This window comes from Equus przewalskii, chromosome 10, assembly GCF_037783145.1.
Source record: "Equus przewalskii isolate Varuska chromosome 10, EquPr2, whole genome shotgun sequence".
Lineage (NCBI taxonomy): Eukaryota > Metazoa > Chordata > Mammalia > Perissodactyla > Equidae > Equus > Equus przewalskii.
The window spans coordinates 882,527-952,555 of record NC_091840.1 but is presented as its reverse complement, the minus strand read 5'-3'; the positions used below and the strand labels follow the sequence as shown (position 1 = coordinate 952,555).

General features: G+C 53.0%; 1 protein-coding gene and 1 pseudogene across 3 annotated transcripts; both read right to left on the bottom strand.

Annotated features, from left to right (window-relative positions):
- Positions 1–40,567: 40,567 nt before the first annotated feature.
- On the bottom strand, positions 40,568–43,439 carry LOC103551126 (cardiolipin synthase (CMP-forming)-like; annotated as a pseudogene).
- Positions 43,440–44,995: 1,556 nt separating this feature from the next.
- On the bottom strand, positions 44,996–63,423 carry LOC103551115 (T-cell antigen CD7). 3 transcript variants are annotated; one of them, XM_070559607.1, is made up of 8 exons: positions 63,304–63,423; positions 52,530–52,675; positions 52,021–52,335; positions 51,027–51,059; positions 50,659–50,810; positions 46,556–46,643; positions 46,180–46,313; positions 44,996–45,403 (listed from the first exon to the last, which is right to left on the bottom strand). In XM_070559607.1, exons 2-8 carry the CDS (start codon positions 52,615–52,617, stop codon positions 45,296–45,298), a joined length of 918 nt encoding a protein of 305 aa, XP_070415708.1. In that variant the 5' UTR covers positions 52,618–52,675; positions 63,304–63,423; the 3' UTR covers positions 44,996–45,295. The 3 variants fall into 3 exon arrangements, with proteins under 3 accessions (XP_070415708.1, XP_070415710.1, XP_008518663.2); XM_070559609.1 differs by lacking the exon at positions 51,027–51,059; XM_008520441.2 differs by lacking the exons at positions 50,659–50,810; positions 51,027–51,059; positions 52,021–52,335; positions 52,530–52,675; positions 63,304–63,423 and adding an exon at positions 47,876–48,176 and having other exon boundaries at positions 46,556–46,876.
- Between the last annotated feature and the right edge of the window lie 6,606 nt (positions 63,424–70,029).

The following is a 70,029-nucleotide window of genomic DNA, read 5'->3' as shown; positions in this document are numbered from 1 at the left end:
CAGACAGTAGGACCAAAGTCCTTGCTTGTGTTTCAGTCCACGGCTGTGACAGGGAGTGGTCAGAAAAGGCCTGGGCAGGGACAGAGCCACTGTCTTTGAGAGGCCTCACCAGGGGCCTGTGCCAGGGTTCCAGGCCCCCATATCCCAGCACTGTGCTGCAGGTGGTCTGCCCCTGCGACTACAGTGTCCCTGTGTGTGCCTCAGTTTCCCATGTGTGAAGTACCCTTGCAGGGCCAGGGCTTGCAGAGGCTGCGCTCGGACAGCTGCTTCCCCACTTCCAGCCTCCACACTCTTGGGGTCAGAATCCTCTCTGTGCTGACGGCAGCGGCCAGCCACTCTCTTATCCTGCTCTGCCATTCACTTTGTGACCATGAGAAGGGCCAGAATCACTGCCCAGAGCCTCCCTCAGAGTGTGGCCTGTGGACCAGGAGTAGCAAGGGAGAAAGCCTGCTGGTACAGGAGGCTCTCACACACGCCCGTGTTGTTATTGGGAATGGCCTTGGACGTAGCAGGCACTCAGTAAACTCTGGCTTCATGAATGACTCATGTAGATGAACTCCTAGCTCCTAGGCCAGGCCATCCCCAAACAGAACTGCAAGGCCCAGACCCTGCCTTCGCTGCTGGGGCCGCCTCCCTCGGCTGGGCCCCCAGCTGCGTTTCACTGCCCACTCCCAGCCTCATGCTGCTGGCAAGGGTGCTGGCCTGTGACATCTTGTCCCTCAAAATTTGTACAAGCCAGGACTCCCCAGGTGTTTTCCCGACTGGGCAGGTGTCCCTCTGCCCCTGCCTGGGCTCTTTTTATTTCAATCCAAAACTGCAGTAGGGGGAAAGTCTCACCCAAAAGGCTAGGGGGTTGGAGGCTGGAGGCCTTTCGGGCCCACCCTTCGCCCTGCCCCGGGACTCTTGGCACAGACCCATATGTGTCCCTGCTGCGCTTCTGCTAGGATCCCGCATGTCTGCAGACCATTCCCACTCCAGGCGGCACCTGGTGTTAATGCACTTCCAAATACTTTGTCCCCTTCATTGTGACCCAAACTCCCTGTGACCACCTGGACAGACGAAGAGGCATGTGAGGGGAGCAGACTCCCGGACTGTCCTCCGTCCTCCGTCCTCTGTAAAAGCAGAGCCGAGGGAAATGGGCTGAGAACGGCCTGTCCTGGGCATGCATGATTTCCCCGTGCTTGCCACCGTGTGTGTCTGTGCACATGTGTGGGCAGCTTCGTGGAGATATAGTTCACATACCACACAATTCACCCATTTAAACTGTACAACTCAATGGTTTTTAGTATATTCACGAAAGTGCACAATCATCGCCACAGTTTTACATTTTCATCACCCCCTCAAAAGAAGCCCCTGCCCTATAGCTATGTCCCCCACGCCCAGTGAATGAATGGAGGGCTATGCTCTCATTGCTCGTGTGCTGTGCCGCTCTCCGAGGTCTGGCCAGGGCTGGCCTCAGCTGCGGAGGTTTGTGTTTTCCTGCCCCCTGAGAGGCACATCTTCCTTCTCCCATCCTGGCCTCATGCCAAGGGTTCCCATCAGACCCCCTAGGGACGGGAGGCAGGTGCACACTCCAGTCTCCAGAAGCGAGAGGCGCATGCATATGTGTGTCCTTGGAAAGACGCCTGACCTGGGATTGGACACAGGACGGGAGACACTGTGGGGTCCTCGGTGCTGTCTCTCATGATGGCCCTGCACCTCCCGGCTGCTTGGCTCATCTGTCCTTCCTCCTCTGGCTGGCATGCTCTGGCTTCTAGTAGTTTCTGTCCCTTGAGCTCCCCACTGTCACTCCGTTCAGCTTTGTGAGAGAAGGTAACTGGCTGGTCCTGGTTGGACAGTTCTTTTCCACCCTAGGTCACAGGTCACTGGCAAGCCCAAGCACAGCACCATGGAGCCAATTAATAGGGGCGGGGGCCGGGGACAGGGTCATTTGCACAAATCATGATCACCTGTGGGTTCCCCTTGGCCAGAGCTGTGGGCAGCCCAGAGTCACTGAGGAGGAGCTTTGTGCCGCGGGCTCAGGCGTACCCTGGAGAGAAGGTCATCCCAGCTGCTGCCGTCCTCGCATCGCTCCCATGCAAACCCCCAGAGGTTGAAAGTCTCCTCATTTCCGCTCCTGCTGTTCACCAGACCATGGGGATGCTGACCCGGGTTGTTCCGTTAGAGATTAGCCTTGCAAGATGCAGAAACTGAGGCCCAGAGAGGCTGTCTTGTTAAAATTTCTAGATTTTGCAGGCAGCTGCAATTTGAAATAGTCCATATGATTTTTTTTTAAAGATTGGCACCTGAGCTAACATCTGTTGCCAATCTTTTTTTTCCTTCTTCTTCTCCCCAAAGCCTCCCAGTATATAGTTGTATATCCTCGTTGTAGGTCCTTCTGGTTCTGCCATTGGGGACACTGCCTCGGCACGGCTTGATGAGCAGTGCCATGTCCACGCCCAGGATCCAAACTGACGGAGCTCCGGGCCACCAAAGTGGAGCGCACAAACTTAACCACTCAGCCGTGGGGCCGGTCCCATTCCATTTTTTTTTTTTTTTTTAAAGATTTTATTTTTTCCTTTTTCTCCCCAAAGCCCCCCGGTACATAGTTGTGTATTCTTCGCTGTGGGTTCCTCTAGTTGTGGCATGTGGGACGCTGCCTCAGCGTGGTCTGACGAGCAGTGCCATGTCCGCGCCCAGGATTCGAACCGACGAAACACTGGGCCACCTGCAGCGGAGCGCGCGAACTTAACCACTCGGCCACGGGGCCAGCCCCCCATTCCATATGATTTTAACAAAAGCAGCAAAAAGAGAGGTTCAAGAGTAAATGGGATAGCCAGAAGTTGGAAACAACCCAAGTGTCCCTGGACAGATGAATGGATAAACAAAATGCAGTCCATACACATGATAAAATATTATTCAGTCTTAAAAAGGAAAGGAACATGCTGACACATTCTAAACATGGATGAACCTTGAAGACATTATGCTAAGTGAAAGAAGCCAGACACTAAAGGACAAATCCTGCATGATTCCACTTATGTGAGGCACCTAGAGGAGCTACATTCACAGAGACAGAAGGTCGAGTGGAAGTTACCAGGGGGAGGGAGGGGGAGATGGGGATTGTTTAACGGGGACAGAGTTTCAGTTTGGGAAGCTGAGAGAGTTCTAGAGATGGGTGGGGGGACGGCTGCACAACAAAGTGAATGTATCTAATGCCACTGAACTGTACAGTTAATGCTTAAAATGGTAAATTGTATGTTGTGTGTATTTTACCACAAATTTTTAAAAAACCTATGGGCCAAAATAAAAGAGAGGGGGAGAAGAAGGAGTGGCTAGGCTGGTATAGACAAATCTCTATCTTAAAAGGTTTGGCAGGAGGTGACTTGGGGTCCTTCCTCCTGGAAGGTTTCCCTCCCTCCCTGTCAGCACCTGCTCTCTCTTGCCCCTCCCCTCAGCAGTCCCTGTGACTCCGATGGCTCCAGTCTTTCTTGCTTTCTGCAGCCGGGGTGCAAGAGCTCCAGAGAGCTGCAACGGTACTGTGTGGTCTGCCTGGGTCTTGTGGCTTGTTTGTGTCTTGACTCTGTAACCTAGACATGTGGACAAGGCTGCATGTGGAGAAGGCAGGGGTCCTGGGAAGATGCTGGCTCTGGCAAGCCCAGCGCAGCCACCTGCCCAAAGTCAGGATGATGGCTTTGTTGTCATCCCCTGGGGGGCCGCAGATGCCTCCTCTACCACTGGACCAGGCACCAATAAACCCACAAAGGAAGCGGAGGACGGTTAGCCCAGGAGTCAGAGAGGAAGAGCTGCCGGAAGAGAGAGTGCGAACAACGTCCCCCACGGAGAAAGCCAGAGGAGACAGGGACACACAGCGCAGAGAGGACTCCCTGCAGCCGAGGTCCCTGGCATCTGAACTAGAAAAACGTCAGCCAGGGAACTGAAGGAGGGGGCGGTCATCAATGAGATCAGTGAGCAGCCTTCAAGTCCAGGCGGAAGGAACACCCTTACATCAGAGGAAAAGCAGGAGAAGATGCAGAACACAAGGAGAAAGACCAGAGGCTTAGACCTCCTCAGGAACAGGAGTCCAGGAGGGGCAAAGGGACAGGTGGGTGAGCGAGACTGGGGTCGTTGGACAGATCACTGGACAGCTCCCGGAGCTGAAGAAAGATCCAGGGCTGAGGCTGGCCTGGTGGCGCAGCACTAAGTTTGCAGGTTCTGCTTCAGTGGCCCAGGGTTTGCCGGTTCGGATCCCGGCTGAGGACCTACGCACTGCTTGTCAAGCCATGCTGTGGCAGGCATCCCACATATAAAATAGAGGAAGATGGGCACGCATGTTAGCTCAGGGCCAGTCTTCCTCAGCAAAAAGAGGAGGATTGGCAGCAGATGTTAGCTCAGGGCTAATCTTCCTCAAAAAGGCTGCAGGCATGAGAGGTCTGCGAGCTCCAGGCAAGAGGCAGAGAGCCCATGCTGGTAACCCTCCTAAACTCCACAGGTAGAGAAGAGGTGCTCACATCTTCACTCAAAAAGAAGTTGCTGACAAAAGAAAAAGAGTCAGACTGGCATTGGGCTCCCTGTGTGATCGGAAGCCTGCCGAAAGCATCCCTGGGCAGTCGGGGCAGCTCCCAGGACTCACGTGCCCAGCACGGACACCACCTGTCTGGAAGGGCAAAGAGAGGTCTCCGGGTGGACACCCTGAGCCCAGCCAGGAGGGGCCCAGAGAGGCCTCCTGGTAAACAAGAATGAGCAGAACCCAGATCTCAGGACAGGAGGGTGAAGGGACGAGGAGAGCAGTGGTGAGCGGTCCTTGCCACTCTCCCCCTATATCCATATGTACGCATGTGTGCACACCTGCATGTGTGCCCGTGTACATACATAAGTATGCATGCACATGTGTGCACGTGCACCACGTTGATATGAAGACACCACACACACACATGAGCATGTGCATGTACACATGTGTGCATACATATAGGGTGTGTGTACATATACTTGCATGTGTGCTGACGTGGTGAAAAACAGGTAATGATCATTTATCTGGAACTGGGGAAAGTAAGCGTTAAAGTAAAGCTTCTTGATGTAGAGAGGGTGGCTGCTAGGCACCCTACCAGGAGGCTAGCACTGAAAACTTCGGAAGCTGGGGGGCAGGAGTGGGGGGAGTAGAATCTTTCCAGAGGTCTCATTTTGGGGAGCGGGAGGGGAGAGGAGGGGCTAAATGTCTTCTACAGACCTCATCTCATTGAGGGTGGAAGGTGTGAGGAGTGAGTGCTTTGGTGGGGAAAATAGTTGGTTCTTGTTTTCAAGTAATAGGAGAGAACCCTCTGTGAGCATCAGGAAGTGAATGTAAAGTGCCTCGGGGCCTCTGAGGGAGGGACCAAGGTGGGGGAGAAGGAGCAGAGAGAAGCCTGGGCTGCTGGGCAGGAAGCAGCCTCCCCTGAGAAAACTGCCCTTCCAGGCACTGACAGGCTTCCCTCCTGGGCGGCTCCACGGCTTCTGGTCACTTCACTCACTAAGATCCAAGTACCAGTCCGCAACCACGGCCTGTTCCCTGGTCTTCTGGGTCCAGCCTCCCACCCGGCCCAGGTCAGCCTGAGGTTCAGGGTGCCTCCATCTCCCCAACTTGCCTTTTTACCCTAGTGGTCAGGGTCAGAGGAAGGATGGGGAAAGTGGGTGGGTGCCCCAGACAGTGGACACCAGAAACTCTCCCTCAGCATCTCTGTAGGGCTTTCCCATGGGACTCAGGTGTATCTGCCCCACCTGGGGACTGAGACTTATGCTCTCCAACTGTCTGAGCAGGGCACCTGAGAATCCCCAGCCCAGTGCCTTCCAGGCAGCCACCCTGAGCACTGGATACTTTGGGATCAGCTAGTTACAGGCTGTCCTGGCCAGGCCAGGCTGGGTGTGCTGCATAACAAACAGCCCCTTAGGGACTGAGAACAGTGGGAATTTATGTCTTGCTTAATTGGCTTATGCTCCGCACCCATCGTGGCTGGGCGGGGCTCTGCTTGTCCATTGCTCACCAGCCCGGAGAGACGAAACAGCCAGCATCTCAGATGCAGCCAGTCACCGAGTCTGAAGAAGAGAGAGGACCTTGGAGGGGCAGCCGGGGACGGGGACAAGGGGCACTTCTGCACACAATTCATAGTGGCCCCGCCCCACCTCAGGGGCCTGGAAGTGTAGACAGAGAGCTGGGGATGTGTGGTGACCAGCACTAGGACAGCAGGTCGGGGCCTCTGAGCAAGTGGAAGAACTGCCCAAGAGTGACTCTTCTCAGCCTTGCAAGTGGGGACAAGAGACTCCCCACTAGGGTCCCCTTGGGCTGGGGGCCCTGATGCATCCAGGGGCTCTACTGCCATCAGGACAATGCGTCCTTGGGGGCCGTGCAGGGAGGCTCCGGATGTGACATGCGGCCCTGAGAACTGGGTAGGGGTGCTCCTAGAGCCCCTAGCCCGGGCCTGGATGCCGCCACAGAGGGTGGGGGGTGGGGAGGAGGGAGGTCGAGTGCCCCATCCTCTCCGCCGGCCCTCACTTCCTTTCTCAAGGGCAAGGCTCTCATCCATTCCTACCAGGCGACTGCCAGGGGACGGAGGAAGGGGAGAGCAGCCCACCCAGACTTGGTCCCCCAGGAAGTGCTCCCCCCCCACCAATCTGCCCCTCCCTGAGCTTCCTCCAAATGCCCTTGGCTGATGGAAACCACCCTTGGCCTTGAAATGCCAGCCAGCAGGTCAAGTTGCCCCTTAAGGCCAGAGTCCAGCTCTGGGGTGGAGGGGTGGGCTTCTTCACCCCACTGCAGCAGAGCGGGGGCTGCCAGAGCCAGTGATTTGCACCACACATCGGCCCTCCTCTCCCTCTGCTCAAAAACCGCCTGGACTCCCACTAACCTGGGGCGAGGCCCAGAGCCCAACGGCACCACCACCCTGGGGTCAGGCCTGCAGCCTGCTCCCAGCCCCGCCCCTCTCCCCTCTATGCAGAGGCGGAGGGAACTCTCGGAGTTAGGGTCACAATTTGGCAGCAGGCCAGCACCAGGCCTGTGAGGACAGTGGGGCCCTGCCTCAGGGGACACAGACCAAGAGACCAGCCCCACTTGCTCTCAACAAAAGCAGAGTCACCTATTTCACAGATGTCCCAGGCCCCTTTGGGACACCGTGCGCTTGAGCCTGTCTCTTCTTGCTGTGTCCTTGGGACCCCACCATCCAGTGGCGGGCACGGGGCTGCACAGAGACCGGACTTGCCTGCACCTTCTCAGGCCCCCCAGGCTGTGCAGTGGGAGGCCCCAATTCTTACTCTCAGCACCGCCACAGCCGGGGGCTGGGCCTTTCTCAGAAGCTCCCAACTGCCAGGTCAGATGCACTCATTTACCACTTTCTCAGCCACATGTGATCTCTCCAGAACCTTCTGTGGCTCCCCATGGCCAGCAGCAAGAAGTTAAACCCCCTCTTCTGATTAGAGCTCGTCCTCAACAACTGGTCTCACTTCCTCCCAGCCTGGTGTCCACAGCATGGCCATAGAGATGGTTCCAGAGCTCAAATCCCGTGCACGCCCTGCCCTGCTGAATGTTGGCCCAGGGTGGGAGCCCTCGAGCGCTCCCGGTGGGAAGTAAAACAATGCAGCCACTCTGGAAAACAGTTAGGTGCTTCCTCAAAAAGGTGAAGGTAGAGTTACCTTATGACCCAGTAATTCCACTCCTAGGTGCCACCCGAGAGAACTGAAGACGTCTGACCACACAGAGACTGCACGCAAACGTTCATAGCAGCATTACATTATTATATTATACATAATTGTATTATTATTGCCAAAAGTAGAAACCACCCAAATGTCCATAACGGATGAATGGATAAACAAAATGGGGTCTGTCCATACAATGGGATATTTATTATTTAGCCGTAAAAAGGGAGGAAGTTCTGACACACACTACAATGTGGATGAAGCTTGAAAACATTGAGCTAAAGTGAAGTAAGCTGGACTCAAAGGGCCTCATACTGTATGATTCTATTTATGCGAAATGTCTAGACTAGGCAAATCCACAGGGACAGCGGATTAGGGGCTGGGGAGAAAGTGCTGATGGGCGAGGGGTTCCCTTCTCATCTGGGATGATGAAAACATTTCAGAACTAGGTAGAGGTGAGGATTAGACAATATCATAAATGTACAAAAAGCCACTGAGTTGTACACTTTAAAATGGTTAAAATGGTGAATTTTATGTTACGTGAATTTTACCTCAATTAAAAAAACACAGATCAGCCTGGGGACTAAACCCAGATTCCTTGCTGGGGTTTAAAGGGTCCTCACTGCCCCCACCAGAATGACCTGCAGTTCCCTGAGTGCATCAGCATCTCCTGCCCCTGGCTTTTGCACATGCTGCCCCTTCTACCTGAAATGTTTTTGTCTCACACCTTTGCTCAGCTAAGTGCCCTCTGTCTCCTCCCTCCCCAGTGAATGACACCAATCTCATGCCCATGGTTTGTACAAGTGACCAGCAGGACTGCACAGGAGTGGAGGAGCCACCACCTTTAAAGGCAGTGGCTGGGAGTCTGGTCTCAAGGGTTAAGTGCCCAAGTTTCAATTTCTGCTCTGCCACCAGCTATGCAACATTGGGCAGGTAATTCAACCTCTCTGTGCCTTTGCTTTCTCATCTTCGAAACAGGGATAATATTAATAGCACCGAAGCCCTAGGGTTGTGGAGAAAGTTAATAGGGTTACCACATGCACAGTTCAGAACAAGGCCTGGAACCAATCACTGTATAAATATTAGCTGTTTATACAATTACTGTTTACTCGGGAAACGAGTTGTCATGCAGGCAGCAGCTGTGGCGTTTGCCAACAGAGCAGTTGATGGTGCCCAGGCCAGACTGTCGCCTCCAGCTCTGATCCACCGGGCCACCCTGGCCCTTGGACCTGCGGCCCTGTGCCAAGGAGGCAGGGCCAGCACTAATTATTATCCCCATATTTAACAAAATTCACCAACTGAGTCCTTGTCTGGGAGAGTGAGGATGGACAAGCCAACTATCGTAAAGTGAGCAGCAATTACTCGGACAGGCCCAGACGGGCTCCAAGCAGACACCAGGTGGGCACAGGGCTGCGGTTTGCAGTTTCTGGAGGCTTCCATGGGGAGATGACCTTCCTCCAAGATCTGAAGAAGGAGAAGTGACCTTGGCCTGGGGGGAGGGGAGCCAGCAGAGAGGGTCTGTGGTGGGACCTGGCGGGGGGTCTCCCAGGGGTGAGAGCAGCATGCATGTGTACGTGTGTGCAAGGAGGTGTGTACGCATGTGAGTGTGTGCGCATGGTGTGTGTGTCCTGCCCAGTTAGCACCCAGCCGCTGGTGGAAGAGAACTCCAGGAATGCTGGGTCACCCAGGGTCCTGTCTGGACTGAGGCACCCGTGGGAGCTGGGAAGAGCAGACTTCCCTTTCCAGGTGCTCTGTGCCAACCCTATGACTAACAGAGCAGAGGCGGGCAGCCCCGACTCGTACCAGGAGGGAAATGGAAGGGAGTTTGTGCCCCCATTCAACCTCCCACAGGCTAGGCCGGGGTGGAGGCCAGGGCTGGGCTCTGATTCTAGCACCAACGGGCATTTGCTCTGGAGGCAGCCACTAGCGATACATGGCTATTTAAATTATTAAAATTAAATACAAGTGAAAATCCAGTTCCTCAGTCTCGCTGGCCAGGTTCCGAGGGCTCAGTGCTCAGAGAATGATCTGGTCTTGGGTGTCAAGGGGCCAAGGGGGAGACCCCGTGGCCCAGATTGAGCCCAGCCCCCGATTAGTGTCCCTGTCCTCCCCACGGAGGCCTCGGTGAGCCTGACTCCTGCACAGCTCATTTACCTGGGTCAGATGAGGGTGTGAGCCTGCAGGAGACCAGGTGGATGGAAGGGCTCCACTGTGCCAGCCCCAGGGGGGTCCTAAGGACATCCACAAGGGTGAGCATCACCTGTCCCTCTGCAAAGCAGGGGCCTCTCTCCCTGAACAGAGCTGGTTCAGATCTGACATTTGGAGTCCCGAGCCTCGGAGCTGCAGGAGTGAGGGCTGCTTGTCTCCCATAACTGGACGCTTGGACCTTCTCCCACCCACCGGAAGCCACGAGGGGACTGGCCGCCTGGGCTGGGAGTGGCTCCAGTCTTTGGCCTTTGTGTTACAAGGCCCAGCACTGCGTCACTCAGCCTAGGGGCACCCCTGTGCCCTACCCCCAGCCTCCCAGGAGGCAGAGGCTCTGCTTGCACAGCACATAGTAGGTCCTCAGCATTTACAGATTGAAGGGACAGAGGGGCCAGCAGGGGCCCACTGTGCCTCTAGCAGAGAGGGCTGGGCAGGACCCGCCATGAAAGCATGTCAGCTCTGACCTTTGAACCCAAGCTCCTTGCCCCCTCTTTGTGTCTCCCTACCTGTTCCCTGGCCTCAGGGAGTGGTTTCCAGCCTGAGTGGCTGGCTCAGGTGGGCCTGTGAATAGCAGGTGTTTTCTGGAGTTTGCCCCACTGTCATCCAGGGCATGTGGACTCGAGCAGGTTCAAAGTGGCCCCACTCCCTCTTCCTGGCCAGAAAGCAGTTCCCTGCAACTCTTCTGGAGTCTGGGGGCAGCGTCCCTTTGCCCCCAACCCTGCTTGGCCCACATGGAATGGTCTCTGGTGGTGATTCACCTGCTGGCAGCCTTTCTCCTGGCCACATCACCTCTCACCTCTGCCCTACAGCCTCTGGCCCAGGCCTAAGCCCCACCATCCTCTGTCCACCATCATCTCCTGCCAGGGGGGTGGCCCCTGTCCTCTAGTCAGGGTCTAGACCTGCTCCTGCCTCCCGGCCCATACCCCTCTCCAGAGAGCCCCTCTCAAAGCAATGGGGATGGGTAGGGCTGTAGATGCTATCCCAGGTGCCAGGGACAGCGGCCCCCGGGTAGGGTGATGCCCACACAACTGGAGCATCTGTGGTTTTGGCCTGGCCTGAAAGGAGTCGAGGTGACCCCCAGATGCCCCTCCCTGATGGGCTGTGCTGCTGGCCTGCCAAGGCAAGGCTGGGAGCATCATGCCTGTCCCTGGCCTCTGGTGGTCTCACCTCTCTCATGGCCCACACTGTGTGCCCCGTGGCCAGGCTGCCTGGGAGAGCCCAGTTCTGGCCCCCAGCCCTCATGTTCAGACCTCTGATCTCTGCATCTCCGGCTGTGCTTTGTGACTGGGCAGTGAGTCACTGGGCTGAGTTTCTGTTGGGGGCCACACCTGCCCAGGTGAACAGATCCTCTGCGATTGCCACCCAGTGAGCTGGCAGCCACGGGCACTTCCCCAGCACCCTTTCCCCAAGGCCTCAGAGCTCTGCTTGGGGCTCCTACCACACATCCCAAAGGGCCTGTAGAGCCATCCCTGGTGGGGTGAGGGACAGGGCCTCTGATGACAGAGGGACCCCCCCAGCAGCCTCCTCCAGCGTGGAGACCCCACCAACTCAGCTGGTAGAGGGTAGTCAGGTCAAGGGACCCAGCCCTGGCCAACCCTAAACGTGTTCTCTTGGGAGGCCTCCTGGTGGGGTGTCCTGTGTGCTGGAACAGGAGCTGAGGGTTCCGGGGTCAAATCAAGGCTAGACTTGGAATACTGTCAACTGGGGTTCACAACAGTGGTCTGGGAGCACAGGGCGGGTAGGGGTGGCGGCCAGGCAGGATCTAGCACTGTCTGCAGGCAGGATGCACGAGCATCCTGGGAAAGGTCAGCTGCTGGGATTGTTGGAAATAACCGTGGTGACATCGAAAAAGGGCTGAGGTGGTCAAGGCAGCTGACTCCAGAACAGCTGTGCTCCAACCAAACATAGATTCCAGAAATACAGATCAATTCAGAGCAAACCCAAAGGAATTGGAAGGAAAAAATTAAAATTAAAAGGGGCATAAATCAATGGAGGAGGGAGAGAGGGAGGGAAGAGCAAAAATGAACAAAACCAAAAACTGGTTCTTTGAAAAGAGGAATCACATGAACGAAGGCTGGCAGAAAGCAGAGAAAGCGAGAGGATGCAGACCCAATACTCAGGAGAGGAAATAACTGCAGACACAGTACAGATTCTAAGTAGGAGAATCAGGAACACATAAACTAATAAAAGTGAAAACCTGAACGAAGTAGATAAGTTCCTGGAAAAACATAAAACGAGAAAAAAAAAAGAAAAAGGTCAAAAAAGAAGCAAAGAACAGGAATAGATCAAGAAGTGGTTGTCAGGCCCTTCTCTCCCCAGCTTGGAGCCCAGGCTGCTCTTCAAGCGAGTCCCACCCAATTCCAGGCACCAGTTAATTCCTGTCTTGGACAAAATGTTCCAGAAAGTAGAAAAGAGTAGGATGTGTCCAGCTCACTGCATGAGGCGTGGGCAACTGCGGCTCCAAACCAGACAAAGACCAATCAAGAGAGCCTGAGAGGCCCGTCTCAGCCAGAAACGTCGGTGCAAAAATCGGAAATAAAATACTAGGTGACTGGACCCAATTGTAAGTGGGAAATTGACCTCCTGGTCTGGGTTTCTCCAGTTTAATATCAAACATATCAATGCCATTCATCCCATTAATAGAGGAAAAGAGAAAAATCCTGTGATTAATAATAGATACAAAAAAAAAAAAGCATTTGACACTTGTGTTGAATACAGTAGATTTCACCTATTTTGTTACTGATTAAAAAGCTCCTAGCCCAACAGAAATAGAAGAGCATTTCCTTCACGTGATGTAGGTTAGACACCCAAGCGTACAGCACCTGTGTGTGCAATGGAGAAACTGCGGTGGCCAAGACTGTGACCAGGTCAAGCTACCTAGTGACACTGATGTTTCACACAGTCCCAGAGGCTAATGATCCAGCAATCGTGCTCTGCTCTCTGCTGAATGTTGGTGTCCCCCCTAGATTCTTATGTTGAAACTCAACCCCCAGTGTGATGGTGTTAGGAGGCGGGACCTTTGGGAGGCATTAGGTCATGAAAGCAGAGCCCTGACACGGGATCAGAGCCCTTATAAGAAAAGGCCCGAGCGCCAGCTCTCACTCTCTGCTCTCCGCCGTGCGGGGACGCAGCGAGAAGATGCCTCTGCAAGTCGGGAGGCAGGCTCTCACCAGACACTGGATCTGATGGCACCTTGATCTTGGACCTCCAGCCTCAGAACTGTGAGAAATAGATGTTTGTTGTTCAGGCTGCCTGGTCTGTGGTGTTCCATCAGAGGAGCCCGAACTAAGATGTGCTCTTACTTTATCAACTATGAGTCAAAACGTAGGTCCCCGCAAAAACTTTCATGTGAATGTTTACAGCAGGTCCATTCATAATTGCCCCAAACTGGAAGGAAGCAAGACATCCTTCAGTAGATGAGTGGATACAGGCACTGGAACATCCATGCAACAGAATATTACTCAGCAATAAGGACTGAACTACCAGGCCACACAAAGGCATGAAGGAATCGTAAATGCATGTTGCTAAGTGAAAGAAGCCAGTTGAAAATGGCTCCATGCTGTATGATTTCCTTTATATGACATTCTGGAAAAGGCAAAACTATGGAGACAGTAAAAAGATCTGTGGTTGCCAGGGGTTGGGGGACAAAGGGCGGAATAGGTGGAGATAGAAGGATTTTTAGGTCAGTGAAACTATTCTTACGTTACTGTAATGCTGGATACATGAAATCACACGTCTGTTAAAACACATAGACTGTGCAGCAGAAAGAATGAGCCTTAATATATGCAAATTTAAAAGAATCATTTAGGAGATGGAAGGGTGGTTTCAGGATGGAATGACAAAAGAATTAGCTGCATCACAAATGTATGAAACTTTCTCACTGAGGGGCTGGGGAAGGTGCTGACCTCAGTCACCTGGAGATGAGTGGGGTCTGTGAGACTAAAGGTGCGGGGAGTGCACACAGACTGTGCTGTAGTTGGGAGAGTTGTTTCCCATGGGCTACTGGTCAATTCTGAAACCACCGTCCATGTGCACTGGAGCTGAGCCCTGAGTGCAGGGGTGGGGGATACTGGGAGCCAGGGTTCTCGCTGATGGAGTGAGTTTACAGATAAACAAGAGGGAAGGTGGATTGATCCAGAAGGTGATGAGTTAGAGTTGGAGACATCAATAGGAACTCATGCTTAATATGGACACTTATGGGAAACATAGACACATTTACCAACGTGTGTATATATGTGGATTAGCACACACACAGACTTCTCCTTGTTCTGTCAGCTGAGAAGTAATGACACCAAGTAGCAACAAGCATACTTAGTGCCCAGATCTTGGTCTCTAACACCATTCTCCAATAAAAGGAACCAGGGCTCCAGGGGAAATGACTGGTTTGAGGACTGGGACAGTGAATATACAAGATGATCCTGGAGCATCTTACAGTGCTGGTGCTATGGACTGAATTGAGTCCCCCCCACCAAAAAAATTCACAGGTGAAGCCTTGCGCCCAATGGGACTGTATTTGGAAATGGGGCCTTCAAGGAGGTAACTGAGGTTAAGTGAGGCCTCGGGGGGGCCCTGATCCAATAGGACCAGACTCCTTACGAGAAGAGGAAGGGACACCAGGAGTGAGCACACGGGGAAAGGCCACGTGAGGACACAGGGAGAAAGCAGCCGTCTACATGCCAAGCAGAGAGGCCTCCGGAGAAACCAACCTGCCTTGATCTTGGACTTCCAGCCTCCAGGACTGTGAGGAATAAATACCTGTTGTTTAAGCTCCCAGCCTGTGGCACTTTGTGACGGTATCCCCAGCTGACTAATGCAGCTGGAAAGTAAAGAAGTGCTAAAAACCAAACCAGGGCCAGCCCGGTGGCTTAGTGGTTAAGTTTGGCACACTGTGCTTCAGTGGCCCAGATTCGGTTCCCAGGTGCAGACCTACACCACTCGGCTATCAGTGGCCATGCTGTGGTGGCAGCTCACATACAAAAGGAGGAAGATTGGCAACAGTTGTTAGCTCAGGGTGAATCTTCCTCAGCAAAAAAAACCCAAAAAAACAAAATTAAACAACAACAACAACAACCACCTACAACCAGGGGTTATGTTAAAGAACACCAGCTGAAGGAACACCTGATGGCTAAAGCTGGGACAGTATTGGATTAAAAAACAAAGAAAAATAGATAACTATGAGTCCACACTGATATAAAAATGACTGAATAAATAAATGAACGGAGAGAAGAAACCAATCTGTGCAGAAGAATTCCAAATAACGTATGCAGACGCTCTGCCCCTAGGGAGGGGCATAACTCTCTACTCCGTGAGCATGGGCTGCACGGAGCGACGCCCTCCCAAACAGCACAGGACGGAAGGGGAGGGAAAGAACAACAAGGGGAGGCCTGGCAAACACACCTCAGCCAGCTCACCAAGGTCACGTCAGCAGAGACGAGTCCCGAGAGAGCACGGACCCCTGACGGGACGTGAGGAGGAGGCACTTGACCCTGTGCTCTTCCTCCCCCAAACCCGCAAGCCCGCGCTCCTCATGAGAAAGCATCAGACAGATCCCAGCAGAGGGACAGTCTGCAAAGTCCCTGAGCAGCGCCCCGCAAAGCTGTCGCAGTCATTGGGACCAGGAAAGTGTGAGACCATCCCAGCCAAGAGGAGCCTGAGGAGAGGGGACGACTGGATGTGAGGTGGGCTCCTGGATGGGGTCCTGGAGGAGTAAAGAGACACTAGGTAAAAACTAAGGGAATGGAACAAGGTGCGGACTTTAGTTCATAATAATGTATCAATATTGGTTCATTAATTCTAACAAATGCACCATACGCATGTAAGATGTTATTAACAGGGGAACCGGATGTGTGGTATGTGGGAACTTGTACTATCTTCACAACTTTTCTGTAAATCTCAATCTGCACTAAAAATAAAAGTGCCTTAGGCTCCTGATTATTTTCATAAGAAGTTAAAGAGCTTCTCCATTATTCCTAGCTTGCTAATGATTTTAATGACTGTGTATTTAAATCTGTCACCCCCCGAGATGAAAAGAAAACATACACACATCTAGGGTTGTGGTTGCCTATGGGGTCAGGGGAATGAGAGCAGAGAATGAATGAGTAAAATGTAAATAGATGAAAACAGAGAGGGCCTTGCACTGCTGAATCATGTTCATATTCCATGACCTGAGGTGTGCAAACTCCACCCTCAGAGAAACAAGGAAATTGGCTGTGACGTTGGAAGGCTGTGTGCAAGCTGCAGAGGCTCCCTTACTTTCTGGTGAGCTGGGTGGAGCCTCCGAGCCTCAGTTTACTCTTCTGTTGAAGGCAGGGTCAGAAAAGGGGAGGCGCCAGTCACAGTCCCCCCACCTCGGGAACTTCCAGGTCAGAGGAAGGAAGTGCTGAGCAAGGGAGGCCGAGCCACCCAGAAAGACCAGTGTAGCATTATTGAGAAACTGTGGGAAACGGTTAAAAACAACAAGAAAACCGAAATGTTGAGACTTAAGAAATACACAAATAGAAGTATTTCGAAATATACAGAGAGAACTAGAAAGTGAGGTGTTAGGGACAAGGGAGAATTCCCTCCACCCCTTTCCTCTGGTTCTTATAGCTGGCCAAATAACTAGAAAGGCAGGTTAGCAGGAGAAAATCAAAGTTTAAATAATATGTATACGCGAGAGAAATCCAGGAAAACTGAGCAACTCGCCACAATGGCCAAAGATGCCCCCTTATATGTCATCTCAACTAAAGACAAGAGAGGATGTTGGGGGTGGCGGTTTGGGACTCAAAGGGGAGGAAGGCAATTCATGTGAAGATGGAAAAGAAACGTTTGTTAGACAACTGTTTGCTGGGCCCCCTGTAGAGAATGTGGCCTGAGACACAGAATTTCAATAAGATGGTCTTGTTGGTGCCTTTCTTATCACACTTATTTTACATTATACCGTAGTTATCTCGTGGCATTAGCTCCTTCCTGGATCACGCCTCCTATCTTAAATCCTTTTGGGCAATTTGAGGGAAGGCCAAATGTTTTTCCTGAGTCTTCCGAGCCTTTCTTTCTTTCTTTTTTTTTAATAAAGATTTTATTTTTCCTTTTTCTCCCCAAAGTCCCCCAGTACATAGCTGTGCATTTTTAGTTGTGGGTCCTTCTAGTTGTGGCATGTGGGACACCGCCTCAGCATAGCTTGACAAGCAGTGCCATGTCCTCGCCCAGGATCCAAACCAGCGAAACCCCAGGCCGCTGAAGCGGAGCACGCGCACGTAACCACCCGGCCATGGGCCGGCCTCTTCTGAGCCTTTCTTTTCAGCTTGAAATAATCCCCATACCAGAGTGGCACATCTTGGGGCAGCCTGCTTTGAACCCCATCAAAGGAAAGAGGGAATGTGGAAAAGTTATACTCATGAAAGATCTTTGGGGCCTGATAGACCTAAAATCACCCTTGTTAACTGTCCCTCTCCTGGCATTGCAGCCTGAGCCCCTGTACCTTCCCTGGAGAGCTGCACCAGGGGCAGTCCTCGAGGAACCACGCCCGGCCAGGGATTGACTCTGATGTCTGCTTGCTTCTTTGGAGTTCCGTTTTCTTGAAAATCTGGAGGGGTGTGTGTGTGTCGGGGGTAAGTCCTATGGACAGATGATCCTGGGTTTGGGTCACTTCTGGGGTCTCCTCTCCAGGTGAGGGTGCTGGGATACTTCCTTAGGGGGGCCCAATTTAGCAAATAAAAATACATGCTACTCGGTTAAACTTGTACTTCAGATGAACAAGAAATATTTTTAGTATGCGCAATATAGGTAGACACATAGGGAGCAAAAATAGATTAGTGGTTGCCTAGGGCTGGGGAGAAAGGGAGGGAGAGTAACCGCTCATGGGTACAGGGTTTCTTAGATAGTGCGGATGACTGGACAACTCCAAACATACTGACAACCACTGAACTGCACACTTTCAATAAATGAATTTTATGGTAAATGCATTGTATCTCAATAATGATCCTGCCATCAATCTGGCAATCTCCCACGGTCCTTCCAGGGGCACGTCCTTGTCACCTCGTGGGGGCCTCGGGACTGCGTGTCGGGCTCTGCGGGGTTGGCCCTGGCGTGGTCCCCAGGCGCCCGCGCCGCCTGTCTCTGGGCCACCGGGTGGGTCCTAGGTCGCGGGTGCGGGGCCACATGACCAGGCTTTGCGTGACCAGAGCCCAGACTCACACGTAAACATGTCTCCTGGGCACGGGACGTCGGGCTGACCACCCCCAACAACCCTGATCCGGCATCGGATTCGGGATCCCCAGCCCCTCCGTCACACCGCCCCCGCGGCGCCACAGAAACCCAAAGCACCGAACCACAGACCTTCCAAACAGCACCAGCGGCTCCGCCTTAAATAGACATCCGTGGGCCTTGATTGGCCAGTTAAAGTCACGTGCCTAGCCCTGGTCCAATCGCCGAGGGCGCAGCTTATGGCACTGTGATTGGCCAGGCCTGGTCACGTGCTGGGTGGACGGTGTTGGGCCCGCGGCGAGGGGTCCCGGGTACGGCGGCCGGGAGGGCCAGGGACGGAGGGCGCGGTCGGCCAGCCGGGACCTTGTGTCGGTGTCCCTACAGCTTCCAGGGCCTTGCTCGTTCCGGCCCCGCTCAGGGCGCTGGAAGTTCAGGTCTGCGGATGTCCGCCCGGGACAAACCGGTCGTCCAATATGGACAACCAAGAGGAGTAACAATCTTGTCGTGGCCCCACCCCGACGTGCTCATCCGCCCTTCAGGGGTTTTGTTTAATGAAAAATTTCAAACCCAGCGACTCTAAAGTGATTTGACACCGAACACCGCACGGAGTCAGGCATTAACCTTTGCCTCCATTAGTCCATCTTATTGCTAGACATGTAAACGTGTTATAAACAGTTAAAACATAATCTAGGGGAAAAACCTTTAAAGCAAGAAAATGCTGAACATCTTGGGGATCGGGGGAGAGCAGCACCCGAATAGATGCGGGTGATTGGGAACGCTCTGGTTTGGGAGCTGGATGTAGGTTTGAAGGTGTGCATTGTGTTATACCATATGGTAGATCTATATATATATTTTTAAGTTATTTTATGAGGTCATATTGGCTTATAACATTGTATAAATTTCAGGTGTACATTATTACATTTCAGTTTCTGGGTGGACTGCATTGCTAATAGTCTAGTTGCCACCTGTCACCATGCATGTGTGCCCCTTTATCCCTTTCGCCCACCCCCTTCCCCTCTGATCATCAGTGGTGAGCACTGATCTGTTCTCCTTATCTATGTATTTGTTTATCTTCCACATATGAGTGAGAGCATACAATACTTACCTTTCTCTGTCTGGCTTATTTTTCTTAGCATAATACCCCAAGGTCCATCCATGTTGTAGCAAATGGGAAGATTTTTGTCTTTCTTGATGGCTGAGTAGTATTCCCTTGTACATATATATACGTATATATCACATCTTCTGTATCCATTCATCCATTGATGGGCACTTGGGTTACTTTCAAGTCTTGGCTATTGTGAATAATGCTGCAATGAATATATCATTTTTATATTATTAAATTGCAAATATCTCTACACTACGCCCAAAATACTTCACACATATCATTAGCTGGTAGTATTTGTTTATAGATTTTTATTGTTAAATTTACAATGACGTGAACAAATCTTAATCATGCATTTGCTGAGATTTAGAAAATACATACAACTGTGTAATCTAAGATGTTCTCTAGATGACTAGAACATGTTCATCACCTCAGAAAATTCCCTTATGCCCTTCCCATTCCATGTTGTGAAATTAATAAAAGAAACCCCTGCTAAGGGGCTGGCCTGGTGGTGTAGTGGTTGGGTTCATGTACTCCACTTCAGCAGCCCAGGGTTCATGGATTTAGATCCCAGGCATGGACCTAGCACTGCTCATCAAGCCACGCTGTGGTGGCATCCCACATAAAGTAGAGGAAGATTGGCACAGATGTTAGTTCAGTGACAATCTTCCTCAAGCAAAAAGAGGAAGATTGGCAACAGATGTTAGCTCAGGGCCAATCTTCCTTAACAACAAAAAAAGAGAGAGAAACAGAGAAACAGCTAAATTGGAGTTGGGTAGGCCTATAAGGATAGCTCTTATGCCCTATCATATGTCGTCAGTTACTCCAAACAGAAGGAGAAGTGCGCTTTGTTAATGCAAATAAGCCATAATCAATCTATAAGTCGAAATTGGGGCGAGTTTATTATGATCCAGGTTTGAGGACTATAGTTCAGGGCTTTTCTTTTCCAAGGAAGGAAGGGCACCAAAGAAGTCAGGTGTACAGAGTGGTTATATACTGTCTTGGAACAAAGAGCATACATCACATATGACAGGAATATTTCTTTTACTACTGTCACGAGATGCTTAGCTGACGCAGCAGGCCAGTGGTCAGCAGGTCAGGGGACACAAGGTGAGCACAGCAGGTTGGTAATTAATCCTTAGTTTCCATGAAGAGATGCTTATCCTTAAAGAACTGCTGATATGGGGGGAAGTTACCTCCCCATCTTTAAGAGCATCATTCTTGTCTTTGAGACATAGGAAATGTTTAAAGCAGATGTACAATGCATCCTCAAAAGGCCACATCAGACCCTTTTGGAAAAACAAGATCAGGACGAATTAGTTTTAAACCAAATGGCTTCCTCATATACTCCAATATATCCTATTGCTTTTCATTTATTTATCAGCTTGCATCTTCCCCAGAAAGTAAACTACTTTACTACTCAGGAGGAGAAAGGAAGATTTCTCCCCCAAACCGATAACAGCCCAGCCAATGAGAGACTGTTGCATCTCAGCCAATGAAAAGCCACAGCCACCCTTGAACTCTTACTTTCCTGCAATGAACTTTCATTTATTACAGCCCCTCCCTACTCCCCCTTTTTCTCTCTACAAGCGAGCTCCTCTCCTTCGTTTCTCTGGATTTGCCTGTGGTCTACCATAGCTGTATATACTAAATTGCAATTCTTTTGGTTATTGCTGAATAAACTCATTTTGCTGGTAAGATAACTGGCTATTTTATGTTAAAATTGACATCAAATGGTATCAGAAAGTGGGATCTGAAGGGGGAAACCCCAGAGAGATGACAACCCCTGGAATCCAGTGAGGTAGCCACACCAAGCCCCTTCTGCTCATTGCTTCAGAGTGTTGCCACCTATTTTCAGCTTGATAAGTCTCCTCTCGGATTCTGAGATCTGCTATCCTTGTGTTTTGAGCTCTCAGACTTTATTCAGGATTGTGAAAAGCTTTGTGCTTTCTGCCTTAAGGCTTCATCTTTGGTGGGTTCTCGGTTATTTTTATTTCAGAAGTGTGCTGAAGCTTTGGTAAGGTTATATTTGGAATTGAGCTAGCTGGAAGTTTTTCTTGTCCTTGGTAAAATGTGAGAAATGGGATCCCCGTCATCTAAATCCTCTAAGGACAGCCCTCCTTCTGGGACCCTGACTGGTTTTATGTTTAAGAACTATTGTCCCTCTTCATGCACATTTTTAACTAAATGGACTGATTTAACCAAAACTGCCTTAGAACACCAATGGCCATTATGGGGAATTTTGGATCTCCCCAAACTTGCTTTTCTCAGAACTGAATGAGAAGGCCTCGGCTCTAAAATTAAACAGACTGAGGGGCTGGCCCCGTGGCCGAGTGGTTGGGTTCGCGCGCTCCGCTGCAGGCGGCCCAGTGTTTCGTCAGTTCGGATCCTGGGCGCGGACATGGCACTGCTCATCAGACCACGCTGAGGCGGCGTCCCACATGCCACAACTAGAAGAACCCACAGCGAAGAATACACAACTATGTACCGGGGGGCTTTGGGGAGAAAAAGGAAAAAATAAAATCTTAAAAAAAAAAAAAAAAATTAAACAGACTGAATGGGATGCCTGTTTTAATTGCTACCTAGAGGCCTCCAAACATAGTCAGGACATTAAAATTGCCTCTCTGCAATTTAAAGATATGGCGCAAAACACCATATGTAAATTAACAGAGACAACCAAACAACTAAAGGAGAACAAAACGGGTTCTGAAGCTTCATGTTTCTTGAGTTCCCCTCCCCTGACACCTTTGTCTCAGGTGCCATCTTGTTTGTCCCCGCCAGCTCTTGTCTCAGGTTCCACTCTAGCACCCATCTGGTGATCAGGCCCCACTCCGATGTCACCTTCCCCGTTCCCTTCTGCACAGCACCCCACCTCCTCTATACCCTTTGCTTCCCATTCTAATCCTCTTGCCAAACTTCCTTTCTTCTCTGAAGCTATTGAACACCCCCCTTTAAAGTTAAACTCTCGGAGGGTCCGAATAAACCCCATATTTCTTATGTTCCCTGGACTAAAGCTGAAGTGTACACCATAGTTAAGCATTTCCCAAAAGCAACTGAAGACCCCCCATAGATTTGCTAAATTTAGTATAGTTGTTCAGACCAGTCAACTGGGGTTTTTGGATTTATCTCAAATAATCCACATGCTTATTGGTGAAGGTCAGGCCCAACATTGGATGAAGCTGGCCTGATAAGAACATCCTGAAAGGGACTTAGAAAAACAAACCTCTACCTTTTGGAAAGATGCTAGAACAGTCACTGGAAATCTCCAGCTACTCTGATCACAGTATCTTTTCCCAAGCCTGTCGATTGGAACTAAATTCAGGCTTGTGCACAAAAGCCTGATGAACCTGTTCATAACTATTACAGTGGGCTTCAGATCGCTTCCAAAGAAAATTCTGTCCTCCTCAGGGATGTTAAATCCACTCTAGTAGCTTTTAATTCTGTTTGTTAATGGGCGGAACGAGGACCTTTCCCTCGCAGTGAAAAAGACTCAGGTGGAATGGAAGACCACGTCCATTGTGGGTTTGGTCAGTCGAGCAAATTTGCTTACTCACACCCTAGAAGATTTGCAACAAAAAAAGAACCACAAAAATCCTTAGTTTTCAGCTTCAACCTCTGCAGGCCCCTGGACAGAACCAGAAACTTCCTGGTCTCTGTCATTACTGTAAAAAGCCAGGGCACTAGAAAAAGGGCTGCTGTAAACTAAAAGACTCCAGGAGTTTTCAGTCCCCTAACCAACCGCTCCAATACCTTCCTTTTTTTTCTTTTTTTTTTTTTTTTGAGGAAGACTAGCCCTGAGCTAACATCTGCCAAGCCTCCTCTTTTTGCTGAGGAGGACTGGCCCTGAGCTAACATCCGTGCCCATCTTCCTCTACTTTATATGTGGGACGCCTACCACAGCATGGCTTGCCAAGTGGCGCCATGTCCCCACCCGGGATCTGAAGTGGCGAACCTTGGGCAGCCGAAGCGGAACATGTGCACTTAACTGCTGAGCCACCGGGCCAGCCCCTCCAATGCCTTCCTAATCCCCAGTGATGGGACTCCGAGGAACCACAGGGGCTTTTCCCAATGCTTCTCCCTAATCAACTTGGGGAAACCACTCTCCAGATTGGGGGTGGCTCTTTCCCTGAACGTGCTGACACTGGAGCCATGCTCTCTGTGCTCAGCCCCAAAGTGTTACTAAACAGCCCCTGCCTCAGAGTACTGAGACCGCTCAGGTAGGGAGGGGGTCTCAGACGAGCCTCAACAGGCCCCGTCTCTAAACCAAACCCTTTTGTTTGGGCCTTCTGAGGGACACGCACTCTTTTCTCCTTAGTTCCTCCGCTCCTATTTGTCTGTTAGGCTGAGATTTCCTGGGGAAATACCATACTGGTGTCTCTCTCGCCCAAAAGGAGGAAATAATTCTAGAATTTGATAGCAGCAGTGACAGCAGCAACCAAAATAGCGAACTGGACAAATTCATTGACCCTACAACATCTTTTATGGGCTCTATCTCTGACGATGTTAAGACTAATGTTAAGGGCACTAGCCGTCTATCCCTATTAGATCAGTCATGACCCTCCTTACGGGCAAAGTCTGCAACTGACATCGACAGAATCCGCAGTGCACCTCCTATGAAAATTCAAATGGATCCTTCAAAGCCTCTCCCTAAAATCAATCAATACCCTATAAATAAAGAAGCCCTCCAGGGCATTGGGCCGGTAAGAGAAGATTGTAAGGCCCAGGGGATATGGGGAGGCCCCTGTATCCCCTGTACCAGTCCTTGTAACACTGCGATTTATCTGCGAGAAAATCCAGTGGCCAAGGATGGAGATTGTCCAGGACCTCCAAGCAATAAATAACATTGTCCTCCCTAGGCACCCAGTTGCTCCTGACCCTCATACGCTGCTGGCATCTATCCCACCCGAAAGCAAATTCTTTACCATGACCAACTTGTGCAGCATGTTCTTCATGTCCCAGGTGAGGAGGACAGCCAGTACCTGTTCACTTTCATCTGGGAAGGAAAACAATTCACCCGGACAATGATGCCTCAGGGCTTTACTGAAAGTCCTTCTGACTTTTCACAAGATCTGACTGTGGGTCTGGATGGTGTCCTTTCCTACAGGTTCTGCTTTGTTGCAGTGTGTAGACAATTGGCTTCTTTGTTCTCCCCCTCAGGCCTCCTCCTAGGAAGACAGCATCCGCTCACTAAAGCTTTTAGCCCTAAAGAGACACAAGGTCGCCAAGGAGAAACTGCAGTGTGCCCAAACCCAGATTTGGTACTTGGGCACCTGATTTTAGAACAAGGGCTATTCCTAGATCCAGACAGGCCTCATGGTTTCCTGAGCTTCCCCAAACCCCAAACTAAGCGTCAGCTCCAAGGTTTTCTCAGGCTGGCTGGCTACTGTCAAAACTGGATTCCAAATTTTTCTCTTACGGCCAAACCCTTGTACGTCTCACTAGAAAACAAGAACCACAACCTGAGATTGTGGGGAGAACAGGACGGCACAGCCTTTGAAGTCTTAAAGGAGAACTTCATAAACCCCCTGCCCTTGGGCACCCAAACTACCAGCTTCCCATAGATCAGAGTGTGTGTCAATGAACAAAAGAGCAGGAATCTCTCCTTGACACCAGAGGAGTTGGCTGACTCCACAGCCAAGGCAATTTCAGCTCAGCAACGGTCGCTTGACTCATGGGTCAAGGCAGTTTTGGATAATCATATAACCCCTGATTATCTACTTGGTGAGCAAGGAGGCATCTGTGCAGTGGCAAACACCTCCTGGTGCCCACAGACAAATGCCTCTGGGGAGACCCAGTTACATGAGATTAGACAGCAAGCACAGTGACCACAAGCAATTGCACCTGACAATCCACTGTCTTTTGATTGGTTCAGCTGCTTGCCTTCAGGTCTGGGCTCCTGGTTTAGAACCGTCCTGCAGACTGGCCTTGGAGTATTGGTCTTAGTCTTACTCTGTACACTTATTGTGAAGTTCTGTACCTATAAAATGAAACACCTACAACCTTGGAGAAACATAGACTTTAGATGGGAAATGCCTGAGAGTTCTCCTTCCTAACCTTCCTTTACTCAAATGTGGCCTAAATGGTTTCCAACTACTATGCACTTTCCCTCCAACATGGGACACGACAACCAGGAAAGGTCCTTCCTGGCACAGAGGGACAAGACCACTACGTGCAGTGAGCCCGACTGTTGATCAGCAATGCTTTCGGAGAAAGATCTTAATGAAAAGGAGAGAGTGTAGAAATTAATAAAAGAAACCTTAGCTAAACTGGAGTGGGGAAGGCCTGTAGAGGGAGCTCTCATGCCCCATCTCACATTGTCAACTACACCAAACAGGAAGAGACTTAGTCTTGCATCTCTGACAGGCAGTAGAACTACTTCCCTACTCAGCAGGAGGATGGAAGATTTCTCTCCCCACCTGGGAGCAGCCCAGCCAGTGAGAAACGCTTCGGCCCCACCAATGAGAAGCCCCTACACTTTGGACTCCCAGTTCCCCCCAGTGAGCTTGCACTTATTACACCCCCTCTCTACTCTCCCTTTTCCTTGTAAAACAGCTCCCCTCCTTTGTTCTCTGGATTTGCCTATGGTCTGCCATAGCATGCATGTCCCGAATTGCAATTCTTCTGATTATTCCGGAATAAATTCACTTTGGTAAAAGAACTGGTTGTTGTTTTTTTTTTTAAGTTGACACTGTCCACCCCTGTGGACCAGAGGTATCTACTGTTCTGGCTATTTCCACTATAGTTTTGTCTGTTCTAGGAGATCATCTAAATGAATCATACAGTACATACTCTGTGTAAGGCTTCTTCACTTAACATAATGGTTTTTGAGATTCATTCATGTTGTTTCACGAATCAGTAGTTTCCATTTGATTGTTGAGTAGTGCCCCATTTTAAACACATCACAGTGTGTCTGTCCACTCTATTGATGGATACTTGGGCTGTCTCCAGTTTTGGGCCGTCATGAATAAAGCTGCTACAAACATTCTTTTTGAAGTCTGTGTGTGGACATGTGTTTTTATTTCTCTAGGCAGTTACCTAGGACTGGGTCAAAGGATAGGAGTGTGTTTATTTTTACAAGAAGCTGACGGATCTTTTTTCTACCATGGCTGCTTCTATTTGCATGCCACTAGCAGTGTATGAACGTTGCAGTTTCTCCACATCCTCCTCAGCACTTGTTTTGTTTTCTTTTTTAATTGTAGCCATTCCCAGAAATGTGAAGTGGCATTTCATTGTGTTTTTAATTTGCATTCTCTTGATGACTAATGATACTAAGCACGTTTTTCTTCTTTAGAGAAGGACTAATCTTTGGCCACTTTTTTAAATTGGTTGACCTTTAAAAAATTTCCCCAACAGTGGCATTTTATTAGAAATATACTAGGGGCCGCCCGGTGGGGCGCAGTGGTTAAGTCCACACGTTCCGCTTTGGCAGCCCGGGGTTCGCCCGTTCGGATCCCGGGTGCGGATGTGGCACTGCTTGGCAAGCCATGCTGTGGCAGGTGTCCCACATATAAAGTGGAGGAAGATGGGCATAGATGTTAGCTCAGGGCCAGTCTTCCTCAGCAAAAAGAGGAGGGTTGGCAACAGATGTTAGCTCAGGACTAGTCTTTCTCAAAAAAAAAAAAAGAAATATACTATCACAGATAATTTCCAGGAGGGCATTTTAAATGTATTATACAGAAAAGGAATTTTCAAATACCCAGCTCTGTGCTTAAAACTCTTGGTTAAGATAGCAAAAGTGTGGTTGGTCTAATGGGACCACCTAAACTTCTGTGTTGCAAATAGTACTGCTACAGACAACTTCTAGGACTCTCATAATTCTGGGCTGCACCCCTCCCTCTGCTAGCTTTAGTCGTGTTGCAGGGAGGGTATTTGACAATAGCAATAAGTAATAAGGTTAATAAGTAATAGTAATAAGGTTAGCGTACATTTTACTTAATCTTCTATCATGTAGGCAATTAAAATGTTACATCTGAAAAAGCACACATTCCAATTTCTGCCTAGAGATGTAATACGTTAGCTTACATCTGGATGCCTTTGCTTCGTGTCCTTCAGTACATGACATCTCCCAGTTCACCCTCGTGGGCTGCTTGGCTCTCCTCCTAAAGGCCCAGAGATAATAAACTCCAAACCATGGACTTGATTCCATAAAAGACAGTTGGTATTCACTGAACAGAAAATAAAAGACACACCCTGCTGTGTCCATGCTTTGGCTAGCCCTTTTTCGAATGTAGTCAAAAAAGCAAAAGTGATGGGGTCAGCCTGGTGGCGCAGTGGCTAAGTGCACACGTTCCGCTTCGGCGGCCCAGGGTTCACCAGTTCGGATCCCGGGTGCGGACGTGGCACCGATTGGCAAGCCATGCTGTGGCAGGCGCACCACACATAAAGTAGAGGGAGATAGGCACAGATGTTAGCTCAGGGCCAGTCTTCCTCAGCAAAAAGAGGAGGGTTGGCAGCAGATATTAGCTAACGGCTAATCTTTCTAAAAAAAATAAAATAAAATAAAAAGCAAAAGTGAGTAGGGTGGATTTTTTCAAGGGGGTTGTTTGACTTTTTACTACAGAGCAGTGGGAGCTCCCTATATATTGTGGGTACCAGTCCTGGTCAGATATTAGCTTTGCAAATATTTGCTGCCATTCTGTGGCTGGCTGACTGATTTTCTTAACGGTGTCTTTTCAAAACAGACATTTTTAATTTCAATGAAGTCTAATTTATCTATCTATTCTTTTACTGTTATTGCTTCCTGTGACCTTCTAAAAAACCTTCACCTGTCCCTAAGTCAAGAAGATATTTTCCTTTTTCTCTAAAACTTTATGGTTTTAGCCTTTACATTTAAGTCTATGACTTGTCACAAATTAACTTTTGTACACGATGTGACAAATGGTTCATTTTCTACCATATGGATGTCCTGTTAGTCTAGCACTATTTGTTGAAAAGACTGTCCTTCTCTACTGGATTGCTTTGACACTTTTGTAAAAAGTCAAATGGCATGTAAACGTGCGGCTATTTCTGGAATTTGTGAGCTGCTTCATGACCCGTCACTCAGTCTTAGGCCAGTACCACACTGTCTTAATCACTGTGGCTTTATACCAGGTCTTGAAGACAGATGGTGTGAGACCTCCAACTTCAAGACTGTTTTGGATATTTTAGGTCCTTTGCATTTTCATATACATTTTACAATCAGGGTGTAAATTTCTACAAGAAATCTAGCTGAGAGTAAGATTGGGAATCTTGATCAGTCTGTGCAGAATGTGATCTGAACAACATTGAGTTTTCCAGTGCATAACTACCGTATATCTCTTCACACGTTTAGGTCGTCTGTAATGTCTCTCACAAGTGTTTGTAGAGGTCTTTCATCAAAAAAAAAAAAAAGTATTCCTAAGTATTTCATGTTTTTTAAAATCTATTTTTTAGATCCTAATGTTTTTATTTTACTTTCAATTGTTAGATCCTTGATAAAATGCTAAGTTAGTTCTACCAGTTTTCCTTTTTGTAGATTCCTTAGGATTTTCTACTTAATCTCACCATTAAAGATGAGAGTTTTATTTATTACTTCCCCATCTTTTTGCCTTTTCTTCCTTACCCTTGCTTTTTGCAATGGCTAGAACCTTGACTAAAATAGGGATTATAAGGGTGAGACTGGGCATCTTGCCTCATTCCTGATCTTTCTGGGAAAATGTAACGTTTCACAATTAAGTGACCTTTTCTTAGCTTGCTGTTGCACGGTTTCTTTGTCTATCCTTTCACTTCCCGGCACCTGAGTCCTCGTATTTAAAGTGCGCCTCTCGGAGAAAGCGCAGTTGGAGGAACCACCCCCACCGGGACCTCTCCTGGGCAGGGCTCAGCGTGTTTGGTTTAGCTTCCCTCGGCGGGGGGTACGTTTACCTCCACTTTCAGACGAGGGCACGGCCGGCCTGGGCCTGGGCCACCACCTGGTGGGCACACTACCCGCCTGGTCTTCCACCCGCGCCTGGAGTGGGGTCGGTTCTTCTGCCCCCACCCAATCTGGGACCCTGCGAAGTCCTCATGAGAAAGTTCCCACGGACTCTGTGCCCCTACGAACCCCGCCAGGGCAGCTCCCCCGCACCGGCCTCCCCGCACAGGGCACTGGGCACCCCAAGGGCGCCCCTGACTCCACCCCAAGGACTGGGTTCTGCTGGCTTTGAAGCGGCCGCACTCGCGGGTCGCGGTGGGGAGGGGACGGTGGGGGGGGGGGTGGCCAGACCCTTTCTCTGCCCCGGGCTGGGGAGCTGGCCTCCGAGGAACCCCGGCTGCGGGGGTGGGGGGTCCGCGGGCGCACAGCCGTCCGGGGGTGCAGGGCCGCCCCCCACTTCAAAGGCGCCCCCACAGCGGCCGGAGGGACCCGACCCCCGCTGCCTTCGCCCCTGCTCGAGACCAGGTCACTCTGGCCGCGACTTCCCGCTCTCACTTCCCACGGTCCCCTCTCCCGCCTCCCCCAAGCCTTCCCTGTCCCCTCCTTCCGCCTGCCCTCCTGGCGTCCCTCTCCGAGGACCACCCCCTGGCGGGCGCCGGGATCCGGATGTTCCCTGGTCGCCCCACCCCTGTCGCCCCTGCAGCCGGTGACTGAGACCATTGCGGGTGCCTGGAGCTGGGTGGAGCTGGACGAGGCCAGAGGCACTCTCCACCCCTGCTGTCCCCCGGCTCCCAGGCAGGAGAGAGGACTGGGGGAGCGGAGGGCGGGGCGGGCCTGGAGGGGAGCCTGCCCACCTCTCCGTCCTGTCCCCTGCCCCTCCTGCCCCCACTCTCTGTCCTGAGCACCCCCAGCATCCTGCGACCGCGCGCCCCGCCTGCACTCCTGTTTGGTTTCCCAGTTCCTTCCTGCGTGAACCCTTGTTTGCCATCGGGGGCTCTGAACCATGTTAGTTTTGGAATGCCTTTTTTAGCATTCCACATAGTAAGCATTTGTAACTCTTTAGGACTGGTATTTCATGACTAATTCTTAGAGGTCTTCCAAAATACAAAGAACACAAAGTTACTTTTGTTTTTTTTAAAGAGAATAAGGAGCATCCTATCTTGCAATTACCACGTGAGCCCACAGGCCCTGTCACATTTTTTCTATATTTTGAGACATTTTGCTCCTTCATCATTCCGGGAATCCTTTCGTCATTACCCAGCAACTGCTCCCCACTGTGACCACAATGACTACAATAGTAAGTAAACGGAAGGATGACGCCATCAGCGGAAGGAAACCCTCGCTGGTTCCTCAGTTTCCCACAGGGCTGCCCAAAGTACCACCCTGTTTCAAGACTGGAGTAAGAGGGGCCTGCAGACCCAGCTCTCCCGAGACCCAGGTGAGGGTTCAGAATCTTCCGTTTGTGCCCATCAAGGCACAGAGAAGGAACCTGACAGAGAGAGAGGAAGGAGGAGGGACAGGCAGCCGGCTCCAGTGATGGCGGGAGAGAGCCGATCTTCAGAGGACCAGGTCCCAAACAGCATCCTCACGCAAGGGTCAGTGAGGGAAGAGGACGTCTCTCACCCAGTCAGTCCTTCAGCAGGACAGACATGTTCACCACAGCTGGGACCAGCGCCTGGACCATCTCGTGTGACTAAAAGGACCCAGGACAGTATTCATCCATCTTTTATGATGTCTGTGCTTCAGAACGTCCTTGACACAAATACAGAGAGGGTTTCTATGTTTAAATTCTTATTAAAATTTCTAATAAAGATTTTTATCATCCTTTTACTTTTACCTTTGTACATTGTTTGTAATCTGGGGTGAGGACCGCCCTCAGCGCCCAGTGCTATGCTGGGCCAGAGATGCCTGACCCTCCAGGCCCCTCGCCTCTGACCCCCAGGGCAGGGGTGTAGGAGTGTGTGATAGGGAATGTGTGTGGAGGGAAATGGGGGGGGTGAGGGGTGTGGTGAGTGGGTGGCTGGGTGGCGAGAGTGGGGGCCAGGTGTTGGCCTGAAACAGCTGAGAGGGGTGAGGTTGGGGGGAGAGTCATATAGGGCTGGGGGGGCATTGTGAAAGGGGGAGCAGGTACACATGCATAGGAGGTCTGTGGGGGGACATATTGTAGGGGGTAAGTGGGCTTGCCAAGGGGAAGTAGGCTTGGGGGACAGGCTGTGTGTGTGTTTCTGGGAGGGCAGGTTATGTGTGGGGGCCGGCTGAGTGTCGGCACAGGAGGCTTATTTTGAGGAGAGGATTCCCCTGAAATACCCCTGCCTGGGCAGATTTGCGTTAGTGAGCGCTCTCCGCATCTACCAGGAAGTTGTGGGCTGGGATGATGACCTTTAGCCACGGAAACACTCAGCCCTACTGTACGCAGAAGCCGTGAGGTAAGACGACCCAGCAGAGCCGAGTCTTTACCATGACCTGGAGCCACAGCAAGTGTCAGCTGCCAGCCTTCCCGAGAACTGTGCTCCCCCACTGTGCACCCATTCTCCCGAGCCCCGGCAGGGCCCCCCCAGGGCTGGCCAGGTGTTCCAGCTGGAGCAGCATCCCCCAGGAGCCCCTTCACAGCCCAAGCAGGGTGGCATCTTTGAGTGACTCTGCTCAGTGTGACCCCCAGCTGTCCCCAGGCCTTTGTCCAGGGCAGTGTCAATCCCCAGAGGGGAGTAGTGGGCAGACAGGTCGGGGCAGGACGAAGTGTGTGGAAGGAGACCTACCTTTTTTGCCCTGTGAGCATGTCAGAGGCACCCAGGGCCTCAAAATCTCCATGCAGCCGATGCTCGATGCTCGTCAAAGCAGTAAAAGCAGGTTTGGTTCAGTAACTCTGCCAGTGGGGAAAGCGCTGAGCTCCGTCCAGACTTGCGCAGAGCTGACGGGGCATTTTAAAGGGAGAATGAGGCCGAAGGGAGCCAGGACGGCTCAACAGAGTCAGGAAGGTGAAAAATTACGAAAGCAGGGAGGGGCTGGTAGATGTGAAGCCCATCTGGGCTTGCCAACTGCGCTGGTCCAAGTCAGGTTCCTGCCCTCCCACAGGGGCTGGGAGATGGGGCCCTCTTTTCAGGTGTTGGCTGGAACCCCTCTCAACAGCTGGATGAAGAGAGGTGGTCAGAGGCGAGGGGCAGTAGGGTTCTGGGCCCTGGAGCAGAGTGTCTGGGAAGGGACAGCAAACCGTCCATTCTGCAGAGTGCTGGCTGCAGCCTGGGGAGACAGTCGCCACAGCGGGAGAGGTCCTCACTTCCCTCCAGAGGGGCCGGGGTTGGGGGGCAAGCTGGAGGTCTTGGAGATTGAAAACCAGATTGAAAGAGAGAGGGCTCTCCCGCTGTTGTTAAGACCCTTGACATTGGTGACAGGCCTTAACGCCCAGGACTTCACCATTACAGAATTTTTCACACCCAGATGGAGTCTCCAGGAATGGAAAGCCTGGAGTGGCCTCAGGCCCTGCAGGCAGGTCGACTGCAGGGATGTTAAAATCCCCCAACACTGTCTAAGGAGCCAAGCTCTGGGCTGAGTGGGTCTGGGAGGGTTGTTCAGAGGAGCAGAGGCTCCAGGAGGCCCTTAGAGGTTTAGATGAAATAAGAGAGTTGCTCCCGGCATTCTGCCTCCTGCCCTCGGCGAGGGGTTGGGGGCTGAGGGGGGGTGGGGGTTGTTGGGAGGGCAGGTGGAGGTCAGGGGGCACCATGAGCAGCTGGGCCCCACCAGGGAAGCCTCCAGCCTGGATGAGGTGGGTGTTCCAGGGGGAAGTGGACGCCCTCAACATGGAGCCAGGCACACCTGCTGTCCTTCCTTTCAGGCAAGTCTTGGGGCCACCGCAGTCGCCCAAGCTGCCCTCGGAGACTGAGGAGCTGTCCCGAGCGTGCAGCCTCGTTCAGGCTGGGCTTAGACCCCTGCAGAGACTGCTGTGAAATGAACCCAACAGTGATGCCCTGAACCCCAAGCCCCAACACCCCCATGGCCTTACTGCCCCAGGCCCCGGTGGCCCCCAGGGCCCCATGGTCCCATCCCCAACAGTCCCATTCTCCACGGCCCACTGCCCTGACAGACCCACACCCAGGCCCCCACGCCTCGACATGTGCTGTGCTCCGACCCTCCACCCGTCACCAGTCTGCAGGGTCAAGTGCCCTCTCCGGTGCATCAGCACCTCTGATCGTGGCCGGAGGCATGAGCCTGTGTGGACAGCCCAGGGCTTGGCTTCTGGCATTGCCTGGGGCACCTGGCCCCTGTTTCTTCTCTGTGAACAAGACCTTGTGTGTGAGAGGCTCTGCTTCCCACACCGTTGACAACACTGTATTACGGATTTCTGAAACTTTTGCTAATTCCCGTGTGAAACTTGCATTTGGTGGCGGTGCTTTGTGTTTCTGTAGTTGAGAGTGAGCCTGAGCATTTTCACGCGTATCTGCGTCGTTTGTTTGAGACCTGCCTGCTCATTTCTCTCCTTCTTGCTGATTTTGAGAGTTCGCTCAGTTGAGGAAATTGGCTCCTTGCCCTCTGCCCGCCTGGCTCCCCGAATCACTGACTCTGCAGGGTGAGCCCTGCTGGTCCTGACACTCCCAGCCTCTTGTTTGGTTTTTAAAATTCCCAAACCCTGGACCCCCAAACCATCACGGAGCATTGTGGGGTTGCTCATTTCTCTGGGAGGGGTGACAGCCTGGTGAGACCGTCTTACTTGTCCTCGACGCACAAGCAGCCTGCTGAGGAAGTCTCCTCGAGGCTGGGGCGGAACTCCATCTCTTGTCAAAGCCCTCTGCCATCTCTGGGCCTCAGTTTCCCCATCTGCTGAGCGGCTGGACTCCATGAACTTGGCGCTCCCTTCCAGGCCTTGGTGTGTCAGCCAGGAAATGCTAGCTGTGCCGGTTCCCTGCCACTGCCTGGATCCTGCCACCAGAGGGCAGGCGGCCCTCCTCGGAGCCCAGGCCGCCCTGTGCTAGGCATCGTATGGCTCCGCAGGAAGGCAGTGGCCGCTGTGTGAACACGGATGGGTTAGGGCCCCATGGTTCCTGTAGGGGCTCGGATCCCCGGCTCAGCCACCATGCTGTATGAGGCTGGTACTGGGACACTGTCTGGGAGCTCATCACCTGTGGGCAATAAGGGCCGGCCCTGAGGATTCCAGCAGACAGAGGAGAGGGAGTCGCAGGCAGGGCACAGTCTGGCAAAGGTGTGGAGGGATGTGCAGGGTGTGCCTTGGTCACAGCCGCCCCTCAGAGCCCCTCCCTTGTTCGGACCCTGCCCCTGAGTCCCCAGGAGTGGATGGACAAGCCTCAGGCCCGGCAAATGGTCCTAGGAGCCACTAGAGGGTGGCCAGCTGATGTGGGCGGTGCCCAGGGTGCTGGGCAGAGAAGGCAGGAGGGCAGGGGCCAGGACCAGTGGGCCGGGACCACCCAGCAGTGGGTGCAGAGAATGGACTGAGTGCGGCCATCGGAGCTCCATCCAGACACCGGGGAGCAGGGATGGTGACATCTTAGGGGCAGATCTGACTCAGAGCGGGCTCTCTGGGTGAAGAGGGGGAGGTTTTCTCCTCTGGGTGTCGGGGCAGCAGGGGACCCTGAACAGAAATAGGTGAGTCGAGGAGGGGTGGCCTTGGAGCCCTCACGCTGGAGTGAGAGGTCTAGGCAGGGGTCCCGCGTGCTAGAGAGCTGACCTGGGGGACACACAGCGTCCCAGGGAGGGGATGAGAGAGGAGACGTTGCCTCTAAGCAGCTGTGGGATGCCTTAGCCTTTAAGAGAGCCGGAAAGTTCCATCTGACCAGGATAAAGTGGGGATCTAATGGGATGGGGAACCCTGGAGAGGCTAGAGGGTGTCCCAGCCAGCGGGGCACCTGGTGGGAGCCCCAGACCAAGGGGAGATGGTGGTTTTGGGGATAGAGAGAGCGTCCGAGGAGAGGCAGGATGTGGTCTTCCTGCCCCCTGTGAGAAAGAGGAGAGAAATAGAGAACCCGGCCTCTCGTGGCATCAAACCGCAGGCCCTACCTGGTGGACTCAGCCTTGAGGAGCTATGGGTCTGGGCTGGGTCCCCGTGGGCAGTGCCCAGTGTCATGGGTGCCCTGAGGGGTCACAGATGAGGCGGGCCGTGTCCTCTGGCCTTTGGGGGCCTCTCCCAGATCCCCGAGCAGGCCTCCTCCATCTGGTATCCCCTGAGCTCAGCTCGGCTGCGGCCCAGAGGGCCCGCAAAGACCCGGGGACCCCGCGAGCTGCATCTGGCGCAGAGTGCCTGAGAACCCCCATGCCAAGCTGGCTGATCTCTTGTCACAGCAGTGCCCAGCAGTGTGCCAGCTTTGGGCAAGATGATGACTCAGAGGAACCCACCACAGGGTCTCCCGGAGGCTTTCTGGCATCTTCCTGCATGATCTCTTGGCAGGCTCTGATCTTTGACTCAGGAAACCCCGAGACTGTGCCGAGCTGTGAGCACAGAGAGGGTGCAGGCTGCTGCTCCCGGGAGCCATGAGGAAGGGTCCCCACTGCCGGGTCTGGGGGTGTGGGGGGCCTGAGGCCCAGTGTGGGAACTGCCTTGGCCACTTACTGTGTCACTGGCCTTCTGGGTCCCCAGGTTCCATTTGTCAAATGGGGAGATGCCTCTTTTAGGTCTTTCAGTGAAGTGGAGCCCCCACCCACCTCATGGGCTGCTCTTGTCTGAGTTGGGGGGCAGCAGTTTTGATGCTGTCCCTGAAATGCTTGTCCGGCTGGGGCCACAGGACCTCCACAGGGAGTTTGGGGTGTCCCCTGAAGGGAGCCCTCCTTTCTGGGCCATCCATCAGGGTGGGGATCGAGGTGGCCCAGGGCCAGTCACCCAGCCAGCTCCTCCTGGCCCAGGCTTGGTTTTGTTAAATGGGCTGGCAGGGCCACATGGCCCAGTGAGGACTAAATGCATTAAATGACAAGTGAGCGAAACTAACCGCTTGAAGCTAAGAGAGGCTGATGCTGGGGGGGGGGGGGGGGTGTCTGAGGAACTGTGGGAGCCCAAGGACCTGGGCATCATCTGGCAGGCAGGCTGCCTGCCTGTGGTCAGTTGGTCCCCTGGGAGACCAGGGGAGTTTGGAGAGGCCTTGGACGCTGTCTACCCAACAGTAGGGTGATCAGAATCTGCAGAGCGATGTCATCCTTGGCCAGGTGACTAAGTGGGGGAGGAACAGGGAAAGAAAAGCTGTCAGGAGACAAATGGCAGCTGGAGAGGGCTGGCAAAGGGCTCCAGAGGCCTGGGCCTCTGGTGGAGGTGGGAGCAGCGCCCAGTGCGTGGGGTGCCTGGTCACCAGGACTGCAGATAGACAGCGGTCAGGCAGGGGCAGCACCGGGGACAGGGCAGGGCACACAGGGGTCCTGGACCCACACTGGGGCTCAGCACCCCCAGGCGGGGACTCCAGCTTGGCCCTGGCCTTGAGGTGGCTGTGGGTGTTTGTTGCGAAGGTGGTGCTGGTTAGGGGAGAATATATTTTATTCACCTGCCAGTTACCTGATTTAGGCTTGTGGAAGACACGGTACCTGGATGTGGGCACCACTCATGCTATTGCCCCAGCCGTGGGTGTTGGGGAGGATGGGGTGGTGCTGGGTGGGATGGGGGGAGGGCAATGTGGGGAGGGTTGGGGAAGATGGGGAGCTGCAGGACTGAGCAAGGCTGGGGGCCGTGCAAGGTCTGTGAGGGTGTGAGAACTTGGTGGGGGATGCTGCAGGCGGGCTGCTCCTTCCTGCACCCGGACAGCAGCCCTCATTGGGGGAACCACAGCCTGGGTGGTAGGAAGACAAACAGGTGTCTGCGGGCAGACTGACATTTCAGCAGTTGCTCATCTCCGTGCCTGCAGGGGAGGGGTGTGGGGGAGGGAACTCCTGTGTCCCCCAGGCCTGCAGGCCTCAGAGTCCTCAGCCAGGGCAGTGAGGGGGCACCCTTTCCAGGAACCACCCTGGCCGGTGCTTGCTTGCAGCTCCCCATACTCAGGCCTCAGCCCCTGACAATGCCTGAGGGTCAAGTGTGGTGAAAAATTTGCTAAAGATGTTTTAACCACCTTGGTCCACTCCTCTTCTTCCACTGTGCTTGCCTGTCAGGCAGCCTCAGGCTGGCCTGGAGCCTCTCTGCAGCCTGGCTAAGGGGAAGTGGGGCTGGGGATGGATTAGGTTGGGTTTAGTGCGGTCTGTTTACAGATATGCAGTGGCTCAGAGTGGATGAAGTTTTTGCTAGTTATCTGGGAGAGGGCTGGTGTACTGGAGCAAATGGTGTCCCCCAAAATCCATGTCCACCCACATCCTGTGAAGGACCTTATTTGGTCTTTGCAGATGTAGTCAAGTTAAGATGATGCCACCCTGGATAGCCCTCAATCCGGTGTGAGTGGTGTCCTTATAAGAAGAGAGAACTTTGGGCACAGACTTGCAGACACAGAGAGGAGGCCACATGAGGATGGAGGCCGAGAGCAGAGTGATGTGGCCACAAGCCAAGGAATGCAAAAATCGCTGGCAGCCACCAGGAGCTGGGAGAGGCCTGGAACCGGTTCTTTCTCAGAGCCTCCAGAAGGAACCAGCCTATCTGATTTTGAACTTCTGGCCTCCAGAATTGTGAGAAAACAAATTTCTGTTGTTTTAAGCAATTTGTAGTAATTTGTTATGGCAGCCACAGGAAACTAATACAGGTTTCTTCCAGGCACACCCATTGCTCCTGGGCCAGCTCTCCAGCTTCACGACACACAGGTGCACACTGGGAGGGTGGACTGAGCGGTGCCCGTGTCCTCTGGTGGGCTGGGTGGCAGCGGTGCCAAAGAAGGAGGTATGGAGCGTGACATTGTCAGCGGAGACCTGGGGGCTCATCCACACCTGCCAAAGCACACAGTTTCACCTCTAGGACTGCGCTCCACGAGGCAGCCGACACAAGTATAACTGCACCAGCCCCCTTTTTTTCCTTTTTTGATGAGAATCTTGAAAAATAGAATTTCCTGGAATCGCTGTGTTTGTAGGGAGCAGAGACACACATTCTGTGCATCCCCAGCTAGCTGAGCACATCCCACTCACAGAGAAAATGGTGTCACAAAATCTCAGTTGTCTGAGGAGGCAACCAGAGAGGAGGCAGTGAAATTATGTAGCAAAAAGTAGAGTGATTGCTGGTGTCTGTTAAATTGTTTTGTGTGTGAGGAGGATCTCACGTCTGTTGCCAATGTTCCTCTTTTTGCTGGAGGAAGATTGGTGCTGAGCTGACATCTGTGCCAATCTTGCCAATCTTCGTCTATTTTATGTGGGATGCCGCCACAGCATGGCTTGATGAGTGGTGCTAGGTCTGCACCTGGGATCCGAACCTGCGAACCTGGGGCCACCAAAGTGGAGCATGCAAACTTAACCACTACACCCTCTGGCTGGCCCCTCGTGTCAGTTAATTTAAAAATATTGTTATTCCTGGAAAGTTTTAACGCTTTTTAAAATTTGTAACTTCTTTTCTCATTCTGAATAAATATTTGCTTCTGAAGCTGTGATTTCGTGTTTGTTTCCTTAGAGTGCCCCCTCGATTTGCATAAGCTCAGGTTCCACTGGGCTAGGCGGCTTCTCCCACCTCTGAGCGCTCTGTGCTGCTGCCCTGTGTGTTGTACTCCTCACCTGATGTCTGCAACGCTGTCTCCCTGAGCTACATCCTGGGGCTTTTTGTCCTGAGCTGGGACAAGACCCGGGAGCCCCTGCATGAAGTGGGCCAGGTGAGCCTGGGGTGGTGCTGAGGGGTGACCACATGGCCTTCCAGCTGGGTCCCTGGCAGAGGCCCCTTCCGATGGTCTGGTATAACTTGCAGCCCTCCTGCCCCTGCTCAGATGCCCAGGGCTAAGTAAATGATCATTAAAAAAAGTTTCACATATGCTGCACAATAATGCCGCTTTTCTGTTTGATGAGTGTGGAATTCCACATTAACTAATGCACGATTCAGATCCGAAGAGACACGTTAAAATTTAGGGTTTAGAGCCAGCCCTGACAGCCTAGCAGTTAAAGCAGTTAAAGCAGTCAGCGTGTTCTGCTTTAGCAGCCTGGGTTCGGTTCCTGGGCGTGGAACCACGCCACTCGTCTGTCAGTAGCCATACTGTGGTGGCGGCTCATACAGAAGATCCAGAAGGACTTACAACTAGATATACAGCTATACTGGGGCTTTGGGGAGAAAAAAAAAAAAAAAAGGGAGGAAGATAGGCAATAGATGTTAGCTCAGGACCAAACTTTCCCGGCCGAAAAAAAAAAAACTTGAGTTTAACCCTTGGTTAATCTGTTTCTCCCAGCGGTCACATCATTCCTGGCCTTACATATTTTGCCTGTTTATTTTTAGAATCATAGATGTTCACATTGATTACATATTTTTGTTCTATTGTTGCTTTTACCAGTACTCCTATCTTGTTAGAAAATAGGACTGATAACTCCAGCTTTCTTTTTTATTTATTTATTTTTTATTTTTTAAAGATTTTATTTTTTCCTTTTTCTCCCCAAAGCCCCCCTGGTACATAGTTGCGTATTCTTTGTTGTGGGTTCTTCTAGTTGTGGCATGTGGGACGCCGCCTCAGCGTGGTCTGATGAGCAGCGCCATGTCCACGCCCAGGATTCGAACCAACGAAACACTGGGCCGCCTGCAGCGGAGCGCGCGACCTTAACCACTCGGCCACGGGGCCAGCCCCAACTCCAGCTTTCTTTTGGTTCATGTTTGCTTTTTATATATTTTCCGTCCTTCTATTTTCAACCTATTGATGTCCTTCTGTTAAAGCGTGTGTCTCTCGCGGACAACATATTGAATCTTTTCTTTTTTTCCCCAGTTCTTTTATTCCTTCAACATCTTAACAAAAGATTTCCCAACATTTAAAAAGCCTTTGAACGTTATCCAGTTTTGTATTATTTACATAACATATGAGTACCGGTTCCAACATCACGCAAGCCTGGCTGCGTTAGAAACACAGTGGGAAGGCACGATGCCCCTTGCTGCCTCTCGGATGGTGTAGCTGGTGGGCGTGTTTTCAGCTACCTTTCTTGTTATCCTGATACATAAACTGTTAGGCACCTGAGAGGCTGGAAGCCTACTGGACGTGAACTTCAATACCTTCTATTTTGATCTTACTTATTATTTTCAAAACTTACTGCATTTTAAATCTCTTTACGAGTTTTTACTTCATCCACCACTAAGCTACCTTTATGGTCATTATCCTAAATGATCAAATATTAACCACATGAACTGTTAGTGTGTACACAGATCTAAAAATCAAACATAAAATTGTGTAGCCAAGTTGTGTAGGACATATATTTACACTCAGGAAATTCCCTAGTGCTTTGTGAGCAATCTCAATTCTACTAAAGAGAAGTGGCAGCTCTTCAGCTTCCATGCTCCAGAACTTTTTAAAAAAACATAGTAAAAAATGACTGACAATGATTGGAATAATTGGTACCTTATAAATTAATTAAGAAACCTAAGATAAAAAAATTCTAAATGACAGTTTTGTTTGTATTTAAAAATACATTGGAAATTTTGCATGCACCCATGATCAAACTTATTTTCAATGCACATTACTTAAATTCTGATGACATGGTTTGCTCTGATGAGTCCTTTTTCAAGCTGAACACCAAGCCAGGGAAACTCGTGGAGATGTCCACCAGCCACCGATGATGTATACTGCTTCCTCGCTAACAACGAGGGCTGAATTTCGTCTGCCTTTTATCACCTGAACAGTTTTCTGACCATAATGATAATAACTGTAAGCTGATGCAACTGTGGTGAAAACTATAAAAATCCACTGTATCTGAAGATAGATGCTGTCAGCACAATCGAAAACTGGAGCTGCCAAGAAGCTGTCACCAAGATAGCTGGACCTTTTTATTTCCTTTGCTGATGAAAGTTAGTTTTAACCTAGCAGTGGCAGAGCGAGGACTGGAACGCTTAGAAAGTGTTTGTGGTGTTGGAAGAGTCTGATATCTGACATAAAAAACAGCAGCAGTCAACACTGCATCTCTTGAAATTATCATACCAGTCAGTGGAACTGGAGTAAGGTCTGCATAGGACAAGTGAACATATAAGATACCGATAAGTATTTTTATCAACAAGTGGTTAGAGCATGTCCCAAAGCTGATTTTTGATTGGCCCTGTTTCTTTCTTTCTTTCTTTTTTTCTTTTTTGCCTTGAGCTAACATCTGTTGCCAATCTTTTTTTTTTCTTCTTCTCCCCGAAGCTCCCCAGTTCACAGCTGTATATTTTAGTTATAGGTCCTCCTGGCTCTGCTAGGTGGGACGCCCCCTCAGCATGGCCGGAGGAGCGGCTAGGTCTGTACTCAGGATCTGAACTGGCGAAACTCTAGGCTGCTGAAGTGGAGCGTGTGAACTTAACCACTTGACCATGGGGCCGACCCCTGATTGCTGCAGTTTCAAGCAATAAATCCATCCAACAAATCTGCTAGCCTGGCTAAAGCAAAAACTCCTGGAGCAATGTGCAAATCCACTTCAATAATCAAATTGCCCAAAACTAGGGCCAAGCCAATTGTCATCATTGACAATATATTCAGGATTGTCCATGGGTTTTCATACAGGCTGGTGTGAAGCCAGTATGGTGGGGTTGCGGGTGGGGAGAGCTCTGCAGCCTGGGGCCCTGGCCCGCCCCTCCTCCACTGAGGCCTCGAAATCTCAGAGAACCTCGGCTGTTTGGCTGCTGGTTTTCAAACCCCAGCTGAGTCTTTTCTTTTAAATCCAGTTTGAGACTGTCTTTTAACTGATGAGTTTGGCCCATTTACATTTATTCTAAAAGTATTTATTGTATAATTATTGCAATTGTAATTACTGTAATTAGGGCTATTATAGCTATTGTTGAATCAGGACTTTATTTCGTTATCTTATTTCCTATTTTCCTCTTGCTACACATTCTTTGCATTTATTTTTCCTCCTTTCCTATATCCACCGGACTGCTCTTTCTGCTGCTTTAAACGGTGTGTGCTGCTTTGTTTCTTACTGCAGCTTCCCTTAAGCCCTGTCCCTGTCCATTTACCTAGACTGATTTCTTAGTCTTGTCTTCATCTGTGCTTTCCTCCTCACAAGATAAATGCCTCAGCATGTTCTCACTTCCTTTGTCTCCACCCTCCCTCTCTCTGTTGTGTTGGTGTTATCTAGAATTTTAGTTCTAGATTGGTATATAGTTTGCACATAGATTTTACATTGTATGTTTATTTTCTTTGGTCATTGTTTCTTGGACAAAAGTAAGCTCTACCGAGTTACTTGATTGCTTCTTATTTCTCCTGTGTTGGGTCTCTTCTTGAACACTGCCTCCAAGAGCAATTTCAAAGTCAACTCTTGGCGGAGTGTCTTAAGACCTTGTATGCCTGAGAATATCTTTATTACGTCCTTATATTGAAACAATAATTTAACATTTGGGGTACAAAGTTCTTTTCTTTCAATATTTAAAGGTATTATTCCATTGTCTTCTTGAATTCAGAGCAGTCATTGAGAAGTCTGATGTCATCTGGGCTCTAAGATTTCTCTCTGCTTTTGATGACTTGTAGTCCCCAGACAGTCCAGGTGTGGGGTTCCTTGTCTCTCCTGGCTGGATGTGTTTCTCCTTCTATTACCTGTGTCTCTCAGGCTTCTTTCTCTCTCTTTTCCTTCTGGGAGACTTTCTCAGTCGGACCACAGCCCTCCTCCCCGTGCTGGTCATTCCATTATTATTTCTTGGGTCAGCAATTATAGTTTCATCCCTAACATTCCCACATGCACGCTTTGATGACTCCTCTTTCCTGCTTCCTGTACTCTGAGGATGTTGGTTACTCTGGCTTTGGCTCTGGTGCTGCTTGGCCCTGCTACAAAAGGTGGACATGGCCCAGTTGGCCGTCCATCTCCTGGAGAGGCTGCCCTGCCCAGGACGCTAGGTATCGGGCCATGAGCCTTGAGGGGGCCCAGGTCTGGTCCAGGGATTTTGGGAGACAACCTGGAGTGGGGAGGGGGTGAACCTCTGGGCAGGCTGAATACCCCTCCCGGAACCCTTAGCCACCTTGCCGACCCCCTCCCTGATGGCTGCCCTCCCTGGCTAGCTCCTGTGTTGGAAGCTTGGCTTTCACGGGAGGCTCAGTGGCCATCCTTGGGCTTTGGGGGCCACTGTGGGGAGGAGTCAATGACCTCAGGTGTTTCCACTGCTGCGCTCGGCCATCCTGGGCCAGGCTGACCTCTGTTTCTTGAAGTCTGAAAGCCCCCCACCCCCGGGGAAACCCCCAAAGCTGTGGCCTAGGGTGGGGGCTGTTCCTCCAAGTTTTTCCCCTCACAGTCAAGGCTTTTGCCTCCAGCTTCCATGGTCTCGGTCCACAGCCACACAGTTGATGGGGCGTTTGCTCTGCGGAGGCCTGCTCTGAGGGTTCACCAGGTATCTCACTTAGCCCTCACGGCACCCCCCAGGCAGGGCAGCCAGTACCCTTGTTTTACAGACGAGGAAATCAAGGCCCGAGAGGTCATGGTGACTCCCTGCCCCAGCGAACACACATCCCACCACCCAGAGAGAACCAGTGTCAACATCCCTTGTCTGTTCTTCCAGTATGTCAGTGGTACAGACATAAAAACACAGCCATGTAATTACACAACCACGTACACCCATGTGTATTTTATAAATGTGGGGTCATACACACATTCTGCACCCAACTTGTACCATTCGTGGCGTCTTGTGAAGATCCTGGTGGAGCTAGATTCTTCATGGCGCCATGTCTACGCCTGCTGCATGTGTGCGCCAAAATCGATAGAGCAGTTCTCTTATTGGGACACTTAGGTCATTCTTCAGTTAATTTTTGTATTGAAAGCAGCACTGCAATGGATATTGCTGTAGTTTTGGGGTTTTTTGCTGGGAAAGATTCACCCTGAGCTAACAACTGTTGCCAATCTACCTCTCTCTCTTTTTTTTTCCTCCCCAAAGCCCCAGTACATAGTTGTATACTCTAGTTGTAAGTCCTTCTACTTCTATGTGAGCCGCTGCCACAGCATGGCCACTGACAGACGGGTGGTGTGGTTCCACACCCAGGGAACTGAACTTGGGTGGCTGAAGCACAGCACCCCAAACTTTAACTACTAGGCCATCAGGGCTGGCTCGATATTACTGTAGATTTGCTTCTGTGCCCAAAGATCACTTCCCGAAGATACAATTCTACAAGTGGGACTTCCCAGTAAAAGCGACCTCATACTTGAATGACATTTTAATCTTTGCAAACCCAGGGGGTGAACGGCTACCTCATCTCAGTTGATGTTCCATTGGTAACTAGCAGTTTGAATGGTTGCCTATGTCCATCAGTCATTTTTGCTGTTTGTACATTCATATCCAAGTATTCATCTTCTTCCCATTGATTGATAAGGCTCTTTATAAATTAAACGTATTAGCCCTTGTTCTATAATTATTTCTCAAACATCCCCTCCCTGAGTTTGTAGATGCACGTCATTTATCTCCGTAGTGATTTTATAGAGACAGGTCTTAGGAGTTTCCGAGCAGCCGATTGTGTTCGTTTTGTCTTTGCAACTTTGATGGAAGATTCCTCGGTACAGGATGGGGCAGAGCAGGAAGCACAGTCTGCTGCTTCTGACCCAGAGTCCAGGAGGACACCCACCACCATTCACACTACGCAGGCGGGCGACTGTTGCCCACCGGGAGGCAAGTTCCCCATGGCTCCACCTCCCGCACCCCTCCCATGAGCGCACACAGGGAGGGCCCCTTGTGAGGACACCCAGGTCACGGCTGCAGCTCCCCTTCCTCCATCCCCATCTTACCCTGTGGTGGAGGCAGGTGAGGGTGGGTGAAGGGGGGTGGGGGTCGGGGTGGGCAGGTGGAAGGGCGGGAGGGGGGCCGGTGAGGGCTCCAGACTGTGGGGCGCCCTCCAGGCTGGAGGGAGGAAGTGCCCATTTCCTCTCTCTTCTTCTCACACGTAGTCACACAAGCTGCAAACGTCCTAGGAGACCCTTGGGGAGGGTGCCAGGCAGGCCTCTCCCTCCTCCACTCTGAGCTGGTTGAGAAACAGACACTGGGGTCAGAATAGGGAGACGAGAAGCACTTTATTTCTGGCAGTGGCTGCCCCCTCTCCCCCCGCACCAAGCTGCCTGCTGCCCCTGGCTGCAGCAGGACAGAGAGACAGACAGACTTTCTCCCTGGTAGCTTCAAGGAGCCAGGGGCAGCTGGGCAGGGAGAGGAGGGCAGGAGGCAGCCAAAGAAGACTTCTCAGAGGAGGTGCCCAGAGCCTGACTGCTGCAGGAAGCTGCCCTCGCGTTGGCGCTGGCTCCGCTGGTCTTCCCGGAGCTCTGTTCGGGCAGAGGGAGGCCCAGGGGGCCCACGGGGCTCATTGGTACGGGTTGGGGGTGGACACTGTGTTGCGGCGGCTGTAGGACATGTCCTCGTACACCACACACACCGAGTTCTTATCACTGGCCCAGCAGAGTTTCTTGATCTGAAAGATAAAGCCTGTCGTCTCCCTACAAGGGGCCAGCTCCCTCTGGGGACCCTCTTTCTTCAACGCACACCCCCTTAGGAAGCCTTTAGATTTTAGCCTTGAAACGCCGCAGGGCCTCTGGGCCTGCAGCCCGCCCCTCAGTTGTCCTGAGCTGCCCCAGGCCTGGGCAAGGGGGTGGGGCAGCCCAGGGGGCAGTGGCAGGGAGGTTGGAAGTGACCTTGCCCCCAAGGACCTGGACAGGGACCAGAAGCTCGTGAAGCTGGGGAAGGGCGGGGGTGAGGGGCAAACATCTGAGGGACCAGGGGCAGAACTGACCGATTCCTGGCCCCTGTCTCCGTCACCTCCTTCCCCTCCCACCTGCAGCACATGTTCACACACGCTCACATGTACACGCGCACTCACATACGCACACACATCACACAGGAAGTCACACGCAGGCATCCCCAAGCTCTCTGACCGGTCTCTCTGGACCCTCCTCCCACCCTCACCCTCAAATTACTGAGCAGCACATCCTGCCGGTACCCCGGCCCGGCCCCGGCCCGCCCTGTATCCTTAGGACTTGGTCTGGGCTCCAGTTCCTGAGTTTCCCTCCCACCTTCCACCCTGCCATCCAAACCCTTGGAGCTCCAGGGGAGCCTGATGGAGGGGACGGGTGGGTGCTGGGGTTTCCCGTCTGGCCAGCTCTCTGGCTTAACCACTCTTCTTCCCTCCCTGCTCTCCAAGACGAGCCAGCTTATAGGGACGCAGGTAACAGCTGGGGCATTCATACTGACCTGGGTCCTCCTCAGCACACACACCGCCCCCAGTCCTAGCCCGATGAGGAAGAAGCCCACAGCCAGGGCCGTGGGGAGGGCAGGGTGTATCAGCTGAGCCTCCCGGCATGTGTTCACTGCTTGGGACAGTTTGTCTGGGAAGAAGGAACAGAGAGAGGCACTTGGCAGGTGGGGGATTCCATGAGAGCTTTTGGGGTTCAGGGCAGGGAGGGGACCTGGAGTGGGGGACAATCCAGGAGGCTTGCTGGAGGAGGCAGGCTTGAGCTGGAAGGAACCACTCAAGCAAGTATAGAGGGAAGGTCCCCAGACAGTGGCAGGCAGAGGCCAGCCTGGCCAGCATGTAGGTGGAATGGTCCTGGGGTGGCACGCTCCCTACCTGTCACCACGACTGAGGTCCCGGGGCCCTGGATCTCCCTGATGTTCTCCATGATGGCCTGGCAGGTGTAGATGCCGGTGTCAGCCAGCTGCAGGTGGTGCACAGTGATAGTCAAGTTGTCTCGTGGCCCTGAGAAGGTGACGCGGTCCCAGAACCGTTCGTCCACGGTAGTCTTCCTCTCACCCTCATAATAAATCACGTTGCTGGGCTTCGGCCAACTTTGCTTCAGGTGGAGCCCGAGCAGGGTCCCGCTGGTGCAGCAGGTGATGTTGATGGAACTCTCCTCTGGGGCGATTATGTAGGGAGGGGACTGCTGCACCTCTGCAGGGAGGCCCAGCCACCGTCACCACCTGCCTGGCTGCAGGAGCAGGGACTTGTCTGTCTGCAGGGGACGGTGGTGGGATGGAGGGGCCCTGGGACAGCCCGCTGCTGACACATCACCCTGGACGAGGCACCCTGTGGGAGCCTTGGAGCAGCTCAGGGCGCCAGCACCCAGTGGCTACACTTGAGCGCTGAAGGGGCCACAGGGACCGGGCCATCTTCGACCTCTCCCCACCCTGAAGTTCCAGGGAAGGTGGAGCTGGGCTTCTTCCTTCCAAACAGCCGGCCCTCCCCTGGGGGGCTCTGATCACTCTCCCTGACTCCACACCCTCTCCCTCCCTTCCAGGACAGTCCCTGAGATAGCAGGAGGCACTGTCAGTCTCCCTCTCTCTTTCCAACGCTGGTGCCTCAGTTTCCCCATGTTTCCAGGCACCTGGAGCTGGTGGCTCTGTGGGGTGGGCACATCCTGTCTTGTCTGTGGGACACCAGAAACGTCCCCCCTCTGCCCAGCTGGGGAGCAGCGGGACCAGCTTCCTGGTGCAGACGCAAACCTTCCTTAACCTAATGCAAACATCAGCTTCTCCCCAAACTAAATTCTGCAGCTCTTTCTTTCTCTCCTTTTTTTGTTTTTTTGCACAAGAATTGTGCCGGCTGATCCCCCCACCCTACTTTATGTCACTGGCCTTTCCATCTCACTGCAGAACTTCACACATGTATCTGTTTTAAAAAGCAAACTAAAGGGCAGAGTTCTCTCATGACAGAGGCCACCTTGCTAACTGTAGAAGAGAATCTGGACATTCAGGTAAAGAGAAAAGAGAGCTCGAAGCTGGTGACTCTGCACCCAGACGTTACCAACGTCTGCTGCTCGTTGTTTTGTGACAGGTGTTCAAGGTCTGTGGGGGGCTCTGCGGGAAGGTCATGCTCAGCATCCCCAGACCACCCTCTTCCTGGGAAGGAGCATCCGAGTCAGGGGCAGCAGGGCAGCTGGGAAGCGCTTACCTTGGGCGGTCAGGGCCCTCAGCAGGTTGTGGACAAGGGCCAGGAGCAAGGGGAGCAGAGAGAGCCCCGGGGCCATGCTCGCTGCCACCCCACCCACCGTGGACCCAGCGGCAGGCAAAAGGCAGGATCCCTCACAGCCAGCCGCAAGTCTCTTCCTGTCTGCAGCACCCAACTGTGTGCGCCTCGGAGGCCCCACCCCAAAAGTCCTGATGAAAGGTCACCTCCCAGGGGTCCAGGCAAGGTGAGACGGAGTAGGAGGCAGGCAGAGAGGGCGGCAGGTGGTGGCTGGGACACTTGGGGGGAGGGCTTCTTGGAGGTGGAGCCATGGGCGGGGGGAGGCAGACCTGGCTGAGTCCCACTGCCTCACTGGGTGCCCACAGGGTGACCCTTTGCCCTGGTTCCTCACCGTTGCTGTGTCTCCACAGGGCACATAAGGGGAGAGGAGAGAAGAGGGTGAGGCCAGGGGATAGGAGTCAGGATTAGGAGAAAGACAAGGGGGCCCCCTGGGTGGGGCGGGTCAGGCTCCAGCTGCCCTCGTCCTCTGGGACACTTTCTGCTGGAACCTGATTTACACCCAGGAATCTGGCTCATCACATCAGTCACCCGGCAGCACTGGGGCAGGATGGGGCCGGGGGTGGGGTGGGGTGGAATGGGGGGAGGGTAGCAGGGCCTCGAGGGCCTTGTGAGAATGCAGATGCCATATTTCCTTCCAGGTGTCCTGCCTGGGGTGTGCAGGGAGCAGAAGGACTTTCGTGGGCCCCTTCCACCTTGAGATCAACAATAAAACGACCTTAGATATCACTTTATCTGCCCCAACACTTTTGGTCTGTTTCCAGTGAGACAGAATAGATCTCTGCAGCCCGCAGAGCATGGAGGCCCTGGTGCGGCGCCCGCTGTGTCTGGCAGGTGTCAGCCTGGCTCTGGGATAGGCCTGCCTGGCGGCGGCACATGCCCGCGGTCGCAGTGGTCACCATGCACCACATGGGGCCTCCAGTTTGTGGTTCCTCACAGTGAGCAGGGGCTTCCAGATGTCAGTACCTTTCAAACGCCTCAGGACTCTTTATCACTTTAAGACATGAAGCAGCTTCTTTTAGATTCTTATGTTTTCCATTTAAAAAATATTTTATTTCTCAGCTCATTTGATGATTTACTGGTTGGTTTTTTTTTTAAAGATTGGCACCTGAGCTAACATCTGTTGCCAATCTTCCTTTTTTTCCTTCTTCTCCCCAAAGCCCCCAGTACACAGTTGTATGTTCTAGTTGTGGGTTGTGCCACGTGGGACACCGCCTCAGCGTGGCCTCAAGAGTGCTGCCATGTCTGCGCCTGGGATCCGAACCAGCGAATCTCCGGGTCGCCGAAGCCGAGCGCACGAACTGAACCACTCCGCCACGGGGCTGGTCCCGCTTGGCTTATTTTATTCACCTCGAAAAAGCCCTATATGTATGTAGTAAGAATGCACGGGGATTAGGAATACTGCTGCGTGAACCGGTGTGGGATGGGTCGGGGCCAGCAGGGCGGACGGGGCAGGGCAGCCGGGCGAGGGAGGCGCGGGTGGGACCCGCCCGGACCGCCCAGCCGCCCGTGGGTCTCCTCAGGGCCGGCGCCGCGGCTGCGCCCCCTGGTGGTGGGGGCCGACGCACCACCTTAGGCTTCCCGTCCCCGCTCTGGGCCTCGCCGCTGCTGGCAGCAGGGTCCCCAAAACCTGTTCCTGCTCGTAGTCAAACGCCAGGAGCGTGCCCGAGATCCACTTAAGACCAAAACCGGGCGCGTCTGGAGGTTACCCGCGTGCCCCTCCTGCTCCTGGGGCGGGAGCGCGCGCAGGAGGCACCCACCGCCCGCAGTGGGCGGGCCCACGAGGGAGAGCGTCCCATCAGGTCAACTGCTCTGGAACTTAGATTTTTGCATTTCTGGCCAAAGGCTGAGGGAGCCAAGAGAGCTGCTGAGGACGGAGTGGGAAGGGCCTGCGTGGCCTGCCTTCCCAGGAGGCCACGGTCTTCACCCTGGGTCCACTCTCTGCGTGGGACCCAGAGTCCTCACTCGGCTGAAAAAGCCGCTGCCGAAGACCGCACACTGGGCAGGTCTCCGGGCCAGCAGACCAGTGCTGATGGGTTCACAGGTATCTGTCAGCCGGGTGGGGGAGACGGGGACAAGCAGGCCTCCACTGCTTGGGCTGTGATCACCCTGTGCTGGCAGCCTCTGGGTCAGGGTGGGGCTCCTGGGGCTTGATGCCAGATGCCCAGAGGGCTGGATCACCCTCCCAACAGGCCCATGTTCCTGGGGCTCTGAACCAACCCCTCTGGGGAGGGAGAAATGACAGCTGTGAGCAGAAACCAGTGCACATAGACACTCAGGCACACACCCACCCACCATCCACACTCACACACATGCACACACAGACACACCCACCACACACGCTCACGCACATGCAGCACCGCTCCCGCCCCCGTACCCATACATCCTAGGTCTCCTGGAAGGAGCAGGAAGTGCAGCCTCCCCACCCATGCTGTCCTCCCAGGCACCCTGGGGACAAAGTGAGGCTTGAGGGACAATGGGAAACCAGAGGCCTGGCTGGGAGTGGGGTACCCAAGTTCTGGGCCTGGGACTGCCATAGCCAGCTAGGGTCCTCTTGGGGAGGGGCACTGGCTCTTTGGGACCCCACACTCCCACTCCTCCCCCTAGCCCCGGTGGGTGCAAGGCCAGGCGGCCGAGTGTCCAGGCCAAGTCCGGGGTGACCCCCACCCAGTCCCCCTGCTGGCCCATAGACAAGGAGCAGGGCCTCGTACCTGCGGAATATTTGAGAGCTTCAGGGAATGGCGCCTTCTGCACCAGGCCCACATGCCGAGCACCAGGATGAAGAGGATGACAATGACAGGGATGACAAAGACCATATCAGACTGGCTCCCCACCTCATGCAGGGGGCGTGGCGACTCTGGGCCTGCCGGAAAGTGGGCGGGAGGCCTTCATCATGCATTCCTGGAGCAAACCTGGGAGGGGACATCACTTCCCGTGGCCCAGGGTGGGAGAGTGGGAGGGGTGATGGGGTGTGCAGGATGGGCCTGGGTGCCAGGCACAGAGGGCTGGGAGACCCGAGGGGGCTTCCGGGGGCACAGGCTCCTCGCCTGCACCTCGGGGTAAGGAAGCAAACACCCACCTGGGTAAGGTGTGAAGAGTGGGTCCTGGGGCTCTGCCGAGGAGACACAGGCAGGTTAGGGGCCTGTCCAGGCCCAGCCCTGGTGCAGTCCCCACCCCCAGTCCCAGGTGTCGGATGAGACCTGGATACAGGAGTCCATGAAGGGCTCACTGGGTCCCCCTCCCAGGGCCTGGCCAGTGTGGGGCACGGGTCTCAGCCCCTCTCCCTGCCCCTGGGGGCGGGGGGCAAAGCTGAACCACTGCTCCCTGCCCCTAGTGCTCAGGGTGACCATGACTGGGTTAGAAGCGGGTGTGGGGGGCGGTGGAGACTTGCTGAGTTTTACAGCAAAGGAAGGGGTGGAAGAGGAGCAGTGGGGTGGAGAGGAGGGTTTAGGGGTCATTGCCCTTGTGCAGCAGGTGGGGGTCGGGGAACATCCAGGGCCCAAATGCAGGGGCAGCCCAGGGGAGGGGACTTGTGATCCTGTGGGAGGTCATGGAGGGGGGCCCAGAGGTGAGGGGGAGGTGGGAGGGCAGCTTGGGGATGTTCTCTGCTAATTGCTTCCATTTCCTCAGTGAATCAAATAAGTAGCCGGATCCTGGGCGAGAGTGAGGGGGCGGGAGAGAGGGCAGAGGGGCTGGTGAGTGGAGCAGGGTAGCGGGTCACTGTGGCCACGGGGGTGTGAAGGGGGCGCCGTTAGATGTAACCAGCGTGTCCTGGAGGGGGTGCGGGGACAGGTGCGAGGGGAGCTAGTGGTGAAGCTGGGAGGGGGTGGTCAGAGAGGGGTCCTGGTCTTGGGAGAGTGCTGGCTCTTTGGGTGGCTGGCGCCCAGGGTGAGGCTGCGGGAGTGGGGTGCTGCTGGAGAAGGCAAGGGGCCCACGGGGTCTCTGGGTGATGGCAGAGCTTTGTGTGGCTTCGTTTTGCTGGAATCCAGGCCTGCCCTCCCAGCCCAGCCACTGCTGAGCCCCTGGGGGGCAGGCAGGAAAATGCCTGGGGGGTCAAGATGCCCCTCCCCCACCTGAGACATTCAGGGTGGTGATTCCAACGTTTATCTGGCCTCCTTGGAGATGCCATTTGTACTGGCCAGACTGATTGTCCCAGGCGTCCTCAATCACAAGCTGTGCCATGCCTCCTTGAACCCGCAGGTGCCACCCATCCTGAGAGGTGTTTCCTTGGGGGGCATTCCTGAAGATGTACTGGCAGTCCGTCCTTGCCGCCACACTCAGGCAGATGGTGATGTTGGAGAAGGGGTTGGAGATGTTGCAGGCCATCATGGCACGTGCCCCCCTGGGCACAGACACCACGCCCTGGGTGCAGGTAGGGTTGTCCCAGCCTGTGCGGAGGGGAAGGTCACTCACGTGGGTCATGGCTGGGGCTCAGAACATTCACAGACTGCCCGCCCTAGGGTTATTGACATTCCCTGGGGCCTCGGCCCCTCCTGGGCCTGAACTCAGTCTGCTGCCCCCATCCCTGGCTTGCCCCCACTGAACCCCCCCCCGGCAGAGAGAGTGGGACCCTGAGACTTACTTCCTTTCTGAGCACTGAAGGAGGCATCCAGGAGCAGGAGGGCCCAGAGCATCCTAGCAAGGAGGACAGGGGATGCCAAGGTCAGCATGGTCAGCGGACAGGCCTCAGGGGTTCAGCATCTTCCTCCACGGTTCTTGGGACACTCCCTGGAGGAAGGAAAGCCGATGGGTCAGAGGCCCCCCGGGCTGCTGCAGAAGTGAGCGGGAGCGGCTGCAGCTTGGGCAGGGGCAGGCAGGGGTCTGTGAATGCTGGAGCCTCCGCCCACCCCTTCTCCGTGCAGCCTGCCCCCCGCCCTTCTTGGTGCCTTTATAATGTGCACAGTGCTGGCCACTGTCCAACAAGACAGGAAACAAGGCACTGGGAGATAACCGCCCGCCCCTCCACCCCCAATCTGGGTTTATCTTTCCAGTTTCATAGTAAAACCTGCAAAACGGCCTGCGTCGTGTGTCCTATGGAAACGGCTGGTGCCACACAGACTCTGGGGCCCACTCTGCATTGACACTGTCCTAAGACCCCCTGGATGCCCCCAGTCCCCACCCCCCTTGTGCATTCTGTGGCTGGGCGCACCAGCTTCACTTCAGGACCTCCTTAGGGATACTTGGTCCACTTGCTGAATTTCCTTATCAACAAAGTCTTCCTGTGGAAGTCACGCGTTAGAATCCGGAAATCGTGGATTTTCACTTCCTCTGAACAGGCCCATCTCAGGCTCTTGGGATCACTCGGCCTTCATGAAACTGCCATTTATCCTGATGCGTTTAAACTATTTAAAAGTATTTTAAAATTGTTTGCCAGACCATTTGTTGACCATTTGATTAATAATAATGATAATAATTGGGGCCGTGTTGCCTAGTGGTTAAGTTCGTGCACTCTACTTCAGCAGCCCTGGGATCGCAGGTTTGGATCCTATACCACTCATCAGCCATGCTGTGTCAGTGTCCCACATATAAAGATTGGCACGGATATTAGCTCAGGGCTAATCTTCCTCAACAACAACAAAAATAAAAATAAAATAATAACAGACTTTTCTCTTTTGTTTTTGAGCAGTTTTAGGTTTATGGAAAAATTGGGCAGAAAGTGCTGAGAATTCCCCTATGTTGGCACCCCAGTTTCTCCTATTATTAGTGTCTTGTAGTAGCATGGTGCATTTGTACAATTGATAAGCCAGTACTGATGTGTTATCATTGACTAAAGTCCATAGTGTACATTACGGGTCACCCTTGGTGTTGGACATAATGTGAGCTTGGACACATGTATCCACATTATGGTATCACACAGACTAATTCCACTGCCCTGAAAACACCGTGTCCCCCTCCGTGTCCCTGATCTCTTTACTGTCTCCATAGTTTTGCTTTTTCCAGAATGTCATAGAGTTGGGACCCTTTGGTTTTGAGTTCAGCTGTTTTTACTTTTTTTTCCAGTTGGACAAGGGGATGGGGTGGAAGGGTAGGTGGGCCTCCTTTTGCGATGTTGTCTGCCCAGCCTGGGTGACCCGGCTGCAAGGAGACAGCTGCAGGTCCTGAGATATCACAGATGCAACTCACCCGGGGGGCTAAGTCCCGTCCAGCCACGCTGGGGGCAGACTTCCCCAGCACAGCCTCCCTGGGTGTGTCGGTTCTGAGCTGGTGTGGCCGGTGCTGCTGCCTCCAGGCTTCCTCTGTTTGATTTTCTAGACTTGTTTCTGTTCCTGATTTATTGTTACCGGAGGGCAGCTTTTTTTTCTCATGATATATGTACCACGTTTGTGAAACAACAGCAACCGACAGAACAGCCGAGGATGGAAGAACCACCGGGAAGACATTACCTGAGAGAGGCGGTGGGCACTCAGGGCCCCTCTTTCAAGTGTGTTCTTGTACACGCGTGTGCACGCACATGCATGTGGTTTTACGTAAGTGGAATCATATTAGATGAGATACTTAATCACAGGTACTCCGCCGCCCCCCGTCCTCCCTCCTTTCTCCCTCTGAACCGTATGTCCTGGGGTGAATGGTGGCCCCCAAAGGACATGTCCACCCAGTACCTGTGAATGTGACCTTATTTGGAAATAGGGTCTTTGCAGACATGATTAGTTAGGACGAGGTCAATTGGAGTAGGTTGGGCCCTAAATCCAATATGACTGATGTCCTTATAAAAAGGGGGAATTTAAACACAAAGAGAGAGACACTCAGGGAGAAGGCCACGGGGCGACGGAAGCAGAGAGTGGACTGATACAGCCACAAGCCCAGGAACGCTGGAGCCACCAGAAGCTGGATGAGGCAGGAAGGATGCTGCCCCGGAGGCTTTGGAGGGAGCACAGCCCTGCCAACAGCTGGATTTGGGACTTCTGGCCCAGAACCGTGAAATGAGAAACTTCTGCTGTCTTGAACCCCTCTGTGTAGTCCTTTGTTACGGCTGCCCCAGGACATGCAGACACTGTTCCCTCCCCTAACCCCACAACCGTGCCCCAGTGACTACGTGACCCAGCTTCCTTCTCACTCACACATAATCACGCACAAACCCCAGACACATGGAGGGAGCATTTTGGGGTCGCGTTATGTCCATTTCTCTGCATCTGGTTCTCACTTTGCGGTGAGTTGGGGGTGCTCGATTTCAGCGACTGCGTGAGGGCCGCCCCTTCCCCACAGCCCCCAGTGCCGCCTGCCCCCTCACCTAAGCTTCTCCAGGTGACACGAGACTCCCTGTGCCTCACAGGCGTGTCCCGACTGCAGAGGCACCGGCCATCTCATCCTGTTACTGGCTCTTTGGGTTTCCGTGTTGTCACTGCCTTTGCAAACCTTTTGCCCATCTTTCTGAGGTTGTCTGTCTTCTCCTTACGGGTTTAGAAGACTTTCATGTCTTAAAGAAACTGTCATTTGTGAAGCAATTGTGTTCCCCAGTCGCTCATTTCTCCCTTGATCGTTTCTGGAATAAAAACTCTGCATGTTTGTATGGTATGTCTGGTCTGTCTCTGCCTTGAAAACTTCAAGGTTTTGTTTCAAAAGTATTTTTTGTTGTTTGTCTGAAGTGTCCTTTGGAAAAGGCCTCCCAGACTGTGGGGAATCCACGGATGGCCAAATCTCATCTATTTTTATCTTCAAATCTTGAATCCACGGCAAAGTCGTTCTGCATGGACGTGTGACGGCCGGCTCTGTGTCTTCCTAAGGAGGGCACACTGCACCCCAGGCGTTGCTTGAGTGAGACTCCTTGTCCCGGCCCACAGGGCGCTCGGGACCTGCTGATGGGCCTCTCCACGCAGGACACTGGCATGGGTTTCAAGCCGTCTGTGTCTGTCTTCACCCTGGGGAGGCAGCTTCTCCCTTGTTGCTCTGTTAGTCTTTCCTTAGATGTTTGTTTTCCACAAGAACGTTAACATAATTTTAATCAACTTTTTTTTCTCTGAACCAGGAATTTGGTGACTGAGTGGAGAGGGACGCCTGCCCTGATCCTGCCTGAACCTGCTCAGATAATGCAAAACAGGCTGAGACCTCACAGCTGGACACAGTCCAGTGGCAGCCTTTCCAGTTTCAGGACCTGTCAGCAGTCGCCAGGATTGGGCATAAACAGCTCATCACCATTAAATGTTGCTGGAAACCTTATGTGGATGGAAGGTTCTAGAAAGAGGTGTCACAATTGCCCATGCTGGGGCTTATCCCGGCACCTCAGATAAGATCTGATCAATCCTTTTCCTGAATATTTTTACAAAATATCTTTTCCTAAATTGGAAGCTTCTGACACACCCGAGGGGCCGAAAGCCATACTTGCTGATCATTGGTGGTCACTCCCGCCCCCTGGCCAGAGCCCTCTGTGCCCACCTGAAGGGAGCCCCTGCCGGGCGCGGTCCTGCTCCTGACTCTGGGTCATGCACGAGCTGCACTTTGCAGGATGTGGGCAGAAATTCACCTTGTGTGGTCTCACCTCTGGCCACTGGCCGGGCCCTGGAGGAAGCCTTGGGAGGCGCCTCAGTGTTTCCAGTTTCTTTCTGCCTCAAGAACAGTCTGCTGGGAACTTTGCAGGTCCTCAGAGGTCTCCCAGGGACTTCCCAGGGCTGCTCCCTTGTCACAGGATCCAGGGCTTCCATGGGGTTGCACCTCCCTCATAGTGGCCTCAGAGGACACCACCTTTGTCCCTCAGCCATCAGCAGACACACAGCTGTCTCTGCTCTGCCGCCTCTGGCCGACCTCCGCACAGCCTTTGGCATCCACACTTCCGCAGCAGTCCAGTGCGGGTCCCGGTTCCCTGGTCTCTGGGGGCAGGAGGAGGCAGGCCAAGCTCGCCCCCAGCCAGTGATGTGGGAGGACACGTTCCCGGGGAGGCAGCATGCTGATCCCCAGGACTCCAGCCCTGCCAGGACAGGTGAAGGCATACCTGAGCCAGTGGGCAGGTGTCCTCAGGGCTGCACGGAGGATTCACATCCAAGGAACCTAAACCAGAATGCCACCCAGGTGGCCACCCCTGTGCCCTGGGCACGGAGTGAGCTGCAGAGCTTCCTGTTGGCGGCCCGGTGCACCTACCAAATGCCCAGCTGCACAGACACACCGCCCCGAATCCTCTGTCCAGACACATTTGTTTCCACCACAGCAACCTCGGGACTCAGCAGGAAGGGCAGGCATGTCCTCCCTGAAGGGAGGGGCCCAGGGGCCTGCAGCATCCAGAAGGAGGCCCTCCTGGTCGGACCATCCTCCTCACACACCGTCCTCACTGTGATCGGGTGTTTATCCTTCCGAATAAGTTTAGACTCGTGTTTCAAGTTTCAAGTAAATTTCCTGGATTGTTGCTTGAGAGTAAATGACTGGATGGATTGTTTCAGTCCTGGGCCTGCAAACCTGTGTGTGCGAGGGCCTCATTTCACGCAGACATGGCGACAGACAGATGCTGCAGTAGATGCTCTGTATACAGCAGGTGCTCAATCCCTGTGGACTGTGCAGCCTCCTCACTGTGAAGGGCTCGGTCAGTCCCAGCAGCAGTGGGCCCTCGGTAGGCCACTTCAGCCCAGCTGGATAGGTCAAAGGTCAGCCTTGGTCCTCACCTGGGCCAGGTGACACGGGGAGGTGGTGACCTCAGTGAAGACGTATTTATGTGCCACGTGATGACCTGCTCAGCTGGACTTTGAGAGGGAGGGTGTGTGCTGACAAGTGAAAGGAAGGCAGCCCAGCCTTGGGGGTGGGGTAGGGTGGAAGCCAGGCTGAGGTCTGAGGTCTAGCTGTTGCTCTGGGAGGATGCCAACCTTCAGTTTCGAGGGCAAGGCCCCCTGGGTGGGGGTGGCGGTGGGGGTGCTCCGGCCCTGAGCTTCGATCACTCCTGGCCTGGCTGCCCTTTGCTCTGGGGCATTTTGTCTGCCTGCCAGGGTGGAGGGGGCAAGCTCCCCAGATAAGGTCAGCCCCACCAGACCCCCGGCCCCATCAGCCTCCCCAGCTGACAGCCACCGAGGTTTTCACCACACCACACACCCTGAAATCCTAACAGTTACTTTACACTGACTCATTTTTCAAACCTTATTATCTATTTTAGCCTCACCTTGAGAAATGCGCATCTGTAAGTCATTGATGGACGTGCTATATATACCTATGTTTTTCTAGTACGCAATGAAATGACCACAAGACAACTAAACCAGGAAGTGCCACGGACCCCTACCACTACCTGGTGGCCTCCGTAGGGGTGCAGCCTCTAGAAAGGTGGCCCCTGGCCATCCTCTGTCATGTTCTCAGAGGGAGGCCAGTGTCTGTTCCCGCTGAGAGCTGGCAGGGATGCCAGCCTCCTCTTCCCGATGCCCAAAGCCCCCAGCCTCCCCTGAACCTTCCCCCAGACCCCGGACAGCCCTGTCCTCAGCCACAGGCACTTCCTGATGGCTCTTTACGCTCTCCCTGTGGTCCTGCCTCCCACTGTGAAAGCCCCTGGGTGGTTCCAGAATCTGGACACAGGGATACCCGAGTCCCACCCCTCTAGATTCCCCCACTGCATCCACCTTGGGCTGGTGCTATGGCCTCCATCACAACCCCTGTGGCACTGGGTGGCACGGAGAGCCAGCTGTGCATCTCATCGGCATCTTGATGGGCAAGAACATTGGCCCAGCGCCAGAAGTCTCAAAGGCCACAAGACTGACCAGACCCCTGTGGTGAGGACAGCAGGGGGCAGCAGCCAGTTCCACGCCCAGGGCCTGTCTGTAGTGCTGGCAGGGGTGGGGAGGTCCCCTGTTCTGGATTGAGAACAGCTGCTCAGGGCAGCTCCAGTCCTGGAACGGAGGAAGGACCGGGCAGAGGGGGCCGCAGCTTCCCCCTGGGCTGGGGCCAAATGTCAGGTCCACGCTTTTAGAACAAGAGGACCTAGGACTCCCCCTCCTCCAGGCAGGACTCCTCAAGGGGCGAGGAGTCCACCAAAAACGCAGAGCAACCCCCAACAAGGGTAGTCCTATAGAGCTGTGCTGGGCTCCCCACCAGCAGGGTCAGAGCCTGGGGCTGGGGACATCTCCAGCTTTGGGGCATGATATCCAGAAACGGCCCAGAACCATGGACAAGTCTTAACTCATCTGAGCCAAATCTGTAAAGGAGAGACACAAACTTCTACCTCATAAGAGCACAGGGGGAGCTGCCTGCCAAGAGCTGGATTTGAGATGAAAGCAGCTAGGCTGGAGAGAGACGGAATGGGGCTGGAGATGAGGAAGCTCTCCAATGTCTTCACACACATCCTGCTGCCCTAGCTGTCTGGGGCTCCTACAGCTCTGCTAGGTTCCACCTAGCCCTGACCAATGGCCTGGCGCTTTCTCTTTGGACCCGGGCTTAGATCTGAGCCAGGCCCAATGCTCGGTCACCAACGCTCAAATCCAGGCTTATCTGTGAGGACAGTGACCGGCACAGCTGCCCACTGAGCAGTCCAGACCCACAGGTGACTGGCAGGGGAGCCAGGTCTGCCAGTCAGGGGCGCACCTCCCTGCTCACTGCACCGTCCTGCCTCTGCCACCACTCCCACTCCTGGGGAATCCCGCCCTTACCTGGAAGTCAGGAGATGTCTCTGAGACTGTTTTGGAAGTGCTGCCAGGGACTTTGGACTATCAGTCTGTGATTGAGGCACGAATGGCCACTGTCTGGGCACGGAGTCAAAGGCACCAGAGGCCCCTCAGAATGCTATTTCCAACCCCTCCCATCTGGCCTGCTGACTCTGTCATCCATTTATCCATTTGTGTGGGGGACATCCCTCCTTACCCAGCACGGAGAGCTGTGCCCCTGACCAGCTCTCCAGTGGATGATGGAACTCGCCACTGCGGAGGCCTGCTTGGCCTCCAAACCTCAGTGACCCAGTCCTGGAGGGCCCCGAGGGTCAGCTGCACATGCCGGGCCAAGCTCTTCCTGCCTGGGCAGTGGCTATGTGCACTGGCCTGCCCCCACCGGCCCCTGACTGCCCCAAGATCCTGTAGTTGTTCTGCATTTGATATTAAGAGCAGCCGAGCGGAGGGTCTATTTTCTCTCTGCAGCTGTCAGCACCGAGCTGCTGAGGTGGGCCCACCGTGCACGCCCTCTCACCTCCAGCAGGGTTGGGGCCACAGAGGGCCCAGTGGGAGGCGAGGGTGGCAGGAAGGAGAATCTTCCTCTGGCCTCCCTCTCCTCCAGGTCCCAGCTCCCAGCGGCTTTGTAATGTGAGCCCTGACAGTTGGGGTTTTTTTAATTGTAATGCAAGTGCTCGCTTAAGCTTTGACTTCCAAGGGATCCGCTTCAAACAGGGCTGTCTCTATCTTCAGTAGACGCAGAAAGACCAGATAAAGAGCCTCCCACAAGTTTCCTTTGCTCCAGAGATTTCTGGGTGACTTAGATGACTGGCTGTGTGGCCTCTTGTCCTTCCCTTCCCATGCCTTAATTCTCGCCCTTATGTTTTAAATTCAACAATAAAGAGTGAACCGCAGGGACCTGCCAGGGGGCGCAGCAGTTAAGTTCGCACATTCTGCTTCTCAGCAGCCCGGGGTTCGCTGGTTCGAATCCCGGGTGCGGACATGGCACTGCTTGGCAAGCCATGCTGTGGGAGGCGTCCCACATATAAAGTAGAGCAAGATGGGCATGGGTGTTAGCTCAGGGCCAGGCTTCCCCAGCCAAAAAGAGGAGGACTGGCAGTAGTTAGCTCAGGGCTAATCTTCTTCTTCTTCTTCAAAGAAGAGTGAACTGCAAAACCTTATGCCCCCACCCTGGACCCCAGTAAAAGTAGAACCCCAGGCCCACAGGCTCTCTCACTCTTCCTGAGACCTTGCTGTGGTCTCTGGACTGCTGTGTACTCTCCAGGCCTGTGAATCGTAAACCTTGTCTTCGAAGTTTCCTGACGGTTTATTGCTGAGAGCAACCGAGAGCATCTTGCAGTAGCGTCTTGCAGTCATAATGAGAACCCTGTGGGCAGGTCCAGCCACAACATTGATTCCAAAAGGGGAACCTGGGCCCAGGGGAGTGCCCCCAGGCTCTGTCAGTAGGCTGAGACCAGCACAAGACAGGCCCAGACCCTGGTCCAGCAGGAGGTGAAGGGTCTGCACGGAGCACTGCCCTGGAAAGGTTATCAGGAGCTACCCACTCCGCCGAGCCCACCGGGCAGGCGCAGAGGAGGGTGTGCTTCCAGCTACAGCACCAGACTTCCAGACTTTCCACTGCGAGTACGCTCAAGCTATTTCCCTGTGGGCCACTGGCATGAAGCCACAGCACCTGCAAGATGGGCCTGGAAACCTACTGTCCTTGCTTTGAACTGCGAGGCTCAGGAGACGCTGGGGTAGGCAAAGTGGCGGGACTGGTTCTACCCTCTGCTGGGACCCTCAGGAGGCCACTGAGTCCGCAGACTGTGAGGGGCCTGGCTCCGTCTGGGCAGCGGCCTAGGATTCGTGGCAGCGGCAGGGCCACCCCGTGAGCAGCAGCATGCAGTCATTGCAGGGAATTTATCAGGAGGAAATCCACTCTAGTGAATCAGCCTCCTCCCTCAGCTTGCTGGGCACAGTCCAGACACCCAGGTGCACTGAAATTTCAGATACGTGACCGATCATTTTGTAGTATATGTTCTACGCAATGTTCGGGGCATACTTATATTTAAAAAGTGACTCATTATTTGAAATCCAAATGTGTTTGTAAGTCTGCTGGCTCTGCTGCTCTGCCTGAGTCTCTCACTTGTAGCCAACGCTGCAAAGGACAGAAAAACCAGAGAGAGAGGCCAGGGTGCGACAGGGCAAGTGACATTGAGAAGCAGAAAGATTGCGTGCATGGGGCCAGGACCAGAAGGCAAGAACACCTGAGAGGTGGGAAACAAAGGCAGCAATTCAGGTTTTTCCCAACTCGCCAACACAGGAATTGTATCTGCATACATTAAGATCCCAGCGAGACAGCCAGAGTCCCTGACCAAGGATGACTCTCAGATTTGGGAGCTGTTCACTTACAGGAATCAGGGACACACTTTGGAAAGTGTATGCTGCTGCCAGCACGTCGGCCCACTATGGGACTTTGGGAACTCTGAGGGAGCCGGGGTTGTGACAGCGTGGGTGTCCGTGGGGCCAGGTACAGAGGCTCCTTGGTTGGTGCCAGTCTCCATTCCCACAGCACTCCAGCAGCTGGTGCTGCTTTCCTACAGCTCAGGGGCCTCAGGTGCCTACGCTGATGTTTACGTGGAAAGGCTGCGCACAACACTGACCCAGGTGGCCTTTCATCAACACTGTAGAGAGAGGTGACGAACCACCACAAGAAGACAGCTGCAGCCTGTTAAGGCTGTGGAGCCCCAGCCTGAGCTCAGCGGAGGAAACGCCCCCGTCCAGGGTGCTGTTGCCCATATCCTGGTCCCTGCTGCTATCGCCAGGAGGGGACCCCAGCTGGGCCAGTAGTCCTCAGGCCAGGGTACAAGCAAACCCTTGCTGCCTCACAGCCTTTGCACAGGATGTCCCCCCTGCCTGGCTGCCTCCTGTTCTTGGCGAGCCACCTCCTCCCCCACCGCCAGTCCGGTTGCCCGTGCCAGCCCTGCCCTGGCCCCTGCGGCTGGAAGCACATCTCCCATCACCCTCACCGTTACTGTCCCCAGACAGGAGGTCTCCCAAGGGCTCTGGCTCCTATACCCACAGGCACAGAAAGTGTTTTTCAAACTGCAGATCATTAACCAGCTGACGGTGGTGAACTTAACTTAGAGATTGCTGCTGCGGTCAAACCAAAAATGAAAGGAGAATGTGGAAATGGACTGTAGAGTGCTCTCCCTGGTTAGGGGAAGTCTTGGGCATTTCATTTCTGCTTTACAAATGTTTGTGAGCGCAAGTGCTGTGTGTATGTGAGTACGTGTGAGAGCATAATGGGAATGCGAGCGTGAGTGCTCGTGAGTGTGTGCGCATGCCCCTGCGGGTGCACACGAGGGTGAGTGCCACCGCGGGGCACTGGGCCTGGACTTGAATGCATTTCACCCTAGTTGTGGTCAAGGGGCCGGAGGGGGCTCTGTCCAGACTCAGAAGACCTGGGGAGCCCAAGATGCCACCTCTCTGCCCCTCCAAGAGTCGAGCCTGGGGGTGCCCTGCAGAGACACAGGTCCCCTCTCCGACCTGCAGCCCCTGTCCTCACCCCTCCCCTGGCACGCACCCTGCACCCCCAGCCCCCTGGCTCATGGACCCCGGCCAGCACTCCGGGCCATGTCTCTAAAGCGAAAAGTGGCCAGAGCGGGTGAGGGTCGGGGAGCTCCACTCTCTCGAGTCTCCATCCCTGCAGATCCAAGTATGCGGAGCCCGCCAACACCGGAGTCCCACTGTCAACCTCTGAGCCACCCACCATGTCCCTCGCCCCTCCTGGCCTCCCCTCCCTGCCCGCTTGCCCCTCACCTGCGCTCCTGCTCCTGACCCGTGCAGCTCCTCCTCACTGGCAGCCGCTGCTTGTCTGTGCTCTTCCCTCCTCTCCGTCCGAGAGGAAAACTGAGCCACCGAGGGCGGAGCCAGGGGAGGAGGCGGCAGTACTAACGATTCAGGATCCGCGGGAGGTGTGGCACCAGGTCCGAGATAGAGGGAAACCCGAGTTATGGGAAATCACTTGAGTCTCAAGAACTGCCCTGAGTCCACAGGAAAAGTTTATGACTTTCTTGGTACAGAATTCCTTATTACATTTTTATTAGAAACACTTCATTAGATTGTCCTTCTAAAGAAAACAGGAAAAGAGCAGGAGGCACTCTTCTGGGAGAGCTGATGCCCGGAGCTCTCTATGCTCAAGCGCTGATGCTTCTTTGCAGAGCTGGGTGGGTTCACGTCCCTGCGAGGACCCCACACGTGCACGCACACCGTGGGCCCCCTGAGCCCATTGAGGGCCGGCAGGAGCCTGTTAAGGCTGAGAGTTGTCGGAAATGCAAGGTGGATCCGTGTGGAGGCAGCGCCAGGCGAGCAGACAAGAGTGAAGGGCAGTAAGCACCCGAGCCTGTACGGGGCAGAAAGTTGAACTGCCCTGAATTAGGCCTTGAGCTGAGGGGCCCCTCCTCTCAGCTTGCTCCCCACTGAGGGTCCTACTGGGTGGGTGTGCAGACACACTGTGGACAAACTCAGGCGTCCCGGAGCCCTGCCTGTGAGAGGTCATCCCCAGAGGGTGGAGGCCAACACACGCCAACCATGGAGAAGCATGCTAAGTGGGGAGTTCATTACCAGATTTGTTTGTTCCTCAGGTACAAATGGTTTTGGTGCTTATTGTAAAAGTCACCGTGATGAAAATTTTTCTTTGAGTCCCTGACAGAGGGAACAGGGAGGCACGTGTATGAGCCACCTGGGTGGCCAGGGGGGAGGTGTTGGTTTCACTCCTCCTGTGACTCTGTGACTGGTTCTGTCTTCCAGGTCGCTGGAGGGAAGCGGCTTGTAGCCTTGAATCCTTAATCTCTGGTCTGTGTCTGGCCTCCCCAGTTTTCCGTGGCTTGCCAGCCTGGGCCCAGCTGTAATTAGTACAGACCAAGAGGTGGCTGCTTGTCCTTCGTCCACACCTGTCACTCCCACTGACCAACATGCTTGAACTCTCCAGGCTTCAGCTTCCCCATCGCAGAGGGGCCAGTGTGCAGATCCAGCCGGAAGACAGTTCCTGTCCCGTGAGCTTACACCTGGGGCAGCAGAGCCATGAGTCAGATGACCACAAGGACCAAGGAGACCCTGTGGGAGCAGGAGCAGGGGCCCGGCCTGGCTTCTTGGGGAGAGAGTTCCAGCAGAGGGGCTAGGACAGGTGGTGGGCTAGGGGCCAGAAGACGGGTTTGGCTCCAAGCAGAGTGACCTGGGAAGCTGATGGGCAGGGATGCCTCTCATCAGACCTGCACTTCCAAAAGCCCATGGGAATGCGGGGTGGGGGGCAGCAAGTCTGGAGGTCCTTAGTGTGTCCGTGGCTGGGTGGGAAAGGCCCAGAGGCGCATGGAGGCAGGAGAACCCACAGATACTGGCAGTTTGGATGTGGGGTAGAGGGCCTGGTGGACCCCAGTGCCAGCATATGGGCAATTCCCTTGCACTGGAACCCACGGTGATACGCTGGCAGGGTGGAGTGGAGTAAGGGACAAAGAGGTGTCTCTGGAACACCAGGGGAGAGGTCCCCACGGCTGTGGGCCCTCGAGTGGGCAAGTTCTTGTCAGGCAGGCAGTGAGGGTATCGGGGGTGGGTGATGCCCCACTTTCATGAGAAGAGAGGACACAACCAAATTCTGGAGAATCCTTGAATTTTAGTGGTGGCAGAGGAGGAGCCCGGACAGGACACGGCAGAACGTCCCAGTTACCCCACAGGAAGAGCGTCTACACCTCCCAGGCAGTCAGAGACAGAGAGGGGTCACCTCACCAGCTGGACTTGGGACCTGAAGGTCAGCCAGTGCCCCAGGGTCTGGATCTGGGCAAAACAGATCAAAGTCCTCTGGGACTTTCCAATGAAGCAAAAGCTGCCTCGTGGGCAGATGAAACTCAAAGTTGATTGTCCTCACAGGAAGATGTGCTGTGGTTAGTGTGAAATTCAGCACCCGCACAGAGGGCACGGAGGCCAGAAGCTCGGCCCCACCCAGAGGGCCAACAAGGCACTAGAGAGAGGCCCCACCCAGACTGGGGACCGAAATGCCAGCCCCCACATCCTCCATGCCTGTCCCCCAGGCCCCATGCCATCCCCTGGGCTGGAAAGAAGGGCTTGTCGCTGGGGCCACATCCCAAATCAGTCCTTCCTTCTCCTAGGTTCTCTTTCTCAGCAGGGGCTCCTGGCAGCAGCTTGTGGCCACCAAGTCCCTGGGGCATCGGGCTGTTCAGGCAGGAGGGGAGGAGGGTCCTGCATGAGGAGGGGCCTTGAATGTCAGCTGAGGGCACAGTCTTTCCTCCCCATGCAATGAGATGCCATTGGGAGTTTGATGCCAATACACACACTGATAAAGTATTTACATATCTTGAAAATGAAACTAGTTTGTTTATTTCGAAACTAATACAGAAGCCTTACAAACCACTCAAATGTTATAAGAAGATACAGTGAAACAACCTGCGGTGTCTCATTGCGGCTCCTCTTTCACTCCGCAGAGGAAGAGCTTGTGGACGCTTGCTTCTATAACTTTCTAGACATTTATCTGTGTGTATACAAATGCACACCCACCTCCAATGTGCCTATCTTTTCCCGTTTTTATACAGTCCTGAAATCTCCTCTCCGGATGGCCCTCAGCTCCTCCATTTTCTGCCTTTCTCCTTCTGTGGGATGTTTAACCTTCCATTTTCATGAATCATGGCTTCTGCTGCACATGTGATGCCCAGAGTTTCATTTTCTTTCTGTTCTAGGACTATGTCAATTTCACTTATGACTTCCTATTTAACCAGAAAAAGTTATTCAGCATCGTATTCTTTTTTTGGGTGAGGAAGATTCACCCTGAGCTAAGATCTGTGCCAGTCTTCCTCCATTTTGTATTTGGGATGCCTCCACAGCATGGCTCACCAGTGGAGTAGATCTGTGCCTGGGATCTGAACCGGTGAAACCGGGCTGCCAAAGTGGAGCGCCAGGAACTCTAACCGCTTGATCACAGGGCTGCCCCAGCATGGTGTCCTTCATATTCCAGAGGCACTAAAATGTTTCATTTTGTAACCAATTTGTAACTTCATTCTGACTTCTCTCTTCATTCTTGGGTTCCCCCATTGAAACTGTTGCTGTTTTGTGCATACCCGACTTGTCACACACTGATGGATTGTTGTAAACGTCTGGTGTGTCCCTGAGAAATGCGCGTGTTCTCTGATGGTTGAAGCAGTGCTAAGTGTCAAGGTAGTTGCTGGTGTAGTACAGATCCTTTATGCACTTGCCGGTTTTTATCAGTGGGAGCTATCAATAATCGAGAGAGGTGGGTTGGAATCTCTCTCTCTGCTGGGGGATTATCAACTTTTCCCTGTAGTTCTAGCAATCTTTAGTCATATATTTGGAAGCTATTTTATTAGATGAAAAATATTTTAAATTGCTATATCTTCTTGGTAAGTGGAGGCTTTATCATTACATAATGACCCTCTCTACCCTAATCACCCTATTTGTTTTAAAGTCTCTTTTGTCTACTATCAGTGGAGCAACGACATCTTTCTTTGGTTAGAATATTTCCAATAGATCATTTTCCAGACTTTCACTTTCAGCTATTGTGTGTCCACATGCTTTAGGTACGTCTTTGTAAGCAGAAAATATCTAGATTTTTATCCAATCTGACAATCTCTGACTTTCACCAGGTAGTGGGGCCACTTCCATTCATCAGTTTATTGATAATTGTGGACCTGTTTCTACCACGTCAGGGCATGACTGCAGTTTATCCCACTGTTTCTAAGTGTCTTTGTTAACCTGATCTTCTTCTTCTTCTTTTTTTTTTTTTTAAAGATTGGCACCAGGGCTAACAACTGTTGCCAATCTTTTTTTAATTTAATTTATTTATTTATATTTTTAAGGATTGGCACCTGGGCTAACAACTGATGCCAATCTTTTTTTTTCTGCTTTATCTCCCCAACCCCCCCCCCCCCCCCGTATACAGTTGTATATCTTAGTTGCAGGTCCTTCTAGTTGTGGGATGTGGGATGCTGCCTCAACGTACCCTGATGAGCGGTGCCATGTCTGCGCCCAGGATCCGAACCCTGGGCCGCCGCAGCAGAACGCGTGAACTTAACCACTCGGCCACGGAGCTGCCCGTCTTCTTTTTTTTAATGAGGTCGATACCTCTCCCTCAGCGAGACAAGAAGTGCGGCATACGGTCACATCCTTTGGTCCATGGCAGCCCCCACCCCTGCCAACAGCCATGCTATGTTGACACAATGAGACTTCAATTCTGTTCATTATGGACAGTCAGCTTTCTCAGGGCGCTTGGTCACCCTCGCTCCACACGTGTTAGCTGGTGTCTCTGGGCCCCCGACCCTCTTGTGTTAGGGCAGGTCTCTGGGTTGCAAAGCCTCTGTGGGTTCATAGACGTGAGGGTGGGTTTAAATACACCTGCACGTTTGGATGACATGTGGCTGGTATACAGTTCTAGAGTCATGGCTTCTCATTCCTGCAATACTTTCAAAACACTATTCCAGTGTCGTCTGGCATCCAGAGGTGCTGAGGAAGAATCGGATAGTTCTTGTTCCTTTACACATCGTCATTCTGGGGAAGATTTAAGAACTTTCTCTTGTCTTTGGTATGCCTACACTTCACTGTGATGTGTTAGGGGAGGGAAGCATTTTTCTTACTTCCTCTCCTTGGTTCCTGTGGGGCCTTTCAAACAGAGATGTTTCTTTCTTTCTTTCTTTCTTTGTAATTTCAAGAAGCGTCTTTTCCTGAGCCAGCCATGATGGTCTAGTGGTTAAAGTTCGGCACTCTCACCACTTCTGCAGCCCAGGGTCGCTTCCCAGTCATGGAACCACACCACCGTCTGTCAGTCTCCATGCTGCAGCTGCAGCTCACACAGAAGCAAAAGGACTTACAACTATAATATACAACCATGCAATGGGGGGCTTTGGGGAGGAAAAAGAAGAAAGAATTGCATTTCCTTCCTTTTCCAAGTCCTTCCTCTTCTTTACTTTAGTTGCTCTCTCTCTGGACTCTTTAGTGCATCACGTCATATCCGTTTCATCCTCATTTCCTTCTTTCTTCCAGGAGGCTTCTCACCCGAGTTCTCTACTTCTCTGTCCTGCTATCTCGCTCCTCGGCAGCACCCGGCTGCTATTTATCCATCTCTAATGTTCTTCAGTTCAGCTTTTTTTTTTAATCTTAGATTTTTGCTTGGTTCTTTGTTGTTGCTGATTTTCGGTCTTGTTCTTTGAACCTAATCTAATTATAATTCATCTGTTTTAGAAAATTTAAAAGTTTTAAAATTTAAGACAAATTTAAAATTCTCGATGCATCTGGTATGTCTGCTTCTGATGGAATCCACAACGCAGTGTGTTGTTTTCCTCCTGAAATGGCCGTGTTCCTCAAACGTCTGGTTGTGTTGTCCTGAGCCACCCCGCCCATCAATGTTCTTGGGACTTTCCAGGCGTTATAGCTTCATTTGAGAAAGAATCACATTTCTGATATTAATCCTTCCCAGCCAAGGCCAGGAAAGCTCCCTCTATTTATCTGAATTCTCTTTTATTTTCTTCAGAATATTATATGATTTTACTGACCTAAGTGCTTCACATTTCTTACTAAATTTGGGAGGTATTTTTGTTGCTGCTTCAGGGGACACATCCGTGCACTCAAGGCCCTGCCCTTGCTTGTTGGTTTGGTGACACTGCCCAGAGAACCTTACTCCTCAGTTGTCTTCCCGTCAGCTCTTTACAGATGCGCAGTGGCAGCATCTGAGGGGACGATAATGAGGTGTGTTTGGGGGCCCACTGGTGGCCACAAGTCCCGGATGGGCAGTCCTGCAGGGCTGTGCCCACAGCTCTCTCCAGGGTCCCTGGTGCCCTGCTGGTACCTCACAGCCCAGTCCCAGCCATAGCTGGAGCAGGGCAAGTGTGGACCCCGGCACAGCTGGGCCTCTGTTGACTGGACCAGGGGCGAGAACTGTTCTTGCCCACATCCTTTCCTCTTGGGGAGGCGCCCGGCCAGTACACCCGGGTGTCACCTTCCTGAGGGCGCACCAGGAACAGAGATGGGTGGCTGGCAGCCAGTGGGGTGGCAGCTCTGCCTGGCAGGGGAAGGGAGGACTGGTGAGGAGAAGGGCCAGCTCTCCAGGACACATCTGCCTCCGTCCCTCTGGTAGTTTTAAACATTAAAGCTCTCTCTCCTCCTTATTGTGATAAGGTGTTCACTGTGGAAGATCTACGAAATGTAGACCAACAGAAAGCTGCAAATAGCCTGTGATGGTGCCCCAAGGGGAGACTCTGGTGTGCTCATGTGCACAGTGAGTTTGACTTACATGACGACAGGGAGACACAGTGACCAGGTTGGTGGCCCTCTCCCTCCATGTGCCCTGAGTGAGTTATGGGCCCTTTAGTGAGATGCTGACTGGCAGCACTGACTGTCCACTGTTTGGATGCCCCTCGAGGCATCCCCTGGGCAGTCTGAGGAGGTTGTGTCCTTGGAACGGACAGGTGCTCTCACCTCCTCCACTTCCTGTCACCTGGGCACAGAGAGCCCCTGCCTTCCCCTAGCTGG

Excerpts from the sequence above, each read along its gene's own strand:
- LOC103551115 (XM_070559607.1), bottom strand. The coding sequence starts at position 52,617 with ATGCTGACCTTGGCATCCCCTGTCCTCCTTGCTAGGATGCTCTGGGCC. Across the intron at positions 46,644-50,658 it reads AGCTCTCAAATATTCCGCAG|CTGGCTGACACCGGCATCTA; the intron begins GTACGAGGCCCT and ends CACCACCTGCAG. Across the intron at positions 46,314-46,555 it reads GACCTCAGTCGTGGTGACAG|ACAAACTGTCCCAAGCAGTG; the intron begins GTAGGGAGCGTG and ends CCTTCTTCCCAG.